Source organism: Helianthus annuus, chromosome 1, assembly GCF_002127325.2.
Source record: "Helianthus annuus cultivar XRQ/B chromosome 1, HanXRQr2.0-SUNRISE, whole genome shotgun sequence".
NCBI lineage: Eukaryota > Viridiplantae > Streptophyta > Magnoliopsida > Asterales > Asteraceae > Helianthus > Helianthus annuus.
In genome coordinates, this window is record NC_035433.2 from 14,206,933 (window position 1) to 14,279,021 (window position 72,089).

The 72,089-nt window shown below is 38.0% G+C and overlaps 2 protein-coding genes and 2 long non-coding RNA genes across 10 annotated transcripts; all 4 read right to left on the reverse strand.

Moving 5' to 3' along the window:
- Nucleotides 1–9,942: 9,942 nt before the first annotated feature.
- On the reverse strand, nucleotides 9,943–10,933 carry LOC110934282. Its single transcript, XR_002588201.2, has 2 exons — nucleotides 10,530–10,933; nucleotides 9,943–10,198 (listed from the first exon to the last, which is right to left on the reverse strand). It is a non-coding gene; the product is annotated as an uncharacterized LOC110934282 (long non-coding RNA).
- Nucleotides 10,934–13,097: 2,164 nt separating this feature from the next.
- LOC110934284 lies at nucleotides 13,098–13,746 on the reverse strand. Of its 2 annotated transcripts, none has more exons than XR_002588204.2 (4): nucleotides 13,629–13,746; nucleotides 13,443–13,524; nucleotides 13,307–13,355; nucleotides 13,098–13,190 (listed from the first exon to the last, which is right to left on the reverse strand). It is a non-coding gene; the product is annotated as an uncharacterized LOC110934284 (long non-coding RNA). The 2 variants fall into 2 exon arrangements; XR_002588203.2 differs by having other exon boundaries at nucleotides 13,659–13,713.
- Nucleotides 13,747–29,199: 15,453 nt separating this feature from the next.
- LOC110935511 lies at nucleotides 29,200–37,588 on the reverse strand. 6 transcript variants are annotated; one of them, XR_004868783.1, is made up of 8 exons: nucleotides 37,394–37,556; nucleotides 32,651–32,894; nucleotides 32,403–32,514; nucleotides 32,153–32,294; nucleotides 31,679–32,071; nucleotides 31,460–31,596; nucleotides 30,361–30,549; nucleotides 29,200–29,581 (listed from the first exon to the last, which is right to left on the reverse strand). XR_004868783.1 is itself a non-coding variant. In XM_022177894.2 (7 exons), the coding sequence occupies exons 1-7, from the start codon at nucleotides 37,415–37,417 to the stop codon at nucleotides 29,377–29,379; spliced, it is 1,266 nt and encodes a 421-aa protein (XP_022033586.1). In that variant the 5' UTR covers nucleotides 37,418–37,588; the 3' UTR covers nucleotides 29,200–29,376. The 6 variants fall into 6 exon arrangements, 4 of the variants coding, with proteins under 4 accessions (XP_022033586.1, XP_022033584.1, XP_022033583.1 ...); XR_002589179.2 differs by having other exon boundaries at nucleotides 31,679–32,080; nucleotides 37,394–37,551; XM_022177894.2 differs by lacking the exon at nucleotides 30,361–30,549 and having other exon boundaries at nucleotides 31,679–32,080; nucleotides 37,394–37,588.
- A 27,383-nt stretch (nucleotides 37,589–64,971) lies between these two features.
- On the reverse strand, nucleotides 64,972–70,186 carry LOC118486758. The gene is made up of 2 exons (XM_035983488.1): nucleotides 68,638–70,186; nucleotides 64,972–68,531 (listed from the first exon to the last, which is right to left on the reverse strand). Exons 1-2 carry the CDS (start codon nucleotides 70,184–70,186, stop codon nucleotides 64,972–64,974), a joined length of 5,109 nt encoding a protein of 1,702 aa, XP_035839381.1.
- Nucleotides 70,187–72,089: the final 1,903 nt, after the last annotated feature.

Sequence of the window (72,089 nt, forward strand, 5' to 3'; positions counted from 1 at the left end):
AACCATATTAGGGGTTGGGGTGTCCAACGATAAAACAAGTAACTAATCTATACCGAGCAAACCAAGGTGAGTTCAAACTTTCCACAAGGCATGGGATTCCCAAGGGTTGGGAATGGGTAAAGGATTTAACCTGAAACTGCGTGATCTCCTGGTTTGGAACACGTATACACCCTCTTTATTGAAGGGTGACAACATGTGATAAGGAATTTATTTGGAACCTACGTAATCTCCTGTTTTAGGGATTTCGTACACACCCTCTTTATTGAAGGGTGACAACACGGATACTAGACCAAAATCTCTATCATGAAGTCCCTCATTTTTATATCGACTTAATCGCCGGGCCAATGGCGAGCGGGTCATTAGTTAGATAGCGCTATTTAGGTTTGACAAGCCTCACACCGTGCCGCAGAGGACGGGCGTGAACTAATGGATCTGGGCACTAGTCAATGATGATAGACATTGACGTCAGGGCACCAACTTACTTTAGTCAGTGGTCGATATGGTAAACGGGTCTAGTGGTTCACATGGGGAAAGCCCCCACTGGTTATGGTTTGGGAAAGAAGGAATTGGTTAATCATATTTTCAACTATGGGGTAACCCCCACGGCAAGTAAGCCAGCTAAAGAAACACTATGTTTTTGAAACAACTTAAAACGAACACCCAACTGTGAACTCGCTCAACTTTGTTGTTGATTCGTTGTTACATGCCTTGCAGGCCTTTAGGTGCATATCATTGGAACTTGCTGTCTGGGAAGCTGGAGTGGTCATGGGTCGAGATACATGGAATCACAACACAAGACTAATGGTTCATACATGTGGTTCATAAACACTTAACGATTGAATTATGCTTCCGTTGTATACTGTGTATTACTTGTAACGTTGTAACACTTAAAGTTAATAGATGAAAGTTTTATTTACATACTTCTATGAGTTCAATGTGATTGGTGGCTAGATCCTGGTCAGTCACGCCTCCTGCGGTGATACTCCGCTTGTGGATTTTGGGGGTGTGACAACTTCAAGGGCCTAAAATGATGCCTAAGCATAGTGGACATGAAACATGCTCAAAAATATGTCGGATGTCGGTTTGTTTGGCCGTATGATCACGTTATTCGGTTACTTACGACGAAATACGAATGAACGCGCAAAATGATCCAAAATACGCGACGAATGGAATTTATCATGCCAATCACTAGAATAAAATACTTTAGTGGTTACATAAATTTTTGGATGTCCGGATGTATTCAGAACATAAGATATGCGAGAAAATGGAAACTTATGCACTTTTTGACGCTTTTAGTCCCTCAATGACCAAAAAGTTTATTTTAGCACACCGAACCCCTCAAAGCCTATTTCTAAGCTATGTAAAGGATATTTATGGTATGTTTAACTTATGATCAAGTTCCGGATTGTCCGTTACAGTACGAATCGGCATACTTTCGCAGTTTGTCGAATTTAGTCCCTGTAAGCGAATAAACTTGATTTTGCCATACCAAAGCCTTCAAAACTTATTTCTAAGTTATGTAAAGGTTATTTAAGGTATGTTAAGCATATGTTGACGTTCCGGAGTGTTTTTTTTGCGTTAAACTGATTACGTTTACGCACCAGTTTGCATATAACTCTCCAGAAAGTGATATAGAGTTTGAAATTGAACAAAAACCAAAACATGAAAAGTGTCAAACATAAACAAACAAACATTGGGGTCAAATAACATTGTTTTATTGATAACTGAACTGTTTACAATGATTACAAGCACAGGTGTCACATAGATAGGCATATATGAATCACCTTAAAACATTTGAAAATGTAAAAAAGGGGACTATGTACTCACTTGGGATTGCGTATAAGTCTTGTATGAATGATTCAAACAAAGCTCAAAGAAGCTAATATCGGATAACTATATTAATAAGTCGGGACATAAGTCTTAAATGCCCAAACATGTTTGAAAATGTTATAACATCAGTTTATATGTCAAAAGTTTGGTTACATATGTTTAAAATGGATTTATGCGCAAAAAGGGCATTTTGGTCAATTTTTAAAGAACATAAGAACGACTTATCATAACACTAACCAAACGACGTGACCATAAAATATAACCTCAGTAGGTTATTCCCTATACAACTACGGTCACGTACATGTGTTTGGTCGGATCCTAAGATCGACCAAACGGGTCGGATTCGAAAGTCAAAGCGGTGGTCAAAACCGCTCGACTTACGACCCTAAATAAGCACTAAACTAGAAGTGACGAGTTAGACATGTCAAAAGATGTCTAACTAAGTTGCAAAGCTGATTTGGTATCAAAACTTAGTGTTTTGATACCCGAAAATAGTTCCGTCATAAAAATACTCATTTTATGCATTTTTGACCGAAATTTTGACTCGTCACTTCGACTAGTAAACATGGTAATCAGAAGGTGCAATCGCAAGAGATTATAACCTACGTGATTACGATCACGTTGCAAAGTTCAATTGAACTTTGACTTAACCAATTATGGTCAGAACCGACAGTCAAACAGAAAGTAAAACTATTTGACTTTTAGCTCAAAATAGCTAAAATAAATGAAATAGACTAAGGATGAGAACTTACTTGTGTTAAGGAATACTTAAGATCTTAGAGAGGATGCCTCCAAAGGATGGAAGCAAGCTCCAAGAATGTGGGAGAAGAAAGTAGGAAATGAGCAAGGAATGGTGAATGAATTACTTGCTATTTATACTTGTTTGGGAGGCATGGGATCAAGACATGTGTCCAAGGAGGTTACAAGGATTAAAGAAGATCAAAACAAGTGTCGTGATCTTGTTATTATTTGGTGATCACACATCTTGGTCCCCAAGCATAATAAAATAACAAAAAAAAAATCAAATGTCTACAACTAGCTGTTGCTGGAACAACTTTCTGCCCAGACAGGGCCATCACGCCCCGCGACCGTAATGGCCTGTGGCTGTCGCACACCGCCACCCCTTCCGTATCAGTTTCAAAGTTTGGCAGAACACGCCCCTGCACATGATTTGTTGAGTTTTGACACTTTTAACCCCTTATAACCCACTTTTTAGGTTTCATAAAGGCGTTAAGACTTAAGTAACTTGAATTATGCCCAAAAATATTGTGGATGTCTCTTTGTTCAGTTGTACGGTCGCGTTTTCGCTTAATTACGACGAACGCTATAACGAACACGAAAACGACCGAAATTACGCAACTGTCGATATTTTTGCATTCTTATCAATAAAATACAAGATTTTAATGATTACAAAAATTTTTGGATGTGCATACATGTTCCGTATTCAAAATACGAGAATTGGTAGACTTTCGCCGTTTGTCGCAAATAGTCCCTGAGCTCGAATAAGCATGTTTTTGCTATATCGAACCCTTCAAAACTTATTTCTAAGTTATGTAAAGGGTATTTAGGGTATGTTTAGCTTATGTCATTATTCCGGAGTGTATGTTGCGTTAAACGAATTACGTTTGCGTAATAGTTTACGATTGCACTTCTAGAAAAGCTTTAAGAGTTCAAAATTGAACAAGGATTGAAAACGTGCAAAAGTCATAAATAATTGTAAAATCTTGGAATCAAAACATAATGTTTCATTGATTATGAAATTGTTCGGAATTGTAAAATGATTACAAAAGGCATAAATGTCACATGGGTCTTGAAAGATCCATGATGAAACATGTTAGTAAACTTAAAGATCTTTAAAATGAACTTGTAAGTGGTTTTAAAATGAAATATTCATGTTCTTAAACCTACTAATGAAGTGGATGAACAAGTTTACAAATTAAAGTTTCAACAAAGTCTACAAAAATTAACAAGTAAGCCTTTTTTTTTTGGGTAAAGGGTTACCCCGGTGAATTTTATAAATCAATAAGCACAAATGTGCAACTGAACTGTTACACACAAAACCTCGGCATACCAAGGCAAGGAAAAAAACAGCCAAAACAGACACAACCCTAACAAAACGACCAACTAAACAACCCAGCTCACAAAGAGCAACAAAAATAAAAGCAAGACACTACTATTCAGCCTGGATCAATCTCTAAGTTTCCTCTAGGAATCTGCCATTTCTCTAGGAGTCGACGAAGGCCAGGTCTCCACTTGAACTGGAATGATAACATACGTAATCGAACCGTCCGAACAACCTCACGAGCAATCACCATCGGCGTATGGTGATTGTTTGAGAACAACCTATTATTTCTTTCCTGCCAGACAAAATACGAAGCAGCTGATAGAACCAATCGACTGATAATATTTTCCGGCACTTGCATGTTCGAGTGCTGAGTCATCCAAGCCATAATATCATCCCATGAACCATTTACACTCTCCATAGCCGTCCATGCCTTAACGTTATTCCAAACCTCCAAAGCAAAAGAGCATTCAAAGAATAGATGATTCCTCGAATCTCTATCATAGCAACATAAAGGGCAACACATGAGGTTCAGATTTGAAGCACTTCCCGCCTCCCAAACCGACAATCTATCTTGTGTCTTTAATTTGTTTCTAATTACAAGCCACATATGGAACGAATGTCTCGGGATGCAATGTTTAAACCAAACCATATTAACCCATGGGACTATGTTTTCACGATGCCGAATATTATTCCAAACCTCCCAAGAAGAGAAGTGACAGGAGTTACCATCAAGATCTTTCCATACCATTCGGTCTTGCCTATCAGAAAACATCGGAACCTGGACATTAATTAAAACTGGAAACAAGTCGTACCATGCAATCGGCCAGCTCCACTCCCCATTCTGCGAGACCAAATCGGTAACCGTAGACTGGAGATGGAAACCCGCATTAGCAATCCTTCTCGGGCTAATAAACCTGCTCAAGGGCCCATGATCACACCACATATCACTCCATACGTTTGTTCGAGCACCGTTGCCAATAGAAGACCATAAGAACGGCCGGAGTAAGCTGCGAATAGCAAGAAGCTTCCTCCAACCCCAGGTCATACGACCTCTACTCGGGACCTCCCAAAAACTCTTGCCTTTAAGCTTATACATATGAATCCACTGCACCCAGAGCGATTTCCTATTGGTAAGGACACTCCAAACATGAGAAGATAGGAGAGCCTTGTTGACATCAGAAATACATCTAATGCCCAAACCCCCCTCATACTTGGGCAAACAGACAACCTTCCAAGCAACTTTGGCCTTTACAGACTGTTGGGTGGAACCGGCCCAAAGGAAACGACGCATACATCTTTCCAGATCATGAACAATTTTAGCTGGAAGCATAAACACAGTGGCCCAATAGATATGCATTGCAGAGAGGACAGAACTAACCAACTGAAGCCTACCAGCAAAAGATAAAGATCTGGTCATCCAATTGTCAATCTTTTTCACCATCTTATCAACTAAGACTTTACAATCTTTGTAATAAAGCTTTGTTGAGATCAACGGAACTCCCAAGTAACGAACCGGAAGCGATCCCTCTTGGAACGGCATAATATTGAGAATTTCCTGTTTAATATTACGAGGAACGTTACCAAAATAAACAGTACTTTTCGGCAAGCTTGGAACCAGACCCGAAACACTTGAAAACATCTTAAGAGTGTCCCGAAGAATCCTCACCGAAGCCGCATCCCCATTCGCAAACAAAAACAGATCATCAGCAAACGATACATTAATAATCTTCTGCTTTTTGCAATGAAGGTGAAACCGGAATGCATTATTTGAATTGGCTGCCCTCTTTAGTAACAACGAAAGGACCTCCATGACCAAAGTAAACAGGTAAGGTGAAATAGGATCACCCTGTCTAAGCCCTCGTTTCCCTTTGAAATAACCATAAAGGTTGCCATTAATGCTCAGCGAATAAGATACACTCGTGACGCAAACCATGATCCATTTAACCATCTTGGGGTGAAACCCAAAGGCAAGAAGGACGTCCTCAAGAAAAGACCAGCTCACTGTATCATAGGCCTTTTGAATGTCGATTTTAAACGCACATCTGGCCGGGCCAGTGTTCAAGTGGTAATTATGCATAAGTTCCTGGGTAAGTAGAATATTATCAGTAATCTTCCTTCCCGGCACAAAGGCAGATTGATTGACAAGTAAGCCTTGATTTAAGTACATCTACATTTTTAAAGTGTAGATCAAAATTACTACAAAGTTTTGTGGAACTTCAAGTTTTTTACATTTAGTGATTATTACTTGCAAAATTGTTGATGATTGAGTTTTGATGATTAAAAGAAAATAAACACATGTTTTTAAACATGGGAAAACCTCCATTTTTAGGGGAAACTATGTCAAAATTTTTATAAAATTTTGACACTTAGAAAAATATAAAGTTTTGCAAGACTTTTTCTACTAGAATGTTCAAGAAGTTAAACATGGTTTTCCCCTATTTCTTATATAAGAATACAAGTTAAGAAATAGAGTTTTCTTTAAGAATTAAAACTAGTATAAATATGTATATTTTTAGTGAAAATATATATTTAGTGGTCACCAAAATTATGTGCTATGTGTATATTATGTGTAAATATATATTAGTGTATATATAGGAATTTAAAAATAAACTAAATACTCCCAAGGAGTATAAACACCAAATACACTTAAAAATACACAAAGAAATATTTATAAATAATATACACATAATTACCCATACATGGGTGCTTGGACAAAAATACCAAAATATATATTTATATATATATATATATATATATGTCCCTCATTGAATTTGTGGACTTTGGACACTTTGGACAAGTATATGGATATATATATATATATATATATATATATATATATATAGAGAGAGAGAGAGAGAGAGAGAGAAAAAAATATATAATTACTACAATTAATGGAAATTATCCAAAAATAGGACAAGTGATAATATATATATAGGGGAAGGTTCATTTGAGAAGAAAATTATATTAAGAAGAAAAAGAACAAAGGGTACAAATGTAAAACATTAAATAGTTTTTCTCTCAACTCATTTATTATTATCTTTGACTAATTAATTAGTCATAAACACTATCATTCTCCACACTTAAATTTTTGCTTACACAAATCAAAATATATCCTACACATTTTGAAATTTATCCTACACATATTGAAATTTATCCTACACAGCTCGTAGTTCATCCTACACACTTTGTAATTTATGCTACACTTTAAATTATATATTTTTTCTTTTTTTTTTGAAAAATATGTTTTTTTTCTTAAAATAAGTTACAAATTTAATGTAGTTAGCTATTAAAAAGGAAGACTACCAATTAATGATCCATCTAAGTTTACCAATATACCCTTACACTAATATTAAATGCAGAAATTAAATAAAGTAAAATGAAACATTCTTATTGGTTGAAATTTCTTTTTTTTATTCTTACAAAAAATTTTCTTCTCATTTGAACTTTCCACTATATATATATATATATATATATATATATATATATTTATATTTAACAAGCATGACAAAAATATATATATACGAACAAGTCTTAAAAATATATTATTTTTAAGAAACATAATTCCGGAAAGTATAAAAATCATAAGAAATGATTTTGATATTAAATACAAGATACATAAGTATTTATACGCAAAAACATGTATACTTGCCGAAGTAAACATTTGGTAAGATTTCAAGTATACTTATACTAAAAATAATAGAGTTAAATGCTTGGTTGGTCCCTATGGTTTGCAAAAATTTCATACTTGGTCCTAGTGGTTTACTAATTACACGTGTGGTCCTAAAAGTTGTCAAAAATGAAGTCGGTTGGTCCCCTGACCTAACCTCTGTTAAATTTCTCAGTTAACTATTTGTGAAATACCTATATTACCCTTGACAATTAAAAGAAATAAAAAAGATATGTAAAGAAATGCCCACTACTCATCTTCTTCAAGCGCTGTCTCTCAAAAAAAACTCTTAACACCACCACCTCCTCTGCCTTCACAAATCACAGCCCACCATAACCTGAACTACCTCTACCACCACCATATTCTTCTTCCTCCTCTTTTTCATTCTAGTCTTCTCTCTCTACCTCCCAGCTGATGGCGCACGTAAATTCCGGCAGGTTCTCTGAACTCCGATTAAACTCCGACGAACGTCGCACTTCGGCGAACCTGGGATTCCGGTAAGGGTTGCAGGTTTCCAAGATCAAGTCCCGCTTTTCCGGTGACCATGTTTTCCGGCGGTTTTTATTTATCTGAGGTTTACGGCTGTCGGACTTTTGGGATCTTTCGCCGGAGAACGAAAAGCAAAAGTTGCAAAGGATGGACCAGGGGTGTTCGAGTGCGTTTTAACAATGAGACTAAACCCAATATTTATAATCGGTAAAGAAGCATCAAGAAACTTGCAGGTTTATGTTTATCGAAAGTTCCGGCCCCCTTTGCGGGAGTTTAGCAGAATTTGACGGAGAAGGCTATATGGGTTTTGAGCTGTAAATCAATATATGGGTTTTTTTTAGAGAAAGAGCTTGAAGAAGATGAGTAGTGGGCATTTTTTTATATATTTTTTTATTTCTTTTAATTGTTAAGGGTAATACAGTCATTTCACATATAGTTAACTGAGAAATTTAACAGAGGTTAGGTCAGGGGACCAACCGAGTGCATTTTTGACAACTTTTGGGATCACACGTGTAATTAATAAACCACTAGGACCAAGTATGAAATTTTTGCAAAACACAGGGACCAACCAAGCATTTAACTCAAAATAATATTAGAAATATTATTTAACAAATCACTTATAATTATTATTTTTAAATAATACAAGTATACATATATGAGGACAAGTTAAAAGTATATTATTTTTAACACATATAGCTTTTAAATTCTATATATATATATATATATATATATACTAGTCATTTACCCGCGCGATGCGGCGGGAGTGGCGATTTACAATAGGATACTCGTTTACTGTTAATTTATCCGTCGTCTCGTGATATATTGTATAGTACTTAAGTTACTTTTCTTATTCGTGATATGTTGGCACTGGTTTTTCTGTTAGTTTATCGATTCTTTGGTGATATACTTGGGTAAATTTTTTTAGTTGTAGCTTCGGTGTGATCTATCTACAACATGAGTAGAAAACAAAAAAGTAGATGTAATTAAAAACAAGAAGAGTATAAAACAGGCAAGTAGCTGATTTATTAATCATCATGATACCCACGTGTTACGGCAGACATTTGGGCGATACTGAATGTTTCTTTTTGTATGGGGACATGGGATGGGTCTTAGATTGCCACTATATGCAACACCCCCTACCCCACCCTTAGGCTAAGGGGTATGGGGGCATGGGATGGGTCTTGGATTGTCACCTATATTGGTGGAAGATGTGCTACACCACTCCCTTAGGGAACCACTATGGTTCCCATGGATTAAACCATGGCAACCATGCACATCCTTTACTTAATTTGTTAAATATATTTTACACAAAATAAATTTTTAAAAAAATAGGGATGGTTGTTTGTGTCATGACCACACCATATAAGATTGTTGATTTGAATGGTAGATGAGAGTGGGCTGACATAGAGGGTAATGGTGGTCTTGAGAGTCATGACCACACCCTATAGCTTTAGGGAACCATCATGGTTAGGGGTGTTCATGGTCCGATTTGGGCAGTTTTTAGGTTAAACCGTGAGCCAAACCGTTAATAACGGTTTTTGATTTTGATAATCAAAAATCGAAACCAAACCTTTGAAAATTAAAACCGAACCAAGCCAAACCGCTACCAACGATCTGGTTCCGGTTTGGTTTCACAGTTTGACCTCTCCAGTTTCTTTTATAAATTAACTTGTCTAATAAACCAATTATGTATCCATAATCTAAACACATTACCGTGTTACAGAAAATATATTACAATTTTATTTATAAGATTATTCTAAATGGGAATGTATAAGGGTGATTTCATAAAAATAAAGAAAGAATAAGTTTTGTTCCGCATGAATTTTAAGTGATCATGAACATAAATATGGTCACCCTTTGAAAAAAAAACATATACAGAAACATAGACAAAAGCTTGAAATCTTAGTAGCCTAGTTTATCGAATATAGGGTCAACATTTAGTCCCAATTTTCCATGAAACAAATCCAAAAGCTTCTCTGTTGGTGTAAAACCTACAACATAGAGATACATGTGTATATCAGATTCTTTATAGCTAAATGGGAAATGTGTCAAACAAGTTTAATAACACCGCTGCCATTCCCAAGATTCTTCTTCAGCGGGTGCAAAAAGCTAACGGTCAAGAGGGTCAAATACGCCAAATAATGTACCTGCAACAAAACATCAAAACTTATTTGGCTGCAATAATAAGTTTCACACCTCACATTAAACTTCTATCACTACTTTACATTTTTTTCTAAAGCAGCACTACCCTTTACTTTCAATTGCTGATAGCTAACATACTCCTTCATTGCAATAAAAACGACTCAAATTACTACATTGGTTATTGCAGGTCTATGTGCTAAAAAACACACTAATTGGCTGTGTAAACCTTTTAAGCAGTAAACTTGACATTGTTAAACACAAGAAAAAAACACTTTAAAAGTTCACAGCTAAACACAAATGACACAATTATAAAGTTGTAGTCATCAGGAAAGATACCTTTGTAAGTCGGCTAAGACTTGGACCACGATGAAGTTCCCCCCACGATTAATCAAATCAAGCACCTGGCTCCGTTAAAACACCCATCATGATCAGCACGAAATAGAAGAATGTATAGGGAACTTTAATTAATAAACGCTTAAATTGCGCAAATTAGAATTACCTCCTTTGGGGTCTTTTTAACTATGTAGACCTAAATATCTACCCAACAAACAAAATCCCAAATTAAATCGCTGCACATAATCTCAATTAGTTCAAATTCATCCATATGTTCACCGGTTCCAATAAAAAGGAGTGGCCTTTTTGTTGCTGCAACTCTGTATGTACGATTCGATATTAAATACCCATCAATGGGTCCCTGCACACCACAAAGAAACCAAAAAAGATCACAAAAAATTAACCAAGCTGAAATGAAATAAAATATTCGCGCAATATCTGGCTTTTTAAAAAGAGTGAAGTGCACCCAGACAATAGGCACATAAGTGTGCCGCTTTTTATACACAAGGCACAACTTATTTATATACTTATAAGTGTTCATGAATCACAGAACCTGTGAAGCCACCCACACCACCGTTTGTTGTAGGAGCTGCTACAAATCGTCTACAAGAGCAACGTTGAGTCTACAAAATGCAACCAAGGAACCACACTATAACTTTTTAAATTTAAACCAAGATTTTTTTAGTTAAAGATATTAATCTATGAGAGCTAAAGTTTGAGTTAATTATACCATGGCAGATTCTCGGCATATTTGGACCAACTGATGACAAAAGCTTATAGCTGCACTATTGGTTACCGTTCTTGAAGTGTGACCTCTACCACCGTTTAGAAGGGCATATATGTAATCAAGAAGTGTGACCTCCACCACCGTTTAGAGGGGCAGATCTGTCTTCAACGGCGGTGATAGGTTGTGCTTGAGGCGCTAACAAAGAGGAAGATGGTGGAGGATGAGAAACCCTAGATGGGAACTCAAATTTCAAGAGTTTGAATATATATAATATTCAGTAAAGATCTTAACCAAAATGCAATTCAGCATTCAAATGCATCATGAAATCACAGCCCAAGTCACAAACTAAACCATAAGTACCAAACACGGAAACCCTAACTACTAAACATTAAAATCGATTACCAATCTGGAAGGAATCATCTTCAAAAGTGTGAATCCTGATTAAGATTTCAAATAATCATTATACCAACTACAAATTGCAAGAATACTATCTTTTTTTATTATAACCTAAATGTTGTACATATCATTTAAGCAAACTAAATAAGCTAATACATCAGTTCAAACAGCAAATAAAAAACCAAAATTTACACAAACACAAATCCGATTTCAATAAAAACTTCAGACCGAATATCCCTAGACAACTGGTGAGAACAAAGAACAACGAATATTCCTGTACATATCATTTTGCTATTATAACACGTTAAAATTTGAAAGAAAAGGCCCCAAGATTCAAACCCCTGCGGATCATGTCAGCACAATTATGACGTGGCGGATCAAAGAACAGCATTAGCCTAACAAACTGCCATGGTCCTCCAGGTTGGGCCGACCCGTAACAACCACACTATTGTTTAATAATGACACGTGTAGGTCAGAACCAAAACGGGTCAGATTGACCCATAATATTTCCACCTTTTTTTAATAAAAAATAGGTCTGTGGCTCTATGAAATCTGAACCAAGTCAGGCGCAGATAAGTCGAACAGGAAAACAGGTCAGAACCATTATGGGTTGGGTTGACCCGTAGCATTTTCACCTCCTTTTTTAATAATAAAATGAAGCATGTGATTCTATAAATATAAATTAACTCACAGCTTTAGCGCCTTGCTTTATGAGAAATAAAGATGCATTTTCGCCAATTGCTTTAGTATCCATATGTCCTAATATTCAGCAAGATATGCAAAACAAAATATTAACATATGTAAGAAAGCTTTACAACCAGTGAAAATCAATACATGTTGCTTAATTCATAGCACTAAGCATGACTAATTCAAAACATGTTGCTTAATTTGTATCACTAATCTTGATTATTCTACTGAACTGTCACTATAAATTAGTTTACACCGCATATTTCATCAAATATATAGCTTCACATGTTTATTATACATCTAGAAATTGTGGCGAAATTAGTTGTAAACTGACTTATATCCATAGTTGTCTCTTGGACATTTCATCGAATACATGGTGTTATTTCACTGCAAGTTTTTCCCCACCCCAAATTGTTGACATGAACACACAAATTCTTTTCTAGTAATAGAATAATATCCTAATCCATGGTAAATACCTCAACAGTGAAGTGAAGGTATGCAAAAGAATCAAGAAACTCGATGAATGTCTTCTTGAAAAATTCATTGGAGCCTGAAGGGTCAGCAGGACTTAGTGTTAGCCACACTGAGCCATTATATCCAGTTTGTGGGAAGGATTTCCAGCCAACCATCTAAACGCATCCCCTAATAAAACAACACTTGCATCACTTGTAATTATAAATCAAATATTGGCGTCTAGAAACCAAAGTAAACTGTTTAAATAAAGGTCAAAAACCGCATCTCAAACATAATCTACCTTATCTCGTGCAAACTTCAACTTGCTTTAAGTCCTGTCAAAGAAGTCATCTTCACTTTTACCCTCAAAATATGGAGGTCGAGTAAACATGGATTTGATTCTTCCAAAAAAACATAAATAAATCAACTAAAATTCGTAATATATTAACAATAATCATCAAATAATCAAAATATAAATCAACTAAAACGCAAAGTACTTAGGGTGAGGGTAAATTACCAAGGCTTGTGTCATCGTCTTCCACCCACAACCACTATCTTTGAGGAACCTAAAACATATCTGAAAGTATTACACACAAACAAAAAAAGGTAGATCGACTCAAATAACAAACAAAATAGGTAGACATGATTGTTACCTTTTTTGACAGAGATGGCAGTCCAGCACGCCGGAACCCTAATCGTCTTACCGGAAGCCATTTAAAGAGGATCTTTGTGTATCTACGAAACAAAATTAAAGTAAAAAACATTAAAAAATAACCAAAACTGAAGAAACAAAACACATACAATCTCAACAATAGCATCAAATTTATGCAAAAGATTACCGCTGGTACACGCAGCAGAGTTCGTCAAACCTTCATAAACCCTAGAGCATCCATTATCTCGGCTCGGATTCCGACTGGAATCTCTGAAGAAACGTGACACATTCCTTAAACCATGACCTACAAAAAAAAGACGATCCATGTCACAACACAAACAAATGTAAGTGAAATCCATTGAATCAATGAGAAATAGTGTTCAAAATCAAAACACGGCGTCACTTACCCTTGATGAAGGTAGCAATAACACCAAAAATACCCTATATCAGAACTAAGAGGTCAGAATCTTTATATCTGGTGAAATTTTCATGGAGGAAAACCCTAGATCCAGATCCAGATCTGGAATCGCCAGAGAGAGAGAGGGAGAGAGGAGTAGGGAAGGAAGCGGGCGATTTTGAAATGTTTTGAAATGGTGAAACCCTGATGTATATTCAGTGTTTTTTATTAGAAGGGTATAAGTGGAAAGTGAAGTTTTCTGGTGCTTAAAAGACTTGTACATCATGCTTTAGGGGTGTTTTAAGGAAATTTCAATGACCTTAAGAAGTCCTTTGGATATGTATATTATATATAGTATAGATATATATATATATATATATATATATATATATATATATATAGGAGACAAGATCTAGGAGTAGTAAAGTTTATCATAGGAGAGGATGGACGGGTTTTAGTCAAGGCACATGACATTAAGTTGAGAGGACAACCCTACTTCCATAATCTTTTCAACAACGGTAAGGCATACCAATAAGATAGCAGCAATCCCAGGACTCAAAGGAATTCCTACTGCATGAGGATCACACATGAAGAGGTGAGGATGACACTTTGGAAGATGGGAAGAGGCAAGGCCAATTTAGGTATGGAAGTGTTTGGGGAAGAAGGAGTTCGATGGTTAACCCTTTTGTTCAATCGTATTTTCAAGACTGGAAAAATGCCAGATCAGTGGAGGAGTAGTGTCGTGGTGCCTTTATACAAGAATAAAGGAGACGCTCAATGTTGTGGGAACTATAGAGGAATCAAACTGCTAAGTCACGCTATGAAACTCTGGGAGAGGGTAATTGAAACTAGAATTAGAAGAGAAACTCAGGTTTCAGTAAACCAATTTGGATTCATGAAAGGGAGGTCAACTACAGAAGCGATACATATTCTAAGGAGATTGATGGAAAAATATAGAGAGAAGAAGCAAGATTTACATATGGTGTTTATCGACCTTGAAAAGGCATATGACACTGTCCCACAGCAACTAATTTGGGATAGTTTGGAGGGTCGAGGCCTACATAGGAAGTATATAGACATAATTAAGGATACATACGATAGAACGGAAACTAGTGTCCGCGCGCCTGTAGGAGATACAAACTTCTTTCCTGTGAAGGTAGGACTACACCAAGGGTCTGCGTTAAGCCCTTTTTCTTTTTGCGGTTGTCTTAGATGAGTTGTCCAAGTTGATTCAGGAGACAGTTCTGTGGTGCATGCTTTTTGCAGACGATATTGTGTTGATTGCAGAGACTAAATAGTGCCTGAACGCGAGGGTAGAAGAATGGCGAGTAGCTCTAGAGGGCAAGGGCCTAAGGATTAGTCGATCCAAGACTGAGTATCTACACTGTGATTTCAGTGGTGTAGCCGATGACAATGACACCCAAATCACCATTGAGGATCAAATGGTACAAAATTCTGATGCAATTCTGATGAAATTGGCAAAATTCTGTGAACTGCCAGATATTGCACGACCGTGTGATCCAACCGCACTACCGTGCGTGACCTACGATCCCAGAAGCACTGCCAGTGCAGGAGCGTGTGCCACTGATTACTCGGCACGCACGGCCGTGCTTCTCAACCGTACCCCCGTGCAAGCCAACGGCACTCCCGTGCGAGCCAACCGCACCCCCATGCACCACCTGGACCATACTTTCTGATCACGATTCTGATGACCTCGCACTACCATGCGACCATTGGCATGACCATGCCAACTTGGTGACCGAGACAACTTGTCCACTAGTCCACTTGTCTGACCCCGAATCGTAGAAATGATGTCACCCGAAAATGTGCCAGTGCACGGCCGTGCGATCCAACGGCACGGCCGTGCCAAACTGAAAATTGCCTATAAATAGCAGCATTCGCTACTAATCAAAATGTTGGGTTTTTATCCATGTTTCTGGGCGATTTCTAGGTTCCGAAGCAGTCCTGATCAGACCCATTTGAAGCCTCAAGATCGAGTGGAAGCATAACCGATCCAACCCATCAATTCCTTGCTTGTTTATGGTTCGATTCCTTGTTCTTATACATGTATTCTGATCATTATTCAAGTACTGAGCTGATGTAATTTATGTAATAGTAGTTATAAACTTGTTTCTTGAATAATCTTTATGTTGTAATCTTCTTTGTATGAATCTTTAGTACTTTTTCATGTTGAATCTTCATGATTATATAATGAATGTTTCATAGATGTTGAGTTCTTGATTATGTTTGATTGTCTTGGATAATGAATATGTGGTTAGTGGGATGGTAACTATTTCTTGATTAATCACTTATTTGTAGACTTTGTTTACACCATGAAACTGGACCAGGTTATTGGTTTTATACAAGATATATCTTATTTTGATTAGGAATGCTTTCTTGCACGTAAGGGTTCTAACGAATTATATGGTGCTGATTACATGTTCTTGAACGCAGTTTATGATCCTTGTTTAGTAGTTTTGATCTGAGATTGCTGACATGGTAGATTTGTGTTTAAGACTTGTAAAGGTGAAATATTTTGTTATATGATCTACTTAATTGCTTATCCTCATGGTTGTATTGTGACCATCGGTATTGCTTTCTTTGATAAGTGAGGTTAGGAATCCAGACCGGTAAATAACCTATCTTTAAAGATTCGCATGAATAAATATCAATAGCTCGCTAATGAATGATTTTAGGTAGTTAACGTGTGACCATCGCGTTGACTTTCCGAAGAATCATAATGCTAGAAATCTAGACCCGGTAACTAGCTGTCTTGCAATTGGAAAATTGATTAAGTGCTTTTGTGACATATCTAAATAACATGTTTAGGTTGTTTGTGAAACAAGATAATATTTGTTTTTCATATTTGGAGTCTATTATGTTTTAGTTATAATTTTAGATAATTTAGTTAAACAGCCATTCACTTATCCTTTTATCCGGTAATCTAATGACAAAGATTTAATACTTAATAACGCCAGTGTTCCATGGATCTAGATCTGGCTCTTACCAATACTTTACTACATATATTACGGGATACACTTGTCCTTTTGTGTGTGTTTTAATGTTAAGGTATAAACTATTTTTATAAATATTAAAACCCACGTGAGTACGAAGTTCATTGTAAATAAATATGTGCGCCTCGCACAATTTTATACACTATTATAACACTAATAGAGAGTATGGTAAGTAAGAAATAAAGATTCTTTCATTTCCATGTAAAGATCATTTCCTTAGGGTAATTCGGTGGTATACTATATGTATGTCGTCAAGTTTTTGGCGCTGTTGCCTAGGAACACAATGAAATTTTTAGAACAATCCGAGTCATTATTTTACCGGTGTACAAACTGTGAATACTTGTACATTTTTGTAGTTATTTGTTTTGTTATTTACTAAATTGTTAATATTTAACTGTTTGACTAACTTTTCTTTTTCTGTTTTACTAACCAGCTAACTGCTAACCATCTAACTGACTAACTCACTAACATACTAACTTTTTATTTATTATTCAACTAACATTTTCTTTATTTCAGTTATTTATTTAATTCAGTTATGTGTTCGGAATCGAACCATTTTCATTTATTTATTTATTCAATTTATTTATTTCATTCTAGTACAGTTATTTCAGTGTTTCATTCATTTCAATTCAGTTATTTCAGTTCTGTTTATATTTATATTTATGCCCGTGTTCGCACGTCGAACCACTTATACATATATATATATATATATATATATATATATATATATATATATATATATATATATATATATATATATATATATATATATATTTCATTCTTGCATTTATTTACATTTATTTATTTACGCTCATTTATTCAATTATTCATTTCTGTCCATTTATTTATTTAGTTAGCTACTAATTTATTCATTTATTCATTCATTTGCACTCATTTAATTACTTTATTTACTTGTTCGGAATCGAGCAGCTTGTTTAATTATTTATTTATTTACTTCACGAAAATAAAATAAAAACAAGATTTCTGATGATTTTCAGATTTCTGATGAATTTACCAGAGTTTCTGGTAAAATATAAAAATTTCTGATTTTCAATGAGATAATCAGATTTCATCAGATTTTTATTAGATCTCATCAGAAATTCTAAAAAAAATAAAAAAATTTGATGAGTTTATCAAATTTTCTGGTAAATTCTGATAAATTTATCATAATTCCTGGTAAAAAAAAATTAGATTTTTGAAGCGATCATCAGATTTCCATCAGAGTTCATCAGATTCCGTCAGATTTTCTGATTAAAAAAATTATAAACAAGCAAATAAATAAATAAATAAGTATTATAGTATATATATATGTATATATATTTATAATAGTATAATATATTACATTCTTTTTCCGTATAATGCTTTCCTTTTATTTGTAGGTTGATGTCCTCAACCCCTATACCCGCTATTGTTGAGCCAGCCAACGAACCAGAACCTAACCTAAGAAGAAGCAGGAGGCTTCATGAAAGACCCCGTGTTATTGCACAAAGAATTGCTGTAGCAATTGACGAACCGATGATACTTTTTGATAGCGAGAGTTCAGAAGATGATAGAGGAAGCATCATGGCGGAAGACGACCGACCATTGAATGAAACCGGCCGACCAGGAGGAGAGGGCTTGCTACCGAGCATCGCCCGACCAACAGTAATAGCACCTTGTTTTGAAATCAAATCTAGTATTATTAATATGTTACAAAATTCGGTGCAATTTGATGGGAAGGATCACGAAGATCCGGGTCGACACATCGCTTCGTTTCTCAAAGTGTGTTCGACTTTCAAAATACGAGACGTTTCTGAAGACACAATCCGTTTGCGGCTCTTTCCATTCTCTTTGTGAGACAAAGCCTGATCTTGGCTTTTCTCACTTCCGGCAGGATCCATCACGACTTGGAACGAGATGGCAGAACTTTTCATGCAAAAATACTTTCCTCCAGAAAAGACAGCCAAGTTGAAGAATCGTATTATGACATTCAAGCAGGACGATGGGGAATCTCTACACGCTGCGTGGGAGAGATTCAGAGATCTTTTGATTGATGTCCCACATCATGGGCTGTCCAAAAGGCAGCTTGTACTTAATTTCTACCAAGGACTCAATTACGATTCACAAGAACGTTTAGATGTATTGCAGGAGGCGATCTTAGAACAAAAACACCCAATGAAGCCTACGTAATTTTAGAAAAAGCTACCTTGAATTCAAGTTCTCGACACAATGGGGTGCGAACTAAAGCATCATCCATTCTTGGAGTTCATGTTGTAGATACATATACGGCTCTTACAGCACAGATTGGAGCTTTGGCAGCAAGACTTGATCAATCTCAAAATGTTTCGCAGGTTAAATCATCATGTGAGCAGTGTGGAGTTTTGCACGAGCCAGGTACTTGTGAGCAGGGTGTTATGTTTACAGGCCATGAGGAGGTGGACTATCTGGGCAATCAAATCAGACCCCAAAATAACCCCTACAGTAGCACGTACAATCCGGGGTGGAAGAATCATCCAAACTTTGGCTGGAAATCTGGTTCTGGGAACCCAAACCCACTCGGATATGATTAGCGTACTCCCGCGCCACAGCAGCCCCAGGGACAGCCTTACCAATCTCAAGGTCAGTCCTTCCAGCCACATTACTATCATCAAGGCTTCGGGAGCAGTTCCCAGCCTCATTCCTCTTAGAGTAACTCTAAGCTAGAGGAGATGATGGCACAACTGTTAGGAAACTTCAATTGTGCTAATCAGATAGTTGAGAACCGCTACCAACAACACGAGGAATGCTTCATGGCCCAAGAAGGGGAGATGCGGAGTCAGAAAGCTTCTATACAGACCATTGAGAATCAGGTTGGATAGTTGGCTAAAATGTTGTCTAAGAGACCCCCGGGTGGTCTTCCAGGAAACAAAGAGCCGAATCCGAAAGGGCGTGTCAATACCCCGCACGTTTAACAAGTGTGGGAAAAATGAGTCTAGCTATCGACTCGCTGACAAATGTAGCGAGCGTGTTTTCACACGCTTAGGGTATAGATGTAAATATTTAATTTATCACATTTATTTCCTTGTTCGTTAACTTATTCTATTTTTTAGTAGGTTTGAACAAGATTGATTCATGTCTTAGGAAGTTTTGAAGTTAGTTTAAAGTTAAAACATGTAAAACCATGCAAAAATGGTGAAATCTATTGAGAAAAAGGAGTTGAAGAGCATTCTGTTACTTCTGTCTGCAGAATGTACAGATAACGCACGGTCGTGCACCTGATCTGCACGACCGTGCACTTCATAATCACATCTGACCAAGAACGACGTGCATAAGGTGGTCGTCGGACACGCACTACCGTGCACAGCAGCATCACGTTGCGAACCACAGTGCACAGGTTGATGCGCACTACTGTGCACGACTTTTTAGCAACAGTAATTTTTCAGGGTATAAAAACTAACTTTCAAAATAAATAAATAAATAAATAAAAACCCTTCAAAATTACTAACCCTGGCCACACACCCATTCTTGGCTCTCCCACTCCTAAAACCAACCAATTTTTGCAAGGATTTAACTCAAATTTTCCATCAATGTATGATTCCTTACTTGTTTATAGTGTGTGTGTTTTTTTTGTTTAATAATGGATTTGGTTTTAGTCATCTAACGGTTTGATCAATAGTATTGTTTGCTGTTTTTGTTAGTGACGTACTTGGCAGGTATATAGGGACGCACACAGAGTCAAGAAGACTTATATTCAAAGTCTATTCATACAAGTCTACTTTAACTCTAAGGGAGTACTTCTATCCTTTTTCACACTTTAGTTTAGCTCTTCATAATCGCTTAACTAACACGTGTTTCACCTTGGGGACAATGTGAAGTTAAAGTGTGGGGAGGGGTTTAAGGGTTTAACTTTGTTTGTCCTTGAGTGTCCTCGTTTTTGTATATATTTATTTAAAAAAACCTTTAAAAAATTACAAAAACGGTCAATTGCGTTCTTTAGAAAGCATCAGATGTGATCAAAACCGACAAGCCAAATCGATTTTTGAAAAAGATAACTAAAAGCGTGACAAACAAAAAGAAAGACTTGCATATTTATCTTTACATTTATACCCATTCCTTCCCTTTTCGTGAGCATATTTTTGAGCCTTTTATTGCTTTCTTGACATGCTTATTGTTTTTTTCGGAATATGAGTGAGCCGGATGTTTTATGCAATTTAGAACTTGTCATTAGTATACTTTTCAAGATCATGAATATGTGAACATGGCATGAATATGATAGAGGCACTTAGGATACCCTTCTTGTGTTAGCCTTTTTCTTTGTTTATATCCCGCACCCAACATTATCCATTAGTTCGCTATGTTGAGCCTATTTTCCATGTTTTCCAAATTTACCCAACTACTTAACCTACTTAACCAAATTTAGCCTTTTTATTTTTAAACCTTTGTGTTAAAACTCGATCAAAGTTATTATCCAACTAGCTTGTTTGTAGTTATTTCCTTGTAAAAAACAGAAAATAGAGATCGAAAAACAGATCAAAGACGATCAAGTTAGAGCAATTTTAAGTGCTGAATAGTACAAGATATGTTGTATAGCTTGAAGGGTAAAATCGTCTTTAAGCGTTATTTATGTATAGTTGTTGATTCATTTACGCTAGTTACAAATAACCGTCGAGTTTTAACCGTTTAGCCACTTTTAAATATCCATTCCACACCCTTAACCATAGCCTATCATTACATCCATCAAAGACCTCTTGATTTATGCTTTTTCGCATGTTAATTGGTGGAGATTAGATCTTTTCACAAGCTTATGATATTGCATGATTCGTTGACTTGGCATTGAGTGTTTTACACATACACTTTACATGTATGATTCATAAATATAACCGAGTGTGTGTGAACATTGTGAGAAATGTAAAGATTTGCTTGCTAAGTCGAGCGAAAGTGGAATCATTGCTTTTTGGTTATCTTTATTTATATTCGCATACACGCTTGTTTGGTCTAAAATATTTGATGATTGACTTTTTGGAAAACCGCTTGACCATCGAAATAAATTAGTAACTTTGTAAATTTTTAGATTCGTTCATTTGCTTTATTTAAGTTTGCTTGAGGACAAACAAAGTTCAAGTGTGGGGATGTTTGATATACGTTAAATTATACATGTTTTATCCCATAATTTACTTTTAAGCGTTTTTGACCGAAACTGTGATGTTTAGGTACCAAAACAGGTACTTTTCTATTTTCAGCTCTTATACAAAGGGCAAAAGACAAATCTGATGAAAACGAGGCAATTCTGATGAAATTGGCAAAATTCTGTGAACTGCCAGATATTGCACGACCGTGCGATCCAACCGCACTACCGTGCGTGACCTACGACCCTTGAAGCACTGCCAGTGCAGGAGCGTGTGCCACTGATTACTCGGTATGTACGACCGTGCATCTCAACCGCAACCCCGTGCAAGCCAACGACACTCCCGTGCGAGCCAACCGCACCCTCATGCACCACCTGGACCATACTTTCTGATCACGATTCTGATGACCTCGCACAACCGTGCGACCATTGGCATGACCGTGCCAATTTGGTGACCGAGACAACTTGTCCACTAGTCCACTTGTCTGACCCCGAATCGGAGAAATGACGTCACCCAACAACGTGCCAGTGCACGGCCGTGCGATCCAACGGCACGGCCGTGCCAAACTAAAAATTGCCTATAAATAGTAGCATTCGCTACTGATCAAAATGTTAGGTTTTTATCCATGTTTCTGGGCAATTTCTGGGTTCCGAAGTAGTCCTGATCAGACCCATTTGAAGCCTCAAGATCGAGTGGAAGCATAACTGATCCAACCCATTAATTCCTTGCTTGTTTAAGGTTCGATTCCTTATTCTTATACATGTATTCTGATCATTATTTAAGTACTGAGCTGATGTTAGTTATGTAATAGTAGTTATAAACTTGTTTCTTGAATAATCTTTATGTTGTAATCTTGTTTGTATGAATCTTTAGTACTTTTTCATGTTGAATTTCATGATTATATAATGAATGTTTCATTGACGTTGAATTCTTGATTGTGTTTGATTGTCTTGCATAATGAATCTGTGGTCAGTGAGATTGTAACTATTTCTTGATTAATCACTTGTTTGTAGACTTTGTTTACACCATAAAACCGGACCAGGGTATTGGTTTTATACAAGATATATCTTATTTTGATTAGGAATGCTTTCTTACACGTAAGGGTTCTAACGAATTATATGGTGTTGATTACATGTTGTTGAACGCGGTTTACGATCCTTGTTTAGTAGTTTTGGTCTAAAATTGCTGACATGGTAGATTTGTGTTTAAGACTTGTAAAGGTTAAATAGCTTGTTATATGATCTACTTAATTGCTTATCCTCGTGGTTGTATTGTGACCATCGGTATTGCTTTCTTTGATAAGTGAGGTTAGGAATCCAGACCCGGTAAATAACCTATCTTTAAAGATTCGCATGAATAAATATCAATAGCTCGCTAATAAATGATTTTAGGTGGTTAACGTGTGACCATTGCGTTAACTTTCCGAAGAATCATAATGCTAGAAATCCAGACCCGGTAACTAGCTGTCTTGCAATTGAAAAATTGATTAAGTGCTTTTGTGACATATCTAGATAACATGTTTAGGTTGTTTGTGAAACAAGATAATATTTATTTTTCATATTTGGAGTCTATTATGTTTTAGTTATAATTTTAGATAATTTAGTTAAACAACCATTCACTTATCCTTTTATCTGGTAATCTAATGACAAAGATTTAGGTAGCGTTTGGTATGAAGGAATGGAAGGTGGAATGGAATTGATCATTATGATGGAACGAAAAGAAACATGTTTGGTTATAATGTGGTAATGGAATGGAGCATTCCAAAGGAATGTAACTCCTTCCAAATATAATAATTTCCATTCCTTGGTATGTAGGTGTTTTTTTTCATTCCTTCAAGGAATGGAAAGAAATGTGTTATTATTATTATTATTATTATTATTATTATTATTATTATTATTATATTTATACTTATACTTTTATTTTTATTTTTATTTATATTTATGTTTATTAATATTCATACTAATATTAATATATATCAAAAATCTATTATTAATTTTTATCATTAATATATTATTATTATTATTATTATTATTATTATTATTATTATTATTGAGACAATTATATTTTTGTCGTTTTTAATACAGTTGTGTTTCGTTACTTCATCTTTTTTTTTGTTTATCAAGTTGTACAAAGTAATGATTCATTCTATTCACATATGAGTAACCAAACATCACAATGGAATGGAATGATCCATTTCATTCCGTTGTCCATTCCATTACCTCGTCCATTCCATTCTCTCATCTATTCCATTACTCCATACCAAACAGACCCTTAGTACTTAATAATGCCCCTGTTACATGGATCGATATCTGGCTCTTACCAATACGTAACTACATATATGACGGGATACACTTGTCCTTTTGTGTGTGTTTTAATGTTAAGGTATAAACCATTTTTATAAATATTAAAACCCACGTGAGTGTGAAGTTCACTGTAAATAAATATGTGCGCTTCGCCAAGCCACCAAGTATTGTGCGGGAGGTTCCCAACTAAACTAAGGGGGAAATTTTACAGGGTAGCAGTTAGGCCCGCTATGCTATAACAGACTGTTGGGCTATCAAGAAGACACAAGCGCGTAAGATGGAGGTAGTAGGGATGAGGATGCTGAGGTGGATCTGTGGACACACGAGGTTTAGATCGGATAAGAAATGAGGTCTTTAGGGAAAGATTAGGAGTGGCTAGCATATTAGATAAGATTAATGAGGGGAGATTGAGATGGTTTGGGCATGTGAAGCGAGGCAAACGACGACACCTGTTAGAGTAGTGGAAACTCTTATTGTGGAGGGGAGGAGAGGAAGAACTCCGTAACCGATCTATCATCTATAAACGACACAATTTTTCAGTATGGAAGCCTTATTCTATTTTGCTCTCCCGAAATTTTCAAAAGTATTGGAGACTGTAGCAACACCATTTTTCAGTTTCGTTGTAACCGATCTATCATCTATAAACGACACAATTTATTTGTTATCTATCTTTGTTAGTTATCAAATTTCATATAGAACTTTTTTTTAAACTATTATAATTAGTTAATTAAAATGGTATTTAAATTACAAATTTATTTTTATAAAAACTTGCAACAAATACTAAATAAAGATTTTAAAGTTAAAAAAACAAATCTTATTAGTTTTAGTAAGCAAGGGCTTAAGTTGCTACATTTTGAAAGGTTTTAAACTATTTAAAACAACTCACAAAGCATAAGGACTAAAAGTGTCATTTGGCAAAAATTCAAAAAAAAAGAAAAAAAGAACCAGCGCCTTCCTCCTGTTTGAATTCCCGGCGAAACGGAATCCCTTTTTCCACACACTTTCGGTCTGCAATTTTTTGGTCCAATCTTTATCTCCATCTCTATTGCACTAAACTCACAAGTTTCATCTCGGATTGATGATAACCTCCGAATTTGAAACAGCCATCTATATCTCCGAATACGCATATAAATAATCGATCATAGGTCTCATTCCAACTCTAATTCAGCTCCAATTCTTCTCTGCGATCTCTCTCTACTTCGCCGGAAAACTTATATCTCCGGTTCGTTCTTACCAACGAGCTCTTCCATTCCAGGTTAGTGTTAATCATGATTTTGTTCGTTATGTTCCATCTACTATAAGCCCTATTCCAATTCTCGGTTTCAATCACAAATTCATGTCTAATTTTGAGTTAGGGCTTGTTTTGGACACTAATTGGGGAAGAAGATAACAAAACAATTTTGTTTAAATTAAAACTAATTCAAAGGTTTGAAAAATGGAGCTTTGGCTCCCTGAGTGATGATGCCATGCCTTCTAAATGGACGGGTTCATACCCGGCCATCCATCTGCATTTTTTTATTTCTAAGAGTTAAATGATTGGTTGGTCCTTGTGGTTTGCACAAAAATCATACTTGGTCCTAATGGTTTGCTAATTACACGCGTGGTCCCAAAAGTTGTCAAAAATGAACTCGGTTGGTCCCCTGACCTAACCTCTGTTAAATTTCTCGGTTAACTATGTGTGAAATGACTATATTACCCTTGAACAATTAAAAGAAATAAAAAAAATATATAAAGAAGATGGTCTACTACTCATCTTCTTCAACCTCTCTCTCTAAACTCTAACACAATCACCTCCTCCATCTTCACAACCCCACAACCTGCAACTACCTCCACAACAGAGGGTTGCTTAAAAAGTCAATTCTGTTATAACTACAGTGCCCGTACCTGTGCATGAATAATTGAGGATCCAAAAACATATTGTATTCTTTGTTTTGGCCAATTCCTTGTTTAAATTTTTTGGTTGTTAAAAGAACCACCTATTGAATGGGTTTAGTATTTTGGCTTCTGGATTCCCATATGGACTATCTATAATTTCAACTTTATAAATTAGAAACCTGATTACTCTTATTACTAGTGGTCATTGTTAATCACATGTTATCCAGGTTGTAGTATATTGATAAATCAAGATTCATTCATTTCGCTTAAGAGTTGAAAAAATCCGTGCTTTCCAGTCCACTGGGTCAACAACCAACTTACATATGTGAACTTTTAGATTGATTTTGCTGATTTTGTGAATGTTCATTTGGTAGATTTACCTTATGGAAGTGGGACAATTGAATCAAACCTTAGAAGAAAAGGAGAAGCCCTTGCTGTATCTGGTTTAACAGAGCATGAAGACGAAATCGACGTTATGCCTCCAGCTGACATTCTCAAACAGAGCATGAAGACGAAATCGACGTTGTCGCTCCATCTTCTTTATATATATATTTTTATTTTCTTTTAATTGTTCAAGGGTAATATAGTCATTTCACACATAGTTAACTAAGAAATTTAACAGAGGTTAGATTAGGGGACCAACCGAGTTCATTTTTAACAACTTCTGGGACCACGTGTGTAATTAGTAAACCACTAGGACCAAGTATGAATTTTTTTGCAAACCACAGGGACCAACCAAGCATTTAACTCTATTTCTAATCAGATTATGTTATAAATATAATTAATAATTGTCTAAACTGTTTTTAAATCATCAACAAAAAACCACACATCCGATTATTATTACAATCAAACTAATAATTCTAAATTATCAAATAAAAAGGATTATAATAAAGTTATTTAATAATATTTAAATTTTAGTTTCCATGAGCTGTTGAACAACTACCAAAGTGATGTCATGATGTTTTCACCATCGGTTGGGGTGTTACATCTTTTATTGATCATATGTGTATGTAAGCTTAAGTGGTACAAAGAATTGGAAGCGGGCTTGTTCGTTTGGTTGTAGAAATGGTTCCATAATCTTCAACGTTACTAGAACACTTTGGCTTTGTTTGAAACTGCTTCCCCATGATATTACACATTCTAAGGCCTTGTGTAGTGGGGCGCCATCTCACCTCATAAAGCCCCATAAGGCCCTTGAACACCATTACGGGGGGCTTTATGAGGGCGCTATAAATGAAAATGGGGGGAGGGCGCGAGTTTTTTCACGGCGTTTTGATTGTTTCCATTTTCCACTTTGGTCCCTGCATTTTACACTTTGGTCCCTGCATTAAAACACTTTGGTCCCTGCATTTTACACTTTGGTCCCTGCATTTTACACTTTGGTTATGATGAGGTAGGGGCTTTATGACTACGGGCTCTAGTGACATAACGCCCCATAAAGCCCCTGTGTGACGTGACACGACACGTGTCGCATAACGCCCACAAAAGGGCTTTATGACTACACATGGCCTAAACACATTAAATAAATGCCGACATAACAAACCATATTGCTCGAATCTTTTGAGATTGTATGAAACAGAAAATGATCCCCGTCATTGACAACTACATATGAAAAATCACTTTATCAAATTACTCTAGTTGTTTGTTTAACATAATAAAGTAATATAATTACTCTACTAATTATTCACATAATAAAAATCATATAATTACTCTTCTTACAACTAAATAATAATGTAATTATGATACACATGTAATTACAACTAAAAAGTATATAATGTAATCAAAAACTAGACGAAGTAGAAGAAAAAGATAGGATAATTACTCTCCTAGATTAATTATTCTATATGTTTCTTCTTCGTCAAATCATCTCCTTGAAAATCACGGTGAATTCCATAAAATTACTAGAGTAATTATCCTATCTCCTTCTTCGTCTAATTGTCTTCTTCAAAATCAGGTTAAATTCCAGTTTCTATGCACTAATCGCAAAGTTACAATTATTCAGATTTTGAATCAACCGAATCAAGGTCTGTACACGTTTAATCCATTTTGAATCAAGCTTTGTACACATTAAATCGATTTGAATCAAGCTCTCTACACATTTAGTCGATTATGAATCAAGCCCGTACACGTTTAATCGATTAGGACCTTCAGTTGGTCAAGCTCTATAATCGCAAAGCTTTAGTTATTCAAAATTTGCATATTTACAAGAATGTCACCGCGAGATTTGCCAAATTCCTTTGGTTCACATGTTTACCATAATAACCTTATATATGTATTTGATCCTTACACTTATCTATATCTATCTATCTATCTATCTATCTAAATCTTCTATATCTATACTATATAATAAAAGAATACCATGAGGGACACATGTCATCCGTTGGAGCCATCTAATTTTTTGTTTTCTCGTCTTTCTTTCCTACTTAATTATGGATACTTATTTTAGTTAAAGATAGTTATCATATCATTAACTAAACGAATTTAATATAAAATTAGTTATTAGTTTCTTAAATATGCTTATATTTTTACTTAAAAGTACCAAGTTTAAAATTATGTTGGTTAAGATATTTGAAAGCGAAGAATAATAATGATAACTGTTTTTTTATGAGTGACTTCTAAAATCAAATATTTAATGCGATTGGATAGTAAAGAATGGTAAAAAAAATACCATATGTTAAATAATAAAAAATAGGTGATATTAGAAACAATCAATGTTAATACCCAATTGAAGAAAAATAACTTAACAAGTTGTCAAGTTAATGTTCATTTTTAAATACATAATAACGATTGTATATATTAACAAATTACATTATATACATACACACGAGTTTGTTCAACTGTGTAATGCATATTTTTTTAAAACATAACATTTTATTATTAATTATATACCATTACATTTATCAACTCGTGTAGTACATGAGATTGTAACCTCGTTATATATAAAAAAAGGTTTTTAGAGTTAAGGGTCTTAGTGAGAGAGCATTGTCTCTGTCCTCTGGGATAGAGGAAATGCTATGAGTTGGATTTTATTAAGAACGTCTATTGTGTGCGTATGTATAGATTGTGAGAAAGATGGGTGAGAACATTGCAATTAAACCAATTTCTTTTTAGATTAGAAATAAAGGGTTCATTTTGTTGTGCATCTCCTCCTGGTAATATATAATGTTACGAATAGATCCCTCCCCTATGAGTTTGAGTGTATATATATAAAGCACACACATTTATCAACCTCAAGAAAATGAAGGAATACCCCTGAAGAACATCAAAGAAGTGAAGATCCTTGGGTCTCTTTTCGACTAACATCAGCTGTTTTATTGCAAGATACCTGATTATCTCTGTGGTGCTCATTATGAAGTTTCATTGTTGGTGACCGCACAAGTTCCCCGGTTGGCGTGTGAAAAAGCAAGCGCGCCACAACACGGTCTATAGGATTTGTCTTTGTCTCTGCATCTGGTGTTTTTGCTGAGCTGTCAATGTCAGGTAGAGAGTTAGTTAACATTTACTTGTTCCACCTCATATTCAGTTATAGCATAACACGTTATAAATACTAATTATCTTCTTGTAGATTATCAGCTTCTTTTATGGCATGACAGATACATTATCCCTACCTTTCGTTCTCATATGTGATGCACTCCGATTATTATATAATCTCATGTTCAAAATTGAAGTCCAAACAGATAACGTGGTAATTAAGCTTATTAAAGTTCAGTAGCTAAGAAGATAACAATTGGAAATCTAAGATATTTTAGTATCTGTCAGGCCTTCAATTGATTATCACCAGTACAGTCAGTGTCTCTAGATTTATCATCTCTATGGTCAGCCTTAATTACAAACAATTGTTCTAGTTTAGCATATTTGTTGTCTGAGTCCTCTTAACTACAACGGAGTACTTCTCCTCACCTCATATAGTCGACAAACAATTTAATCTTCCGTTTTCATATGTACAAACTAACATGTGTGGTGTTTGTACCAGGCTTGCTAGTTTAGATTTTCACTATTCCACTAACAAATGATTATTATTATTATTATTCTAGATGCACTTGGATTTTCCTAAAGTTCTGTGCGGGATGACAAAAAGTGAGGCAGTCTCTATGTAGTGGAAAATGATGGATGATGATACATTGATAAATGGAACTGATCGTCCCATCAGTACTCAGGGGGATTACTTGATATCCAAAGAAAAAAGACGTGGCAAGACTGGGGTACTTTTTAGGAACTAAATTTGCACAACGATGAAATTCAATACCTCAAGGAAGTATGCCTTAGATATCATTGAAGAAATTAGAATGAAGTCGATCAACACTCCAGTGGGTTCTAATCCTAAAAATCAGGAGACTCGACGAGATATCACCATAGTTATTAAAGGCGTTAGGCGCACCCAAGGCGCATAGGCCTCGCCTGGGGCCTAGGCGGAAGGCGCAAATAAAGCGTGGGCCTGAGAAAAAAAAAGCGCACAAAAAAAAATTAAAATATTTTTGTATAATAGAAAATTAATACTATTCTTCAAATAAAATAAACTAAAGCTATTATATAACATTTAGTATCGTCTATTTAGTACCAAAAGTTATAAAATGCTAGTTTATTAGTGTAGACTGTAGAAAAGTAGTTTCATTAGATAAAAGTAGAAATCTAGCTGTAATCTTGCCGGAATTTAAGAATTTGGCCGGAATCTGCGCATGAACCATCACATGGAGAATTAAAGCGCAATTGGCTCGCCTCGCTAGGAAATTGGGCCTAGGTGCAAGAGGCGATGGCTTTTAACCATGGATATCACATTTGTTGTGATTATTGATAAATGACAATTGTAACTAACTCTAATTGGCAAGCCGTGCTACGAAATCTAGGGTACATAAGGATTCATCTTAGAAAAGTTTCGGGATAGTATAATTTACGTGGTTTGTAACTCCAATAATCAACTAGGAGATGTGTTCTAAAAGTCTCTTAGATGTCCTCTAATTAAGCGGAAGCATTATGACATATACGCTCCAACTTAAGCCGGAGTGTTCGAATACATTATGCTTAAGCCTTGCTATGTAATATATAAGGGTTAGCCTCATTGGCATTAGAGAGTTTTATATTATGTCTATATATAATATAAGTATCCCCTTTACCTTCACAAGCCCAATATAGTGTGTAGTTTTAATCACTCAATACGATACAATACAATATATATATTTTACTTTCAAAGTTACCTGACTTTTATGTATTCCTCGTGTTGCAACCCCCTTTTAATAACCCTTTACCCAAAAAAAAAAAGATGTTTTTGTTTGTTGGGAAACTTGATATTGTACTCTATCCTATTATATATCTACACCAACTTTATATTATATTACCGGGTTGCTAACCTTTTTGCACTGCTTACTCCTTCCATGACAACAGTATTGGTTATTTTGTTGGTGGTAGCATCATATTTTCTCTGCAAAGCACCTTGAGCCAAACGAATCAAGCTATCTCTGATACAAAGCCTCAATTGAATGCCCAACTGCAACAACATATCTCCATGAACTTCAAAAGATCAAGACGTATATCACGGAAAACTCTAGCATATGTATAATAATACTTACCCCGGCAATGACATTTTGAAATTGGTGTACCGCAGTATCTGCCAATGCGGTTTTATCCATCATCACAGGCCGTGCATCTGAATCAAGAGGTGAACTCACATCAAGACTGCTCAGACTTGGATATTGTGAACACAATTGAAGATTTGAATAATCATCTTGCTGTCTAATCTTCTGTTGTTGTTTACGAATAGCGAGCAAAGCGCGCATTTGCTGGCGCCTCCTTAGTTTTTCAATCTTTTCCTGAGGTGTCATGCTCAAAGAAGTTTTGTCTGAAACATGAGGAGACGGAAATGCATTTATCAAGTGTGTGTACCCAGAAGACTCAGTTTCTTGATTTCTAACCGAAGATATTTTGCTCTGTTGGCTATACTGTCCTTCCCATTCTTTTTTCACCTGTGCACACTAAGAATACGGACATAAAAATTGTCACCTCTTTACATTCAGTTTTAAAGGCATGAAATATAACTAAATTACCTTCTTTTGTGCATTTATAACTCCTGATTTAGGTCCAAGATGCTGATAGTTACTCTTTAAATCCCTTGAATTCAAACTCAGGGAGTCGACTGGACAACCAATAACATCCTTAGTAGATGACCACAACTCTAGGTTATGGTTGCTGCAAAACAACATCACTTGAGGATATTGGGTCAGATGGGGATTACATACAAATTGATTATCATTTACAGTTTATGTACGAAAATTCTGAAATTAATAATTACATTACCTTATTATTCTATCAAGATCATCAAAGGTCCCCAAATTGGCCCAACCATAATCAACGAAATTACCTCCCTCTTTGTCATCGTCAAAACCATTATCTACTTGAGCCTTTTCATCTGTAAGAAATCGGTAATATTTTAGAACCCAAAATCTACAAACTCTAAACGCAAACATATGATGTATATGTTTTATCAACCCTAATATTGATGTTGTTAACCATCAAGCCCTGAAGAAGAAGAATCAACTGAATACCAGTGTTTTCATTAGCCAGTTTTGATGAAGACAAATCAAGCACTGAACCAAATCCATGTGTGTAATATTTTGTATTATTATTATTATTCCGTTGTCCTGAATCAGTTATATGTTTAGATTCAGTTGTCTTTTGAGTAATCTTCTTCACATTTGCTGCTTCCTGGTCTGACACCTTACTGTTTTCTCCATAAGTTTCAATGTGATCTTCATTTTCACCTTCCTTCCCCCATATAATACTTGTAATCTGAAAATGTATATATATATATATATATAAGTTAGGATTAGGATCAAATACAAAGGATCCTAATTGTAAGAAGTGTAAGAAGGATTTATAGAGTGACAAGTGTCCAATAACCTAAAAAAACCCACCCACTACACAAAAAAACCCACTACAAAAAAAAAAAAAAAACCTTAAACATCCACCACCACCAAAAACCTAACCCCCCCCCCCCCCACATCACCCACCCTAAAAAAAAAAAAAAAAAATTTTTTTTTTTTTTTTTTTTTTTTTTTTTGCCGAGGAGGTGGGGGGTGGGGGTTTAGGTTTTTGGGTGGGGGGTGGGTGTGGGTGTTTAGTTTTTTTTAGATTTTTTTGGGGGTGGGGGGTTAGGTTTTTTTAGGTTTTTTTTTTTTTTTGGGGGGGGGGGGGGGGGTTAGGTTTTTTTTAGGTTTTTGGGGGTGGGGGGGGGTTAGGTTTTTTGGGGGTTTTTTTGTGAGGTATAGTTTTTTTTTTGTTTTTTTTTTTTTTTTTGCCGTGGGGGGGGGGGGTGTTTAGGTTTTTTGGTTGGGGGGGGGGGGTTAGGTTTTTGGGTGGTGGTGAGGGGGTGGGTGTTTAGGTTTTTGGTGGTGATGTAGTGGGTTTAGTTTTAGGTTATTAGACACTTGTCACTCTATAAATCCTTCTTACACTTCTTACAATTAGAAGACTTTGTAGAATAACTTGACCCATATAAGTTAAATAGAAGCTACCCTTTACCCAAAAAAAAAAAGTTAAATAGAAGCTCCATCTGTATGTATTACAAATTTATTAAAACAATGCAAAGTTTACTTCAGGTAAGAGAATTGTTTTACATTTATAAACACATAAGAGAGAGAGAGAGAGAAAGTGCAAGAATATCTACTTCTCTGATACAGTCTCCCATTTTACATGAAGCAAAAGCTGAACCGAAAAATGAGAAAAGACATGAAGCAAAAAAACAAACATCAATGATCAAACCACAATCAGAACTGAAATCAAGCAGCCATGTAATGATCTCGGATCATAAACAAAAACATTAAGTCAAAATATATGAATAGGGGGTTAAGGCAGGGTGACCCCATTTCTCCCTTTCTCTTTATCATCGCTATGGAAATAATAAAGTTGTTTATGAATAGGGTAATGACAGCTGACTTGTTTCACGGATTCCAACTTCCGAACGGCGGCCCTATCATCTCTCATTTGTGTTATGCGGACGATGTACTATTTGTGGGGAAGTGGTCGGAAAAGAATGTTTATACTCTTTCCGTGCTCTAAGATGGTTGTATCTGGTTTCGGGCCTCAAGGTAAACTTTCAGAAAAGTAAGCTTTTCGGGTTTGGAGTTAATGAGAACGAAAAATTGCGGATGGCAAGAATTCTTAATTGCGAGGTCGGTCTTTTGCCATTCACTTATCTTGGTATTCCAATTGGGGTAAACATGAAACGGGCAAAATTTTGGGCTCCGGTGGTGGATAAATTTAACTCGAAACTATCAAAATGGAAGGCCAGGTATCTTTCGTTTTCTGGTAGAGTTAGATTGGCTAAATCAGTTCTTGGCAGTCTTCCTTTGTACTTCTTATCCCTCTTTGCTGCGCCGAAATGTATCCTAAGTAAGCTTGAGAGAATCCGTAGAGACTTCGTTTGGGGTTTTACTGACACGGCGAAAAAACTTAGATGGGTTCGATGGGAAGGGTTGTTGAAAGCGAAGAAAAGAGGCGGGATAGGGATCGGGAGCATAACAGACTTCAATTATGCAATGTTAACTAAATGGTGGTGGAGATTCAAGTCGGATCCAAATCAGTTATGGGCCAAAGTTATTTCTTCGGTCCATAAAAATAATTCGGATAATCTTTTAATCTCCCTAAAGAACTCTATTCCAGGGGTGTGGAAAGATATTGGAAAAATGGAAAAAGTATTAGAGAAAGTTGGTATAAAAATCGATCAAAATCTGATTGAGGTTAACGGCTCGTGGAGATGGCAGTCTTCTTCGGATGAGTTGTTCTCGGTCAAACTAGTTAGAAAAGACCTCGAAAACGTCAAATGGGCCGATGTACCGAACGACCCGGAGCTAGATTGGAATAGCTGGGCTACGCCTAAAGGTAATCTTCTTCTTTGGAGAGCCCTAATCGGTAGAATCGCGTCTCGGGAGGGTCTGGCTCACAGGGGGGTATCGGTGGCCGATGTTGGTTGTCCGCGCTGTGTTCTCGAAGTGGAGAACCCAGACCATATTTTTTGTAATTGCTTGTGGGCTAGATGTATTTGGGGGAACGTTTTGGCCTGGACCCGTATTCGCTTCCCGGAGAACTGTTCGTCGCTTATGGATTTGGTGAGATATGTTAAAGAGAGCCCGGGTAGTAGCATATGGAAGCATTTAGTGTATACTATTGTTATAGCAACGATTTGGAAAATATGGAGTGCGAGAAACGAGATGGTATTTGAAGGATGTTTTATCCCTATTATGAAGACGGTGGAGTTAATAAAGGAAGACTCGTTCCTTTGGATCTGTAATCGTGCGAAGATCAAGAAGCCGGTTTGACGTGTCTGACATTATGTAACTCGTTGTGGTTCCTTTCTTGTTTTGCTTGTTTTTTTTTTCTTGTTCTGTTTTGTCTCCCACTTTCTTGTTGGCTCTTTATATATATATATATATATATATATATATATATATATATATATATAAAGTGATTTGCCGTTCAAAAAAAAAAAGTCAAAATATATGGCCTTATGCTAACATTCACACTTTTACAAAAAAAAAAACATTTATATGTATAAAAGAACAAACACTCAAAAGTTGTCACATTTGTTGATGAAGTAAACAAGATCAAGGCTAAGTATAACTGTATAAGTAGCATGGATAAAAAGCCAATAAACTTGAAATAAACCTCTTAACAATAAATGCACATGACACAAAAAGAAATTGACAGTTAATATGCTTCCTAAAACTTAAGAATATATGTGGAACACTAAAATTAGTCATACTGAAGTTGAAATCTATATGAGCACAAATTATTTTGGTGGATGGATGTCACAGGAAGTACCAACCGCCTTCTCTTGAACACAATGAAAGTCAACCTTGATATGCTTTGCATGCTCACGAATGATGTGTATAACAATCTCATCTAATACATGTAAAATGGTTATGCAATATAACTAGTTTTAGTCTTGTGTAAGCATCTTTTTGTATCTTCCAACAACACCAACAACTATACCTAGTAAATCCCACAAATAGCAAAGCTATAAGTAGGGTTTGCAGGAGGGTGGATGTAGGCAAACCTTACCTCTATCCCTGGGGATAGAGAGGTTGCTTCCACAGAGACCCACCCCTGGCTCCAAACAAACAAACAAACAAAACTAAATGTATAGAAATAGAAAGCTACCAATAACAAAGCAAGTGGTAAATGAGTAACATAGTACAAATAGAAACAACCAAAACATGATACACACCAGATAGACATGCAATGCCACAAATCAAATGCAAAGTCCACCTTATGTGTATGTACATCTAGGGCTCTAATCCAAAGCTACAACACATATGTATGTACTTAATCCTACGTCTCCATGAACTTCTACCCTAGACTAATGACTATGTCCTCAGAGAGGTGCATCTCTAGAAATTCCTGCCTAATACGCTCATCCCAAATCAATTCGGGTCTACCTCTCTTCATCCACCCCTCCACAGTGAGGGGTTCCACTACTCTAACTGACGTTGTAATTTGTCTCCTCCTAACATGCCTGAATCATCTCCATCTCCCCTTCCTTATCTTATCCGAAATACTAGCAACTCTTAACCTTTCCCTAAAAACCACATTTCTTATCCGATCTAACCTTGTGTGCCCACACATCCATCTTAGCATCCTCATTTCTGCTACCTCCATCTTGCGTGTCTTGTCTTCTTGATGGCCACATAGCAAGTCTAACTGCAATCCTTTAAAATTTCCACTTTAATTTAGTTGTGTCGAACAATACCTGAGTGACTTACACCAGGCAACCTGAATGCGATGGGGTATGTGAACAGTGACAAAGTTGGAGGAATCTCAGCATAATCTTGAAGGAATTAGTTAACCATCAGACGAAGGCTCAAGAGATAAATGAGTTAGAATATATATATGAGTATTAATTATATCAAAAGTAGCAACACATGTATGTATGCCTTTGGGTCCAGGTAATGAAAGTGTCAGGGCTCTCTTCTCTATAGAAAAAGGAGAACAACAAGGGGAAACCAGAAAGCAATCCGAGTGGCTCCACTACAGGGATTATTAAACACTTAAGAGAAAGATTACATAGTACACTTTGATGCATTTACACAAGAAACTATGAATGAATCATAATATAAGGAACAAAGGGGGCAAAAATACTAAAAACTAATTAGGCCTAGTTGGAATAATAATTATGATGGAAAGTTTAGCTTAAAAGGATTGGATTTATGTAATAATAATGTTGAAACACGAGTGTCCGAGCATAAGCAGTTGGTAAGTGTATGTTAAAGAAAAGAGTGGTAGGAAGGAACCTCTTCGTCTTCCCAATCAAACATCGCTGTAAGTTGTGACAACCAAATCACGTCTTAACCCGCACATCGCCGATTATCCTCAAAATCAATAAAGCATGAATTAGCCAGATCCAGTTGCAATTTCATCGAATGAGAGGTGGTGGATATTGGCTTCCACTTGGACACGTGTGAGGTGGAGGAGTTTAGTCAAGTCACTATCTAAAATCTGTGGATCATCAAAATCACCTCTTTAATTGGTGGATTGGATTGGATTCAATTTTTTTTTTTTTTTTTTTTTTTGAGATTTTCTATTGTCACACTCGCAATTCAATACGTATCTTATTGAAAAAGTAAAAAAAAAAAAACATGTTAGATTGAAAGCTACAAGTATTGTCTAACGGGCTGGACTAATACGTATAGTATAGGTCTATACGATGCATATTAAGGCATTAAATTTTAAAATTTATTTTTTTATGTGTTGTGTTTGATTTTTGGTGTTTTGGGTATTGATATTTATTATTGGTTATTTTTGTTTTAATGAGTTTTAAAATCTTTATTATTTTTTTTATCGTTAAGTATTGTATTATAGCGTATCGTGGCGTATTGTATTATTTTTTTAAAGTTGTGAAGTTTATTTTTTGGTGTGTTGTGTCCAATGCAAAGATCTTCGAATGCGAGCCCGAGAAACGAAAGAGATTTCGAGCAGTCGGTAAGGTTCTTGCCTTGTTCAGTGTATAGATCTTGCAAGGACCTGGTTCAAGCTTACTAGGACCTCCTTCAATACCCACTGGTATTGGATGGCGGGGGTGCGAATAGCTTGAACCCCTCATATGTAAACTACTATTAATACATTAAACCGGCTACATGGGATTGTATCCCTGCTGACTCAAACCACTTAGCCGAGGGTAACGTCGCCTTCAAAAGAGGGGCCTACCACTTTTCGCATTAATAACTTAATTAATTATCTTTCAATATTCCGACCCTTTGGGATTGTATGCTTGCTGACTCAAACAACTGGGTTGAGGGTAAAGTCACCTTCAAAAGAGGGGCCTATTACTATAACTAAGATAATCTCTTAAAAAGTCCGAAAGTGCGAAAATCATCAAAGGATACATTAAAGTCGAGTCGGATCCAAGTGATTCATCTTGACTATCTGTTTTTATTTTATTTTTATTTCTGCATTTTTAGTTTTTTTTTTCATGTTTCAAATCTTTTCTCAAAAATTTTAGATTGATTAGACATTGAGGATAAACCGGTACTAAAAGCTCTTGTGTCCTTGGACGACCTTGGTATCTTACCAATGCTATACTACGCTCACGATGGGTGGACTTGCCCAAGTGTGTGTTTAGTGTTAGTAGAATATCGTGTTTATAAATTTAAAACTTGACTAATGCGTAAAATGGGTTCAAAATATTAATAAAATCATATCACATCTAACGCACACCAAGTTTTTGGCGCCGTTGCCGGGGACACAAGGATTTTAAGAAAGTTTAAAATCAACGGCCTAATTATTTTTACTTATTTTTCTGTTTTTTTAGGATTTTTCTTAAATTTTCAGTTTCTGCAGACTCCAACACAGGCCGTGCTCAGCCAGACACGGGGTCGTGTCCATCTTTGTTACTGGCAATCCTGTTTTAAGTCAGACAGTAGCTGACCACGGGGTTGTGCCCACTGAACATGCCCCCGTGTCCAATCTCCAGTTCCTGAAAACAGAACCGTAAGATCCCGACGGTTGGTAATTTCTGACAAAAATATGAGTGATATTGATTATTTTTACTTTCGCTCCTCTTACGGTGAGTGGTGTCAAATATGTGGTGGATTATATAAAGATTTAGAATGCCACTTTCTAAATTTCACTCCCTACTATTTAGACCCATCGTTTTCCTATAACCTTAACATGGGCGAAAGTAAAAACGATCACTATCCCTCGCCCGAATGCCCTCAACCATCTCTTTTAGATGACATAACTCCCGAAGAATTATGTCAACTCGAAGAAATAATTCTCCTAAAATTAAAAGAAAAAGAGCTTGAGATGAAAACAAGTTATTCATTACAAGACAACAATCAAGGGAAATTATTGGGGTCACATTCGGATTCTACCAACATCGACGATACCGAAAGCACCTCAAACTCTTGTGAGAACTTGAGCGATAGTCGTCCCTGTGTCGATTGTGCCGTGAAGAACTCTCCATCGGTATCCACCGATGCGCTCATAGACATGAGCGATTCGACATACACCTTCTTTAACGAGAGCTCGGATAAGGGGAATAAAGGTTGGTTTCGCCCACCGGTATTTAGTTTAGGTTTTACCCTTTCCGATAACCTCTTGCGTTCTTGTTTAAATCAAGAGCAATTAAGGTACCTCAGGCACTTCGGTGTTGTTCCCTCCAGTAAAGAACCGCCCGATCCGAATAAAACCCTTAAAATAAGACGAAACTTCATAAAACACTCTAGCCATGGGGTCGTGTCCAGGTCAGCACACCCCGTGCCCACCTCAAAAATGACCACGGGGTCGTGTTCAGGCCAACACGCCCCGTGTTCAGAATACGGACAAAATGTGTCGGAGTCTTGTCTGACCACGTGGCCGTGTCCAGCTGACACGGGGCCATGGTCAGCATGTTGTCGTTTTCTATAAAGTCAGCATGATTCCTGCACATTTGGACCCATTCCAAAGACCACGATTTGTTAGGATCTTCACACATACCTTAAAAAGTATATTCCAAAGAAGGTTCTCAACCACCATCTTGTCTTTGCCACTTTTGTCTCTTACCTTCTTCTCCAAAAACTCCTCAAACCTCCATTAAAGCTTGAAACTTCCATGGCTTCAAGCTTTATTGTGATATTTTCTAGGTTTTTAACCAATGAATCATATTAAAAATAAGTTTTACATCACTGTTTTAAGTTATTTATGCTCAGAAATGTCTCAAACTTCAGAAAAATAATTTAAAACAATAAGATTCCTTAATTTAAAAATTTGCAGAATTGTGACCACGGGGCCGTGCCCGGCACTGAAGGCTTTAAAAATAATATTGACAGTACTGAATGAGTAATTGTGTAGCTATAAACATTGTAATCGCTCTCAATACTGTTAAAAGATAAAAATTTTCCTTGATTAAATTGGGATTCACTCACCAGTATTTCCCACTGACAAAATATTTTTTAAACGCGTTTCAGGTAACAAAATGTGAAAGCCAACTAGAAGCCAGCTGGATAGCACTGAAGTCTTGAAAAAGTGGCTATAAAAGTTACATAAATAAAGAGATGTTTTTATTTAAATAAAATAGGGTTTATCCCTATGAAAATGTGTGTATTTGAAACTTGGTATTTTCCCATGTGTTCAATATTATAAAAGCATGGTATTTTACTCTGATAAATTATTTCCTAACTACGGTCCTGATGTAATTTCCGCTTCCAAAATGATAAACACCGATACCACCGCAACTGGTCTCGCGGCCGCCCGTTCCCGGGACAGATAGGGGACGGGGGTTGCGACAGAAGGTGGTATCAGAGCTAAGCCACTGATTCAGCCACTGTAGATCCCAATATCAATCCGGATCACAGTGGTTGGTTGTTTTAGTCCAAAACACCTATTGATAAGTGTTTGAACTATGAAAAAGTTAAGAACAATCAAGAATGAAGATGAAGCTAATGGATTGATGAATACAACAAGTGTTGTATTGAATCCAAACAAGTATATAAATCAATAAAGCACCTTGGAATTCTAATTTTAGTACAATATCAAGAGATTTAATGTAAACAACACTTCATTCACCAAATAGCCAAAAGCTTAGCTAGTGCTACAATGCTTGGGCTTATATAGGACCTGACTTACCAGCATAATTATAATTATGCTGGAATCTTAACTACACCAAGTCAGGTTTGCTAGTTTCATGAAATTACAAAATAAGCCCCTAGACTATAAAATAAGCTACAAACTATTACAAAACTAATCCAGTACAAGTATGAACGATCTCCAAAGTTCCAACAATATCCCCCCTAGATCGTTGCATACTTGTCTTCTCATTCTTCTGTAGTGACCACTGGATTTTCTGTAACTTTTTCTCGGGCTCTTGAGGGACCTCTTCATGCCCTGTAGCTTCTTGTGATGCTTGAATTTCGATAGTTGTGACGGGAGTTTCTTGATTAATAACAGCTTCACTTGTTGGTGGATCCTCCATAGTGGCCTCATATGTGGATGAGGCCGGAGGTGGTGATGTTGTCTAGGAAGTTGTGGTGGGCTCTGTTGATGATGCAGAAGTCTTCTCTTTCTTCCTTTCATGCTTTTTCTTCTTTCTTGCTTCCTTCTTCTTTTCTTCAGTTTCCTTTGTTTTCTCGATTTTGTCTACGAGTGTTGGTGCGTAATGTCTATAGCCTACGTCTACAGTCTAGGTCATGTTTGATAGCTTGTAATAGGGTCTAAGGGGCCAAAATGTAATTTTATGATGTTTTGTAGTAATTTCGCACGAAATAGCATGTTGCTTTTTCGGACGAAATTAACTTGTGGTATTTTGTGCGAAATTAGATGCCTATATATATGGCATGTGTGCTTCTCATTTGGTACGAAATTAGTCAAGGTGTAACGAAGTGCTGCCCAATTTTCACCGTGTAATCAAGTCTAAAATCAATGAGAAGCTTGTTTTAAGTATCATACTCTGTTTCTACTCATTTCTTATACTGATTCTAGGCTGTTTGTTTGTTTCCGCCTCTCAAACAGTTCTGTGTTGACTCTGAATGACTCATTAGGTCGCAAAACGATCCTACAAGTGGTATCAGAGCTCAGGATGAGTCAATACACTTGAATCAGTGCCTTTTTCTACTCATTTTTGGACTTCTGAACAAATTCATGGACAAAATGGACTGATCTTTTGATATAACGTGTAAAATACAGTTTTAACAAACCCTTGAAAGAATCAGATCAAAATTCAGACTAAAAGTGACAAAAATGGGCCAAACAGTTGATTTCGTTTGAACGAGCATCTATTTCGTTTGAAAAGTTGAGGTTATTTCGTACGAAATAACTGATTTCATTTGAAAATATCATTCTGTTTGGCTATTTCGCACGAAAACAAGTCTTGTGTTGATTTCGTACGAAATAACACTTGATTTCGTTTGAAAAGTCTGATTTAGTTTGAAAAGTTAATTTCGCTTGAAAAGCTGTTTTCGTTTGTGTATCTGATTTCGCACGAAACCTGATTTCGTGTGACAATCCATTTCGTTTCTGGTATTTCGTGCGAAAGTCCATTTCGTGCGTAGAAGTTGATTTCGTTTGAAAGTAACTGTTTTTCAAAACTTGAAAAATTTTTCCGTAAACTGTTTTCGTAAAATGGATAACCAAGAGTTTTACAACTTGTTTGCCGGTGGGGGCATGACGGCAGTACAATCTCCAGCTAGTATCGTGCAAAATGTGAACATGGAGAATGAACTCGGTACGATGCAAAAAACCGCCGAAGTTGATGAATATTGATGAGTATGCTGGTTGGTCGGGAAGGTTTAAGACATGGGTGCAAGCAAACCATTTCGAGTGCTGGATGAAAATAGAATCAAAATATGTTCCTCCAAAGAATGGTTCCGGAATTGAGAAATCAATTGGCAGTTTGACTCCAATTGAACAAGATGATTTCAAGGCAGAAAAGAAGATGATGAGTATTCTACAACAAGCTATTAAAGAGGATATCTTAGTGTTACTGCAACATGAGGATAATTCACAGTCCGTTTGGAATTCATTGAAAGTAAAGTTTCTTGGAAGCGTGTCTATGATAAAAAGCAAAACTGCTTTGATGAAGAAAGAGTTTGATATCTTTACGGGTATAAAGGGTGAAACAACAAAACAGTTGATTGAAAGATATTGTCATCTAATTGTTGAGATGAAGAGGTTGGGCATAAACAAAACGGATGAAGAATGGGTCGATAAACTGGTGGATGCATTGCCGTACGATGAATGGGGTACTTATCTGTTGGTGTTGAAAAACAATTTGGAGTATGTCGGATTCAACCTTAGCTCATTCATTGAGAAGATCGAAGCACATGAACTTGAGTTGACAAAGATTAGAAAGATGAATTCTTCAAATGTTCAACAAGACGTTTCATTATACTACAAAGGAAGTTTTCCGGCAACAACAAATCTAAGTCCAAAGATCCAGACAGCTTTCAGTGCTGATTCGACATCCAGAGTTTCACCTGGCACATCAAGCAGCAATAATTCACCATTTGCAAGTTTTGAACCAAATCCAAAGGTTTATAACTCACCAGATCAATCTTATACCCAAAGTTCGTCTGGATCAAACAGTCAAAGTCAAGGTCCGGGAATTATGTGCAACATAGCGGTGAACATAAAGAATGCTCAAGACTTTACTGAATCATCCGCGAAACAACACATAGGACTACTTGCTTCGGTGCTTGAATCTTATGAGAGTTTGGTTGCAGGTAGAATTGGGAACCCTGATATGACCAAGGAAGATTATGATCAGATAGATCCAGAGGAGCTGGAGTTGATTGATATCAAATGGGGAATGGCAAGCTTGGTGAGGAGAGCTCAACGATTTATGGAAATAACTGGTCGGAACAGTCTTTCAGGACCGGATCAAAAGCTCGGATTTGATAAATCTAAAGTCACCTGTTTCAAATGTAAAGAGAAGGGACATTTCAAGCATGAGTGTCCTAACAGACAAGCCATTTATCACAAGACAAGTCAACAACCATTCACCCAAAGACCTCAGATCGAAAACAAGCCTGAAAAAGCTCTTCTAGTGAATCAGGATGATGAGAAGGTTGCTGAAGGTTTTAGCTGGGATAAGTATATCCCTGGTAGTGAGGGTATGGCAATGATGGCAGAAATTGTGGAAGAACCATAAAATGTGGTTGAAACTGAGGTTGCCAGTGAAGTCGTATCTGAAGAGAGTTTGGTTGATCTTGAGGAAGTAGCTGCAGAAGTTTACTACTATCAATCTGAACAGGAGGTTATTGATAGTTCTTTCAAATCAATAATGCCTCCTAATATGTTTGAATCTTTTGCAGGTTTCTTTGGCGAGCCAACTACCGGATTCTGTCCACAGTACGGCGTTGAGAAAGCTCTTGTTGAAGAGATAATAGACGTCTCCAAAGAAATGAATGAAGAGACTCTAAAGGAGATTGCTGACAAAGCATTGATGGGAAAGTTGAAAGAGGTAGAAACAGAATCTGTCAAAACGGAGTCTGTCGACACTGAGTCAGTTGAAAATGTGTCTGTTAAAACAGAGTCAGTTCAAAAGGAGTCTGACGAGAAATCAGAAATTGAGAAGATCAAATCAGGAGAAGAGTCTGAGTCAGAGTCTGATGGTTTTGGTAAAACAGATGTTAAAATTGATAACGGAGAACATGTTTCTGAAAAGATTGATTCAATTCAAGAAATTCCATGCAAAAACTGTTCAAAACCCTGCATGGACTGTCTTGAAAAAGATAACAAATTTCAAGAATTGAAGAAATTTACTAATGAAGTAAAATATGATCTCAGTGAGATAAAAGAAGCATATGACACTTTGGCAAGATCAATAAAAATGATTAAAAAAGAAATTTTTGAAAATGATAAAGCCACAAAGTTGCTAAAATCTATTGTCCTGGATAAACAGATGGAGATTAACATCCATTTGGACACAATTGCTTCGTTGAAAAAAGAACTTGAACTAATGAAAATTGAAACTGAGAGAGTTGATAAAAAATTGATGAGTTACACTGCTTCATCATATGTTATTGATCAAATTGTTCCGAAACAACCTGATGCGAAACCTGTCTTCAAAAGTGTTCCACCCCTAATGTGGAATCATTACACTCAAAAGTATCCAGATGGGGTGGAATCTGCATTGAATCTCAAATTGAGAACCATTGATAATGAGTTGCCTGAGAATATTGATGTTACATTTTCTCCGTCCGACACTGATAATGAGTCACAGGTGATCAAAACCGTTGTTGGCCAAGTGTTAGATGAAGAAAGTGATAACTCGGAGTTTGATACTATGAAAACTCATTTTGAAAACTCTAGTTCTGATTCTGAAGAAGATGGCAACTTCTTGGACAAATTTATACCAAAATCTGAAAAGGTTGTGAATGATGATTCGATCATTGTGGTTTACACAATGACCGGGACTGACAAACTCTATTCTGATTTTGAGTATCCAATTCAAAATGCCAGATTTGAAAATGTTGAGAAGGTGTTTAAGCTTGTGGAGATTGACATTTCTGAGGTTAACAACAACGAGTTTCTTTCAAAACCTAAAAAGTCTTTTGTGAAACAACAACCGAACAACCCTGGGAAAAAAGGATTGGGTGGGTAATAATGGGTCTAACAAAAGAAAGGGTAAGAATTTCAAAAAATAAGGTGTTGGTTTTGAAAAGAACATGGCTAAGAAGAATGTCAAGCAAAAGGAAAAGATGAGTGATGTTTTTGTTGCTGGTCCTAGTGTTGATGCTGAAAAGGATTATATCTTCAGTCAAAAGGCCGTTGATGATTTCAATACAGCTAAAAAGTTGAGAGAAGAGACCTACAAATCAACTTTTGTCGAATATGACAAAAGAATTTGGTATCGCTGTAATGAAATTGGTCACATGGCCAAGCAATGCATGAAAAAGATTGAGAAACCAGTTTTGCAAAAATCCAAACCTAAAACTCCAACTGATGTTAAGGGTAAAAAACCAATGGTTTCCCCCGTTCGAATTTTGAAAAGAGGTGAATCTTTGAAGTCTGAAGAAAAGCCGAAATTAACATTTGAGATTGGTGAATCTTCGAAAACTCGAAAGACTTCAAAGGTTTATCCGAAGACAAAAATTTTTGAAAACCAATCATGGGTGGCAAAACCAAAACAGTCAGTTGAAGAGAAGAAGATGGAAAATGTTTTGAAAACTGAATCAAAAGTTTTTGAAAATGATGTTGATAAACTTGAATTTGAACTTGACAAGTTGCTTGAGGAGTTTCCACCAATTAAAGAAGGAGATTTAAAACCAAAAGCCAAACCTGTTATCCCAAACGTCATCTTTAACATTCCGAAAGTTGATGAGTCATGTGATCTTGTATTTGGTAGTGTTCCAAAGGAAAAGAAATCATGGGCTTCATTGTTTGAATAAATTTCCTTGATGTATGCAGGGGCTTCCGAGGTCAATAATCTCGAAGTGGATCATGGACAGCGGAGCTTCAAGGCATATGACGGGAATGTTGGCTTTCCTCTATGACGTCAAATCTATCAACGGAGGATATGTTGGTTTTGCAGGGAATCAGGGTGGCAGAATAGTTGGTGAAGGAACTCTGACGAATGGAGTGGTTACGTTTGACAAAGTGAATTATATCATCGAACTTGAAAACAATCTGTTGAGCATCTCACAGATCTGTGACAAGTCTTTTACAGTACACTTTACTAAAAATGAATGTTTAATCATAAAACCTGGCTTTAAAATTCCTGAGGACATGGTGTTGATGCGAGCTCCACGAGAAAATGATTTGTATGTACTCGATATGAGCGTCGCAACAACAACAGATCATAAAAAACAATGTTTTGCGACAAAAACAAAGGCAACAGAAAAGGAAACAAAAATGTGGCATCGAAAGATGGGCCACATTCATGTTAGAAAAATGAACTTTCTTGTACACAATGATTTGGTTGAAGACGTAAATTTGAAAAAAATTCATTTGAATGATGATTATGTAGAGTGCAAGAAGGGAAAACAGACAAGGAAGACACACCCACAGAAGTTGCTGAATTCAATCAGAGTGCCGCTCGAGAGACTCTACATGGATCTCTTTGGGCCAGTCAATGTGAAAAGTATCAGCGGAGACTTGTATTGTCTAGTAGTCACTAATGACTTCACTAGATTTTCTTGGGTGATGTGTCTGGAGAGGAAAGATCAAACATATGATTCACTGATGGTCTTATTCAAGAAGATGGAAACGCTGTATAAATTGCCGATCAGGAGAATACGAAGCGATAATGGAATGGAGTTCAAGAATAATCGCATGCTCGAGTTTTGTAATGAAAAAGGGGTTCTTCATGAATTTAGTGCTCCATACACTCCACAGCAAAATGGTGTAGCTGAAAGAAAGAATCGCACCTTGATTGAAACAGCTCGAACAATGCTCGCCGATTCCAAGTTGCCAATATTTTTCTGGAGTGAAGCAGTTGCAGCAGCGTGCTATACACTGAATCGAGTCCTCATAGTGAAGAAATACAAGAAAACATGCTTTGAACTTCTTCATCGTTATAAGCCGAATTTGAAGTTTTTAGAACCGTTTGGATCTCCGTGTACCTTTATAGATCCAGATGGAAAATTTGGTGCAAAATCTAATGAGGGTTTCTTTGTAGGTTATGCGAGCTCGCTGAAGAGGGTGTTCGTTCCATGCCCGGGGAAGGTAATTCAAGTTCAGTATGTCGATTGTCAGAGGTTTACACCTCCTCCGCAACTTCCCGGACAAAGATTGCTTTTCGACTATGACAAACTCTGGGAGTCTTTCCAACTTTCGACTGAGCCAAGTATCGAGGAACTCGTTCTATTATACCAACAGCAACAATCTAGTTCACAAGATCAGGTGCCAAGACCGTTGGCAGTTTCTCAACCCAACGTGGGTACTAATGATCACGAGGCCGGTCCAAGTGGAACGACACACGAAGCCCCAGAGGAACCAGCTCTGACATTTGATCAGTCTGACGACTCAGAATCGAAACCCAGTCCGACTTTTGACGAGGAGCCAAATGTTGAAACCTCAGAAGCTGTGGATCACACCGGTGATCAAGACATCACGAACTTGCTATCGGAAGTGAATGTGCCTGACAATGTTATGCCAAGAACTTTGTCTTATCATCCTTCAGAGCAGATAACCGGTGATCTTCAGAGCGGAGTAAAAACACGGGATCAGATCAACAGAGCACTTACTTGTTTTTATACATCAGTTGCTCCTTTACAAGTTGATTTTTCACTAAAGTGTTTCATCTCGCAGGTTGAACCTCGAACGTATAAAGAGGCTTTAACAGAAGAAAGCTGGGTGAACGCTATGCAGGAAGAGCTGCAGCAGTTTGAAAAGGTGGGAGTATGGAGATTGGTAGATCTTCCTGAAAATCAGAAGCTGATAAAGACAAAATGGGTCTTTAAGTGTAAAAGGGATGATAGAGGAGTGATTGTAAGAAATAAAGCATGATTGGTAGTACAGGGATTCAGTCAGCAAGAAGGCATTAACTTCACGGAAGTGTATGTACCTGTTGCTAGACTCGAGGCGATAAGAATCTTCCTGGCATTCGCGTCCTGGAAAGGATTCAAAGTATGCCAACTAGATGTCAAGTCTGCATTCCTATATGGCAAAATCAAGGAAGAAGTGTACGTTGGACAACCGCCGGGGTTCACAGATCCAGTACACAAAACAAAGTCTATCTTCTGGATAAAGCGCTTTACGGACTGCACCAGGCCCCGAGAGCCTGGTACGATACACTTTTCCAATATCTGCTGGCCAATGGGTTCACCAGAGGGACGGTTGATAGTACGTTGTTTACCAAAGAGGTTGCAGGGCATCTATTGATCGTGCAGATTTACTTCAATGACATCATCTTTGGATCGACCAATGATGATTTGTGTAAAGATTTTGAGAAAGTGATGAAAAGAAAGTTTAAGATGAGTTCGATGGGGGAGATGAAGTTCTTCTTAGGGCTACAGGTGGATCAAATGTCTGAAGGAATCTTCATTCATCAAACCAAATACGTGAACGATGTTCTGGAGAAGTTTAACATGTCTGAATCTACTCCAACATCAACCCCCTTAGCTCAGAATCACGGAATCTGTCCGGATGAGAGTGGAGAGAAAGTGGACGAGACATATTATCGGTCGATAATTGGATCTTTGATGTATCTGCTTCCCGCTCGGACATCATGTATCCAACGTGTTTATGCGCCCGTTATCAGTCTAGCCCCAGACAGTCACATCTGACAATCGTGAAACGGATTTTACGGTATTTGAAAGGCTGCCCAAGCACCGGCTTGTGGTATCCTAAGTCTGGTGACTTCTCTCTCACAGGTTATGCTGATTTGGATTTTGGTAGTTGCAAGCAAAATGCTAAATCCACCACTGCAGGCTGTCAGTTCTTCGGAACTCGACTAGTCACTTGGCAGTGCAAGAAACAAACCTCAGTAACGCTCTCTACGTGCGAGGCTGAATACGTTTCGGCCTCGAGCTGTTGCTCTCAGATCCTTTGGATCCAACAGCAGATGCGAGACTTTGGTTTGCAGTTCTTGGGCACGCCTATATTTGTGGACAATGAAGCAGCGATAAACATAACGAAAAACCTGGTTCACCATTCTAAAACAAAGCATATAGAAATTCGACATCATTTCATCCGTGATTGTCACGAGAAGAAATCGATTCAAATAGAACATATACACACCGATGAACAGAGGGCTAATTTTTACACCAAACCGCTTGATAAAAAGAGATTTAACTATCTTTTGAAATTAAATGGGTTAAAAAATTTGCTTTCTGGGAGGGTTGTTGAATGTGAAGCCGAGGAGGACGGCGATCTGATGTGATCCGCGTCATGTTGTCAATTTTTTTGTATAGTTTAGTTTCTTCATTGGATAAAAACAAAAACACAAAAATATGTCTTTGTTTTTAGGGGGAGAAAGTTTGCAGAAAAATACAAAAACATGATAAAATTTCAAAATTCAAAAACATTAGAAAATCTGAAAAATCCAAAAACATTGAAAAATTGAAAAAGAGTTTGTGTAAAAAAGGGGAAATGATAGTACATCAGCTAGACAGATACAGTACGCTAAAGAATTGTAAAGTTAAAAAATGTGTTAAGCAGTCTTGAAAATGATGTGTCAATAGGTTTTACACATTTAGTAGATTTGTTTGGGATATAAACATAAAATAACAACTTGCTTTTACGTGGGGAACATTTCCAAGATATATAGGTAAACCCTGAAATCTTGTTTGAAAGATCCTATTTCTGACGTACTAGGTCTTTGTACGTGATGATATCTGGGGTATTATGTCACACCCCGACCACGTAAAACAACAAAACGTGGCGGAAACGTCGGGGAGTGTTGTAACAGAATCATTGTTTCACAACCATGGATTAAACAAATTTCGTTTTATTGAATTAAATGAGTTACAATGTCTTAACAATAAAGAAACATAACAAAAATTAACTAGTCTTGCATCTTTTAATGTCACTAAGGCCTCGTCCAATCCTATGTGGGCATGCATCAATATCATCATCAAACATCATCAACTATAGCACCTGAAACACATGTGAAAATACATCAGCATAAAAATGCCGGCGAGTACATAGGTTTTATGAAAAATAGGATTCATGACCTAGGTTTTAGAAAATGTTTAACAAAAACTTGTCATGAATCCAGTTTAACTGTTTGCTTTTATAAAATGTTTGAAAATCGATGATAGATATGTATAGTTAAAAAGAATGATGTGAGGTTAAATGAATAACCAAGTAAAAATGAATTTGTATAAAACAAACTATTTTGTAAAACGATGTCTTGTGAAAAATATGGTATTTGTGTAAAAATGTATAAATCCAAATGAATGATTTAAATAACGCTACGCCATGTAATATAATACAAGCACTTATATATAGGAAGTACCAGCGGCGTATCCATCATGCTTGTATCACATTACACACGTCTCGTTACTCAAATCACTTACCCACATAAACCACCAATGTAAATTGCTCATGTCTAAACCGTTGTCAAATGTCAATCAAGTAATGTGTAAACAAAATGTCATGTATGGCAAGTGAAATAACCAACCCATAGGTAAGAATGCACAAACAATGTACTAAGTATGCGACGGATGGACATACATAGCATGATACAAAGCATAAAATGTCTTGTGAAACGATGTACTATATATGCACACAATGGGTATACATAGCATGTGATGTAAAAATGTACTAGGTATGCGACGGATGGACATACATAGCATGATACCAAGTATAAGATGTCTTTGTAAAACGATGTACTATATATGCACACAATGGGCATACATAGCATGTGATGAAAAATGTACTAAGTATGACGAACATACATAGCATAAAATGTTATGTAAAACGATGTACTAAGTATGCTAAGTAAACATACATAGCAAAAACACAATGAAATCATGTACTAATAGTGTACTAATGAACATAGCAAGTATATGATATAAAAGCATGAAATCATGAAAGTAACAAGTAGGCACATGTGTTTCACCCCAAAATGTTTGGAAAACAGTAAAAGAGGGGTCTATGTACTCACTTGAGATTGCTTAGAAGTCCTAGGATAACCACCAAGCAATGCTAGAAGATCACGGAATCAAACGGCACCTATATAGGTATCTATATTAATAAACGGACCTATCGGAGGATCGGGTAGTACGAGGGTTCGTAAACCAAATAAGTATGGGAACTTATGTGATATGGTTTAACAAAGCCTACATACTAAAACGAAACCTATCCTATGTGCTTTTGACCCATTACGACCCGTTTAGGTAGCTTATGCCACTTTAACGCGTCGTTTGCGTAAAACGCATTCGGAAAGCCTAACTAGTCCTATGACAAGTATTATATGCCTTATCATGTCTAATATTGTTGCTAAATCAGTTTAGATGTCAAAAATTAAGTTACATATGCTTAAAATGAATTTTGGCGCGAAAAGGGTATTTTGGTAATTTACCTAAGGCATAAGAACTACTTATCATACAACTACTTAAACGTCGTGACCATAAGGTATAACCTCGGAAGGTTATTCCCTATACAACTATGGTCACCTAAAATGTTTGGTCGGATCCTAAAGATCGACCAAATGGGTCGGGTTCGAAAGTATAAGCGATTGATTAGATCGCTTACCTTTACGACCCTAAACAAGCACAATTCTAAAAGCGACGAGCTAAACATGCTAGAACATGTTTAGTAAGTTAGAAAACAGGTTTGGTATTAAAACAAATGGTTTTAATACCCTAGAGTAGTTTGGTTACAAAATAAGCGAGGAAACGCATTTTGGCCGAAACTACGACTCGTCACTGAGCCTAGATAACGTGGTAATCAGTAGGTATAGTCACTAGGGACTATAACCATCGTGATTACGCTCACGTTATGAAGTTCAAACGAACTTCGCGTTGACCATAAACTGGTCAATGCAGATAGTCAAACACAGTTTGACTTTAACGCTAAAACGAATGAAAAACGCGAAAGAATACTTACAGAAGGTCCCCGCAAGATTGATTTCCGAGTATTTCTCGGGTATGAAGTGTTTATAACTCCAACTTAGAGAAAATCTCAGAATCAAGTGGGTTTGAATGAAGTTGGGGTTGGGTATTTATAGGAAACATGGAACCGTTAAGATCGTTTCTTGTTCCCCAAGCGTTTGATCTGAGCCGTACAACACACACCCACTGAATTACAAACCCATGGGAGCCCCTAGGATTGATAAAAACCATTTGCAAGTGGTTTTGAAGTGCTAAACAGCTGCAAACAGCTGTTTGCAACAATTTTGCTGATCTGGGGAGGCCATGCGGCCCGCATCAGGATCCACACAAACTCAGGTGGGCCGCCTGAGCTTGTCTGATCAGCACAACTTTTCAAAAATGACAGTTTTAGCCCCTGCATGCTTTTAAGTCCATTTTTGGCACGTTTAAGCCCTGTTAACCTCATTTCAAGCCTCTAAAATGAAGTTAAAGTATAGGGAACTCAAAACATGTTCAAAAATATGCCGGATGTCGTTTCGTTTGGTCGTACGATCGCGATGTTCGCTTAATTACGACGGAATGCGCATAAGCGCGAAAGACGATCCAAATTGTGCGACGAATGGATTTTTCTCATGCCAAACACAAAGGCATAATATAAGGATGCTTACATAAATTTTTGGAAGTCCGGAAGTATTCAGAACGTAAAATATGCGCGAAAATGCAAACTTATGCACTTTTTGACGCTTTTAGTCCCTGAATGAGCATAAGGTTTATTTTTGCGCACCAAACACCTCAAAGCCTATTTCTAAGCTATGTAAAGGATATTTAGGGCATATTTAACTTATGATCAAGTTCCGGAAGGTCTGTTACAGTACAAATTGATATACTTTCGCAGTTTGTCGAATTTAGTCCCTGTAAGCGAATAAACTTGATTTTGGCATACCAAACCATCCAAAACTTATTTCTAAGTTATGTAAGGGTTATTTAAGATATGTTAAGCCTATGTCACTATTCCGGAGTGTTTGTTGCATTAAACTGGTTATATTTACGAATCAGATCGCATATAACCTTCCAGAAAGCGATTTAAAGCCCGAAATCGAACAAGAATTAATATGTGCAAACGATACACATATTTACACAAAATCCCAAGTATGAAATACAATATTTCATTGGTTTGGTATTTGTTTGATGGTCGTGGTGACACAGGTGTCACAGTCTCCCCTACTTTAGGAAATTTCGTCCCGAAATTTATTCGTAGGAGTCTGTGCGTGACTTTGTGTCAAATAACCACCAGAGATATGCAAGGGATAATCCTATCATTTCCTTAACGGACATTCTTCAGAAACGAAAATGAATGGACGGAGTCATTTTCAACAGATGCTTCCTCAGAAACAGAATTGAAAGGATAATCAAACGGATATTCATTTCCTTAAACGGATATTCTTCAGAAACGAAAATGAACAAACGGAGTCATTTCCAACGGTTGCTTCTTCAGAAACGGAAATGAAAGGATAATCAAACGGATATTCATTTCCTTCAACGGATATTCTTCAGAAACGAAAATGAACAAACGGAGTCATTTCCAACGGTTGCTTCTTCAGAAACGGAAATGAAGGATAATCAAACAGATATTCATTTCCTTCAACGGATATTCTTCAGAAACGAAAATGAACAAACGGAGTCATTTCCAACGGTTGCTTCTTCAGAAACGGAAATGAAGGATTAAACAAACGGATATTCATTTCCATCAACGGATATTCTTTCAGAAGTGAAAAATGAGTAGCTAGTTCATTTTTCTTCAATGGGTGCTTCATCAGAATTGGAAATGAACAGGGTTCACTCTAGACGTATGACAAAACTCGCTGTGGTTTTTGTGCACTAAATTCCATAATTATGTACGCGTCCATAATTACGTAATTCCTTGCACAGTCCGCACAGTACATAACATAATGTGTAGGGGAAGAAAATCAAACCTGTAATGAGTGTGGCTAGACTACCATAGGGTCCTTTTTAATTAGATCGACAAATGATCACTTTAATTTGACCACCAAGGAGTCTTTTCAGCTATATCATTACATGATATTCCTAACCGTATTTTTGGATCAATCTGTTTAACTAGACCACTCAGGGGGTCTAATTATGGAATAGTACCGTATAATCCACGGGTCTTAACTGTTACGTAGAAGCCCATTAAGGATTTAAGGTAGTACCTTTTGATATCCTACTATGAATCCCTTATAGAAGATTCTACGAGGATTTGGATAACAACAAAGAAAATTGGATCACACCAAGAACATAACGGGAGAACATAAGCACATAATCACAAAGTTGTTTAGTTTGACTTTTAATTTGTTATCTTTGGACGTGGATATTTAAAGCACACCAGGAATCCAATCCGTGGATTTCATTTGGCACTTTAATCACTTTCAAGAATCTATCTATAAAGATAGAATGATCTATCAAAGATTCGATTTCGTTTTCAAGAAAACGCAATAGATCATAAAATGGAAGGATTTTGGGGGTAGTCTGTTCTTCAAGGAATACGGCTCCTTGATTGTCGGTATTGAAGGGGATACATTGTTTATACATGCCATCATATTTGCACATTGCAATGTAAAATAAAAAGATTTATTTATAAACAATGATAACAACTGTTTCATGGACCTTGACAACAAAAGAAAATAATACACAAGACATGATTATTTCTAAAGGGTGTTGTCTTCTAGTCGGTCAGATGCTCATCACTGTGCTGGATTAGCATTAGCAAGCTTTGGGCAATTTCTTCGGAAATGACCCATCTCACCACAATTGTAGCAAGAACCTGGTGGAAAGCGAGCTTGAGCAGGATTATTGTTAGCTTGATTTGGTGCACCTGCAGCTGGACAAACCCTTGCTGTATGGCCTATGAGTCCACAAACTTGGCATGTGCAGCACTTCACACCAGCATTATGATGTAGGCTACATTGGTTGCACAAGGGTACAGTTCCGTTGTAGGGCTTCCTAGCAGGGGGTTGAGCTGGTTGGTTGAGGACGGTTTGATCATTGTGAGTAACCATGGCGAAGTTCTGAGAAGCCTTTCGCTTCCTTGACTTCTTAGGGGATCCAGTCTGTTCATCCATGGTCTTTGATTCCTCGATTGGTTTCGATTCCTCGACCGGTTTCTTGTCACCTTTTCGGAAAAGCTTACGTTTCCTGATCTGAGATTCAGTCAAAGTTGCAGATAGCTCAATGGCCTGCCTAACCGTAGTGGGGTTACTACCAGTAACAATGTCCTGAACTGAGTCAGGGAGGCCATCAATGTATTTTTCGATTGCCTTATCCAAAGGCGTAACCATGGAAGGACACAACAGGCTCAGCTCCTCATATCGATCGGTGTAGGCTCGATGTTCACCGCTGTCTTGCTTAAGATCGTCGAATTCCCTTTCCAAGGCCCTGATCTCATGACGAGGACAGAATTCCTTCATCATAAGAGCTCGAAGCTCTTCCCATGTTTGAGCTAGTGCCACATCGGCACCCCTATCTCTCATTACACCATTCCACCATGTCAAAGCCCGCTTTTCAAAGACACTAGATGCGAAATCTACCTTTCGCTCGTTTGGGCATTGAACATTGCAAAAGTGCAGTCGCTCCTTGAGATCCAGAAAACCTTGATGGCTTAGCTGAGTTGAACGTCTTGAAGTTGCAAGGGGCATTATTGTTGTTGAGAGCTTGGTTGCATTGAGCAACGATGTTCGGGATTGCAGCAGTCATTTGCTGCGTAATGACAGCTGCCAGATCTTCAATAGGTATTTGATTCTCGCGTCGCGGAGGCATTATAAAAGGGAAATAAGAGAGAGAAACAAGTGAAATGGCATTGGGTAAGAATAGGAAATTACCAACCAAAAGCATGGGTGATGGTCATTTGTTTGAACCACGAAGCAAACAAACGACACACAAAGGCTGAATCAAAGTAAATAGGTCCCCATAATGTATCGCGAAGACATGCTTGCCTATAAGTGGACACTCACCCCAAGAGTTCCCAGGTAAGAGTGTGACACCCCAGGAAAACCAGTAAACGACACAACTTACCTAGCTTCCTCAGTAACCGCATGCTAAATTTCGGGACGAAATTTCTTTCAAGTTAGGGATGATGTGACAACCCGAACTTCCAAGGTCACGTAATCCTGTTTTCTTATTATTTCTCTTTCAGGTCCCTTGCATTGATGCAAATTAATAGACACTTTTAACTATAATGTAATTGCTAAATGTATAACGTGTTTGAGTATGTGTGTTTGACTGACTTACTACAAGAAATCGTTAAAATATTTCTTATGTGTGTTTTGATTTAAACAAGCAAACAAGTTATGGGATCGGCCCACCTAGAAGCCCAATCGGCTAGTAGAACCAAAGTGGGATTTGGCAGCCCACTTTATCCTCCAAATTATTATATGTGATTGCTTCCATACATTATTTACGTATAACAAGACACAAAACCCTAAGCACATTCCCATGTTTTGTAATTGGCGACTGGAGACCCCCCCTGTCGAAGTCCTTTTCTTTGAAAGATAGTGCCTAGCTCTATAACCTGGTTAGTTTATAACATCTTAGTTTTCTAATATGCTTATTCATGATTGACTTCTGGTTGTTGATTGCTTGTGTGGATTAAAGAATTAGAATCGCATGTTAAAGGGGTTGTATTGTGTGTATATGACAATGATTCATGGATGACACAGAAACTTGGATATAAGATTTGTGTAATTAAGGTTGGTCGAATAGGTGTGATCTTGGTTAGGGTTTTGACAATAATTATCCGATTTGATTTTATTCAAGTGGTGGATTGTACATGATGAAACATTATGAGATAAATCTGACTTTGTAACTTAATCCTTGTGTCAAGGATCTAGGGTGTTTATACATAAACTAATGACGATTTTCATGAGAAAGACATAGGGTTATAGTTGCTTGGAATTCACATAAAAGTTAGATACTTAACAATGATGATGATGTCCACTACATGAATATTGATTAGGGTTATTAATATATTCATAGTATTACATGCAATGTTTGGTCCAATTGTAATCAAGTTTCATGGAATATCATAATTACATGTTTTGTACCTATATGTTTCACTATTTAACTTGCATGTGGGTTCACTGAAAATGGCGGCCAAATAGGAATAGGATTAGGAATGTTGTTGTCGGCCACTGTACTCTTTTGGTCCAATAACATTGTTTGCAAAATTTATTCATATTATGCTTGCATGTGAATTGTCAGTTCATATGTGATTTAAATAGTGAGTCAATGTTGGTTGAATGGTTGTGTACCATTGGTTCAATTGTTGGCTGGAACAAAAGTTGGTCCAATCAAAATGGTGGCACACTACACACTTAATTATAGCAAAAGTCATTTGTACAGTGCATGTGATTGCTTAGCAATTGTCGGCCATATTGGTATTATAAGTTATATGTAGTCTTGTTTAGCAGCATGATGACTTTTGTAAACTCCAACAACTAAAAGAAAATGGCGGCTAGTGAATTCAGTCTAGTGGTGCACATGTTTTTTTTTCGAGCAAAGTGAGTGGCAGGATATGTGTGAGGTTAAGAAAATTTCCATGAGCTTTTTTTGATTGGTGGGGGTTGGGCGGTCAACCGAAATCATTGGTGGTGGGCTTCGGCCCAATAGTGCTAGGGAGATGGGTAGTCTGAGTTTAATGCCCCAAGTCCTTGTCCGACTTTTGTATGAAACACAGGGGCCCGAGTTTAAATGGGGGCTGGTAGTCCGAATTTTAAAGGGGTATCACCACTGTCCGAGTTTTGGGCACTGTGCACTTGTCCGAGTTTTGTGCAATGTGCATATGTTCGACCTTTTACATAAGACATACGTCCAACCTTTATTGCTAGTTTAGGGTCCGACTTTGGATGCTTTTACATGTCTGACTTTCTGAATGCTTATGTTTATACATGTCTGAATATTATGATGAATCAAGGAAAGTCTTGTTAATGTTGTTAAGTATGTGGTTTTGGTTTAATCTGATAACCCTTAAGGTGTGTTACTGAGTAGCTACGTTAGAAACGGACTCTGTCATACGACGCATGATTGGATGAACGCGAGATAACTGTTATGTGTTACTTGACGATACTTGCTTATACACACTTCGTGGTATTTATTACATGCGAATCAATGCGAACTTAACTGATTGAATATACATGCATACTATAGGACGTGATTGATTATTCGTGAGCACCTAGATAGCATACCGAGCAAACCAAGGTGAGTTCACACCCTTACTAAGGCATGGGATTCCCAGGGCTTGGGAATGGGATTGAAGGAATGAGACTGAATAGATTCGTACATACACTGTTACTAGACTACCATACCATCGTCCTCGGTTGTGCAGGACACATACGTAAAACCTACGTATACTTATGCTATTCATTGTCCTCAGGTTGCGAAGGACACTCACGTAAAACCTACGTGAACTTATACTCACTACTGCCTCGGTTGTGTCAGGCACTTACGTAAAACCTACGTAAACCCCCCCGCGTACCCTATCCTCGGTTGTGAAGGATACTTACGTAAAACCTACGTAAACTCGTACGTATTACTGTTCTCGGGATATGTAGAACACTTATGGTTACGAATAGTCTAGTGGTTATACACATGGGAAGCCCCCGCCAATAGAACGTACTATCGGCCCAGTAGAGCCACACGTTACAAACGAACTTACTATTACGCATTTACTTTCTGTGAACTCGCTCAACTAGTTGTTGATCCTCTGTTACATGCCTTGCAGGTCGTTAGGTACATGGAGCTTGCACATGGAGGAGCTGGTCGTTGTGGGCTTGGATTGTGATTGTCTTGTTAAACACTTATGACATTTGATACTTTATTATGATGGGTTTTATTAAAACGCTTCCGCTAAACTGTGATAACATACTTATGTTTTGGAACACCTTTCATATGGATTTGGTTTGGTTTAATGGCAATTACTTTTACTATATATATTGTTCTATATGATTGGTCGCTTGATCCTGGTCAGTCACGCTCCCAAGCGGTGATACTCCGCAGGTGGATTTTGGGGGTGTGACAGATTGGTATCAGAGCCATTGGTTATAGAGAACTTGGTTTTAATATGGGAAAAACGTTTTTATTAAAACCGGACTATAACCAGAACAGTGGTCTCAACGATCCACAACGACGCTTCGCTCCACGTGCAAGACTCAAGATCCTAGGTAATAAGGTTTATGTTTATTGCCTACTTGCTAGAATTACATAGAACTTTGCTCGTGGTATGCTTAGATTACATTGCTCACTATTTGTTATTGCTTGAGAACACCTGTGTGCTTACACTCTTCTGTCATCGCACTACTCGCGAACCATTCATACTTATGCTACCTTTACTGCTCGATCATGTCTGGACGTGTTAACATGACTCAAGCCCAGTTGACGGCTCTCATTAACGAACAAGTTGCTGCGGCGTTTGCAGCCGCACAAGCCGGAGGTATAACCTGCTATTTCAGACCTATCCTAGGATGTTAGATCCTACCCTCGTGACCCAACTCTCGCGCTTAACCTTGACCTATCTTTCTCGCGCAACGGGTCAGAACGCACAGCAACCTGTCTGCACATTCAAGAACTTCATGGACTGTCGTCCAAGCACATTCAGTGGCACAGAAGGAGCAGTGGGACTACTCCATTGAGTTGGGAAGCTCGAGTCAGTATTCGAGATGTGTGAATGCCCTGAGGCACGCAGGGTCAAGTACGCCACTGGCACGTTGGAAGGAGTCGGATTAACCTGGTGGAACGCGCAAGTTCAGATATTAGGGCTGGCAGCTGCTAACGCCACCCCTTGGAACGATTTTAAGGAACTCATTAAAAAGGGAATACTGCACGCGTGATGACATCCATAAGTTGGAAGTGGAGCTTTACCATTTGAAAATGACGGGGTCAGAAATTGAAGCTTATACGAAACGGTCGAACGAACTGGCCATCCTGTGTCCAACCATGGTGGACCCTCCGATCAAGTGTATCGAATTGTACCTCAAGGGTCTAGCCTCAGAGATTCAAAGTTATGTGACATCGGTCAACCTTGCTACTATCCAGGATGTTACTCATCTTGCTCATCGCCTCACAGATCAGGCAGTGGAATAGAACAAGCTGCCTTGACACATTGGTGCTACTGCTACTACTTCTGCTATTTCCAGTGACAACAAGAGAAGGTGGGATGGAACCTTCAGCAAGGGTTCAACTTCAGTTCAGTCTCAGGCACGGCAGCGAAAAACTGATGTCTATCAGAGCACTGGTCAGCAATCTTCTGGTAGTCAAGGGTTGTAACCTCGTCTTAGTTGGTCAGACATTCTCCATCAACCTCATTCCAATAGTTATGGGTAGTTTCGACATCGTCATCGGCATGGATTGGTTATCCAAGCAGCAGGCAGAGATTCTATGTAAAGAGAAGATCATTCGCATTCCTCGTTCGGGTAAGGAACCTCTCGAAGTTCAAGGCGACAAGAGTGGTGCTGTGGTTGGCATCATCTCTTTCTTGAAGGCTCAAAAATGTTTACGAAAGGGTCATACTGCCATTTTGGTACTTGTTACTGATGCATCGACGAAAGAGAAAAAAATAGAGGATATTCCAGTTGTACGCGAATTTCCTCAAGTGTTTCCTAAAGATTTACCTGGTCTACCGCCTCATCGCCAGGTCGAGTTTCAAGTCGACCTAGCCCCAGGAGCAGCACCTATAGCTCGCGCACCGTACCGTTTAGCTCCAACCGAACTGGAAGAACTTTCAAAGCAACTGCAAGAGCTCTTGGATAAGGGCTTTATTCGTCCAAGCTCTTCGCCTTGGGGAGCTCCAGTACTATTTGTGAAAAAGAAGGATGGAACTTTCAGAATGTGCAAAGACTACCGCGAACTGAACAAGGTCACAGTGAAGAACCGCTATCCTCTTCCTCGTATTGACGACTTATTCGACCAGTTGCAAGGGTCGAGTTACTACTCCAAGATTGATCTAAGGTCAGGTTACCATCAGCTGAGAGTCCGGGATGAGGACGTCTCCAAGACAGCATTCAGAACTCGCTATGGTCACTACGAGTTTCTAGTCATGCCATTTGGGCTTACGAACGTGCCTGCAGTTTTCATGGATCTTATGAACAGGGTGTGCAAACCTTATCTTGACAAGTTCGTCATTGTCTTCATCGACGACATTCTGATCTACTCCAAGAGTCGGGAGGAACACGAGCAGCACTTACGTCTTATCTTGAAACTTCTTCGAAAGGAACAACTGTACGCCAAGTTTTCAAAATGCGACTTCTGGCTTCATGAAGTCCACTTCTTAGGCCATGTGGTGAACAGGGATGGGATTCATGTCGATCCATCTAAGGTAGATTCGATCAGGAACTGGCCTGCACCGCGTACACCAACAGAAATACACCAATTCTTGGGTTTGGCAGGGTACTACAGACGATTCATCAAAGACTTTTCCAAGATTGCACAGCCGCTTAATATGTTGACACAGAAAGGTGTTACCTATCGTTGGGGTAATACACAGGAAAATGCTTTTCAGTACCTGAAGGATAGACTATGCAGCGCACCTATTCTCTCATTGCTAGAGGGCACGGATGATTTTGTGGTCTATTGTGACGCATCGATACAGGGGCTTGGTTGTGTATTGATGCAGCGGGATAAAGTTATTGCCTACGCCTCTCGTCAACTCAAGGTTCATGAACGGAACTACACGACACACGATTTAGAGCTGGGAGCTGTTGTTTTCGCGCTTAAGATATGGCGACACTACCTGTACGGTACCAAGTGCACTATTTACACCGATCACAGGAGTCTCGAGTATGTCTTCAAGCTGAAGGATTAAACATGCGTCAACGACGATGGGTCGAGTTACTTAATGATTACTAATACGCCATCAAGTACCATCCAGGCAAAACCAATGTTGTGGCTGACGCTCTCAGTCGGAAAGACACTCCACCTAGGCGTGTACGAGCTCTGTAGCTCACTATTCAGTCTGATCTTCCTACACAGATACGAAATGCTCAGGTTGAAGCATTGAAACCAGAAAACGTCAGGGCTGAAGCCTTACGCGGCTCAAGGCAACGATTAGAACAGAAGGAAGACGGCGCCTACTATGTAACAGGGCGTATTTGGGTACCACTATACGGCGGTTTACGAGAACTTGTGATGGATGAAGCTCATAAGTCTCGCTACTCGGTACATCCAGGTTCGGATAAAATGTACCACGATCTTAGAACTACATACTGGTGGCCTAGCATGAAGGCCCACATAGCAACATACGTCGGCAAATGTTTGACTTGTGCAAGAGTCAAGACAGAGTACCAGAAACCCTCAGGCCTACTTCAGCAACCTAAGATACCGCAGTGGAAATGGGAAGAAATTTCCATGGATTTTGTTACTGGCCTGCCTAGATCCCAGCGTAGGAATGATACTATTTGGGTGATCCTGGATCAACTCACCACGTCTGCTCATTTCTTGGCTATCAAAGAAACGGATAAGTTCTCCACTCTAGCATACATCTACTTGAAAGAAGTTGTTTCAAGGCACGAAGTGCCAACCTCTATTATTTCGGATCGGGATGCACGATTCACTTCAGAACTATGGCAAGCGATGCACAAAGCTTTTGGCTCTCGGTTAGACATGAGCACAGCTTATCACCCTCAGACAGATGGGAAGTCTGAGCGCACGATTCAAACCCTAGAAGACATGCTTCGGGCATGTGTCATCGATTTCGGCAACAGCTGGGAAAAGCATCTCCCTTTGGTGGAGTTCTCTTACAATAACAGTTACCACACCAGCATACAAGCCGCTCCATTCGAGGCATTGTACGGACGTAAATGCCGGTCACCTCTTTGTTGGCAGAGGTGGGGGATAGTCAAATCACAGGTCCAGAAATGGTAGTTGACGCTACTGAACGAATAGCACAGATACGACAACTCATGGCGGCAGCTCGCGATCGCCAGAAAAGTTATGCTGATAAACGCAGAAAACCGCTCGAGTTCCAAGTTGGGGATCGAGTGCTACTCAAGGTCTCACCCTGGAAGGGTGTGGTTCGTTTTGGTAAACGAGGTAAGCTCAATCCATGGTATGTTGGACCGTTCGAAATCACTGAAAGAATAGGCAAGGTAGCCTACAGACTAAACCTACCAGCTGAACTCGGTGCAGTTCAAAACGTATTCCACATGTCGAATCTGAAGAAGTGTCTGTCAGATGAGACCCTCATAGTTCCTTTTAAGGAACTCACTATCGACGAGCGGTTGCAGTTCGTCGAGGAACCAGTTGAAATCATGGACCGGGATGTTAAGGTACTCAAGAACACTAGAATACCTCTTGTTCGGGTTCGTTGGAACTCCCGTCGTGGCCCAGAGTATACCTGGGAACAAGAAGATCAAATGGAACTCAAGTACGCCCAGTTATTCGAAAACCGTGCAACCACTACTGAGGCTGAAGCTACTACTGCAGAATTTCGGGACGAAATTCCAAATCAACGGGGGGATGATGTGACACCCCAGGAAACCAGTAAACGACACAACTTACCTAGCTTCCTCAGTAACCGCATGCTAAATTTCGGGACGAAATTTCTTTCAAGTTAGGGATGATGTGACAACCCGAACTTCCAAGGTCACGTAATCCTGTTTTCTTATTATTTCTCTTTCAGGTCCCTTGCATTGATGCAAATTAATAGACACTTTTAACTATAATGTAATTGCTAAATGTATAACGTGTTTGAGTATGTGTGTTTGACTGACTTACTACAAGAAATCGTTAAAATATTTCTTATGTGTGTTTTGATTTAAACAAGCAAACAAGTTATGGGATCGGCCCACCTAGAAGCCCAATCGGCTAGTAGAACCAAAGTGGGATTTGGCAGCCCACTTTATCCTCCAAATTATTATATGTGATTGCTTCCATACATTATTTACGTATAACAAGACACAAAACCCTAAGCACATTCCCATGTTTTGTAATTGGCGACTGGAGACCCCCCCCCCCTGTCGAAGTCCTTTTCTTTGAAAGATAGTGCCTAGCTCTATAACCTGGTTAGTTTATTACATCTTAGTTTTCTAATATGCTTATTCATGATTGACTTTTGGTTGTTGATTGCTTGTGTGGATTAAAGAATTAGAATCGCATGTTAAAGGGGTTGTATTGTGTGTATATGACAATGATTCATGGATGACACAGAAACTTGGATATAAGATTTGTGGGTAAAGGGTTACCCCGGTGATTCTATATATTCACAACCAAAAAAGAACAAGTGGTGTAGAAAGCCTACACCAGTTCAATCATGAGACATGCCCCATGAAAGTAAAGCCAGTAAAACAAAACCAAAAGAAACCGAACGCACCAACCGGACATAAACACCTAGACACTCATCTAGACAGAAACGAAACTACAAATAAACTAACTAATTAGCCTCCGTCATCTTTCGTTTCAGTTGCAACATCCCAATCCCCAAGCAGCTTCCGCACCCTAGCGTTGATCTTCAGCTTAGCTCCCATCAGCTTGTATCTCACAGTTTTCAGAATAGCATCCTTCACCATTTCAGGTGGACGTAATTGGTTTCTGAATAGTCTAGCATTCCGCTCTTGCCAAATCGTATACGCAGCAGCCGCAACTAGAAGCTTCGCGACATAAATCTCCACTTTCTTTGACCGAATGCGAGCACATAGCCACTCGGTGATATCCGCCCATCTCGAACACACAGCCTCCATACCCACTTTACCCCGAATCATATTCCAGACTTCGTCCGAAAATTTGCATTCAAAGAATAAATGCTGATGAGAATCAAAGTTCTCATAGCACAATAGACAGCACATCATATTCATGTTTTTCCGCCTTGAGAAATCCCACTGTAGAATCTTGTCTTGAGTAAGGAGCTTTCTCTTCATAATCAGCCACATCATAAACGCGTGCCTAGGGATACATTGAGCAAACCAAACAATACCACTCCAATCAACCTCTGATTCTCTATGACGAACCGAGTGCCATACGGCTGACGAAGAGAAATCCTGACATTCGTTCCCATCTTTCCATAGCAATCGGTCAGATTTTGACGGGTCTAAACGAAAGTGATCCAGCTGAATAAGAACAGGGAAAAGATCCCTCCATGCGACAGGCCAATTCCAAGTATCGTTAGAGAAAATATTGAAAACAGTGTCATCTAACCGAAAATCAGCATCCGTAATAGTCCTTGGTGACAGAAAATCACCAAGAGGGCCTAAATCACTCCAAAAGTCAAACCAAGCTGATGTATCACGGCCATTACCCACATCGGACCAAACATATTTCCGAATAACATGCCTCAACTGAATGATTTTCCTCCGTGACCAAGTAGAATTTGAAGTAGCTTTGCAAACCCAGAAATTCTTTCCTTTAAGCCGATAAGAGTGAACCCACTTGACCCAAAGGGAATCCCGCTTCATCACAATACTCCAAATATGAGACGCCATCAGGGCTTTATTCATATCCCCAATCCGTCTAATGCCTAAACCACCTTCATACTTAGGAGTACAAACCACTTTCCACGAAACTTTAGCTTTACCTCTATTGAACGACACATCTTGAGACCATAAGAAATTTCTCATTCTAGCTTCAAGCTCCTTAACAACCCGCACAGGAAGCAAAAACACAGAGGACCAATAAATATGCATTGAAGAGAGAACTGAGATAATCAGTTGAAGCCGCCCCGCAAACGATAACAATTTATTCTTCCAGTGCATAATACGTTTCTCTAATTTTTCCACGAGCACACGGCAATCACTGTACCTAAGCGTAGAGGAAATAAGAGGGACACCCAAATACTTGACCGGTAACGTACCTTCCACAAAAGGCATAATGTCCAGAATCTCCTGTTTAACATGATCTTTCACATTGCAAAAGAAGACCGTACTTTTCTGGTTGTTAGGCACTAGGCCCGACATCTTAGAAAATTTTGAAAGAGAGGTCATAATACAATTGGCCGAGTTCACTTCCCCTCTAGCAAAAAGGAACAGATCATCCGCAAAGCAAAGATTTATAATCTGCTGTTTTTCACATCTGTTATGATATTTGAAGGAGGAATCTATCCGAACAGAGTGCTGAAGAATACCCGTCAACACCTCCATGACAAGAGTGAAAAGATAAGGAGAGATAGGATCCCCTTGCCTTAACCCCCGTTTACCTCTGAAAAACCCATGAACCATGCCGTTAACACAAACCGAAAATGAGGTAGAGGAAACACACATCATGATCCACCTCACCATATTATCGTTAAACCCAAACCCACGAAGCACACTTTTCAGAAACCTCCAGTCCACCGTGTCGTACGCTTTCTGAATATCAACCTTAAACGCACATCTTGGAGGCCCCACATTTCGATGATAGTTGTGCATTAACTCTTGCGTTAATAAGATGTTGTCCGAAATTTTCCTGCCCGGGACAAATGCCGATTGATTAATGCTAACAATCTCATTCAAACCTCCCTTTATCCTATCAGCAATTATCTTGCTGATACACTTGTATAGAACGTTACAACAAGCAATCGGGCGAAAATCAGTAACAACCATAGGCGTTGGCACTTTAGGAATAAGAACTATAAGCGTATGATTCAGCTCCCGAAGCAAATTACCAGTATCAAAAAAATCTTTAATGGCATTAACAATATCATTACCAATTAGCGGCCAAGCATTCTTGAAAAACGCAGCCGTAAAACCATCCGGACCCGGAGCTTTATCATTGCCAATGGAGAACATCGCCTTTTTAACTTCCTCCTCCGTAACCGGCCGCACCATACTCGTAGCTATATTGTGGGGTAAAACTTTCGGAAATAAATCTGGAGTAGGTTGTAAGGAGATATCATCTTTGTTGCCAAAAAATTTCTCATAATGTTGGACAAATGCTTTAAACACATTATCACCTTCATAGAGATTCCCTTGAGTATCTTTAATGATATCGATCCTACTACAATGATTACGAATTTTCAAAGAGGAATGGAAAAATGCCGTATTCATGTCGCCCGCACTCAGCCAATCTACCTTAGCTTTTTGTTTCAGAAAACGCTCTTCATCCAACATAGCAACTTGAAGATCACGGCTAGCCGCAGCTTCCTCATTCCGCAAATCAGCATTATGCGGCTCTAAGTCAATCTTTTGCTGAATATCATCTAATTTCAAACGGATAGTTTCAACTTTCTTGTGGAGATTACCCTGTTTAAACAGCAACGACCGAAGCGGGTGTTTAAGCGACTTTAACTTCTTGACAACTCGAAATTGGTGAACCCCATCAACATTAATTATCCAATGTTTATTAACAATCTCCAAAAATTCTGGTTTAAAAACCAGAAAATTAGCAAACTTAAACGGCCTTGGTTTGAGTTTCAACGCTTCCGGAATAGACAAGATACACGGGCAGTGGTCCGAAAGTCTATATGGCTTGAACATGGCAACCGAGTTCGGGTATTCAGTAAGAAACGGAGTGTTTCCCATTACCCGATCGATTTTCTTTAGTAATCCCACACCGTTTTTAGGTTTTTGGCTCCACGTAAAATGAATACCTGAACGATTAATATCCACAACTTCAATGTCATCAACACATTCCTGAAAATCCCTCATACCAATCGAAATTGATGAAGAACCCATCGAATTATCTTCTATGTTAAGAGCCGAGTTAAAATCACCCATAATACACCATGGCCGATCCGCGACAAAAACCTTATGCATAGACAGAAGATGCCATAACTCCCTCCGCGTAACATAATAATTATCGGCATAAACAATGGAACAAAAAAGCACTCTCTTATCCAATTTAAACACAAGCTGTAAATGCATAACCTGAGGGGATTGAGCAACGATCATAACATCAAAAATAGCTGGGTTCCACCCAATGATTATCCTTGTACCTTTGTTACAGCACCCGCCATTTGAAGTCCAATCCCAAGAACGAAACACAGCTTTACACACATTGCCCAACTTACCGACATCCACATGAGACTCTAGAATAGCACACAAGCTCAAATTGAAATCCTTGACTGCGTGCCGAACCTCTATTTGTTTGAGAGGGCGGTTCAACCCCCTTATGTTCCATGCAGCGATACTAACCATTGGTAACTTTCGGAGAAGGAGTGCTTGCCCCTTTGTGATTCTTTATATTCCGGGTACCATCCATTATAAACCCATCCATTTCATCATAAATTTCCTCCACATCGTCATCATCCGAGTCCCCATCATTCAAGTCCGGTTGCCTTTTACTAGGCCCCGGTTCGTCCTCCACCTCATTAAGAACATCAAACGGATTGGCTGACCGAAAAGAATTATTATTTGAAGTACCATCCATACCGTTCTGAGACTTAGGTTTAGTAGAATCTCCTTTTGACTTTTGTCCCACCGGACGATATTCAAATTTAGGCTTCTGTGTATTCAGGGGTATCCCAGTTTTCTTGGCCGCTTTCTTCCCATACACACCTGTATATCCCTCCTGATCCACAACAGGAGACTTTTTACCTTTCGGGTTCCTTGGACCATTCCGATTTTGCACCTGATGCAAGTTATTAGTCTTTCTCACAGGAAGTTTTGGACAAGTCTCGGACGTGTGGCCAAAGACACAACATGAAGCACAACGATGCGGGTTCCATTCATACTCCACATACATCGTTTCTTTTGTAAAACCCTCTCCATCAAGTTCAGGTATCGCCATTGTAATTTCCTCTCGCAATTCTCTATCGGCTGAAACTTCAATCAACGCTCTAGCGTAGCTACTACGTCCCCAAGAGTCCATACACATTGACGTGGTAAACGAGTCTAACATCTTTGGTTCGCCAATAGTTGTTGCAATCAAGCTGAGGCCATCCTCCGTGTATGCCGCAATAGGAACTTCGTGAATTTTAACCCACACTTGCACTTTCGTTACCTCTTTCTTTTCGAGTTTAGTAGTTGGGGTCCAATGATTAAGAAACAAAGGCTGAGAACGTATAATCCATGGCCCATCCTGAAGAACATTCGATATTCCAGCCTCATCTCTAAACTTGAAAAAGAAAAAACCATTAGCGTTCATCATAGTCTTTTGTAACCCATATTTCTTCCAATTCATCCGAACAAAGTAGTCAACCACTGGGAAGGCAACTCGATCCCCCAAAAAGTACCCATAAAGGGTGTTAGCCAACTTATCCTGGACCATACGTACTGATTCTCTCGGTAACACAACATCACAACCCTCCTGATTAACAGAACTAGCAAGCGACCGAAAATTCACTTTTTTGCCATTAATTGCATTTACCGACTCAGCATATGACATGGGCTTGACAACAGCCCCAGTAACCTTATTAGCCATCGTGGACGGTTCACCATTGGAGAAATTTTCAACCGGTTTGGAAATACTCATCAGCCCGTCCAAGACCGATACATTAGATGTAGAGAACATACCTCTTCTCGGAATTAAGGGATTGCCTTCAATGTTAGTAACTCTTAACCCGATCCCACGAATAGGTGCTGTTCCAGGTGTCGGCAACTCCTCACCAACAGGTTCATTCATACTATCAGCTCCCTCTACGTTGGTCGGTTTATTAGCAAAAGAAACAAGCGGGTCAGGCGGCTTACCACGATCATGCAGAACACTAGCAGTAGCGTCACCAAACTTAGACTGAACATCCATAACAAATCAATCAACTCTCACGTGAAACAAGAACCTTAAACAACCATGCACTCGATACCCCAAAACCCTAACGCCGCAACAAACGAAATCAGGAACAAGAACGATAAACCCTAATTCCTAAAACCCTAGAATCAGTCTGCCACCCTTAACCGATTAAGTTGGAGTTATCAATCTAGCTAAATTAAACTCAGTTAACCGCAATCAACAACAACCAACGTAATAGATCAGGGTTTCAACACTGATACCTAAGGCGGCGATTAACGCAAAAAGAAAAGAGAAAAACCCTAATTTAGATCGATCACTATTGCTAACGAGTTCGTTATAGAGTATTGAAAGGATCAAAACTCTAATCACAGACTGTTATACATCAGATCACGAAGAAAATTCAGGTTTCAAGAAGAACATGAAAATCGCCATAGGAGAGAGAGCATTAGGTATTGTTATTTGGTAGTAAATCTCCTTCCCAAGGATATAAGATTTGTGTAATTAAGGTTGGTCGAATAGGTGTGATCTTGGTTAGGGTTTTGACAATAATTATCCGATTTGATTTTATTCAAGTGGTGGATTGTACATGATGAAACATTATGAGATAAATCTGACTTTGTAACTTAATCCTCGTGTCAAGGATCTAGGGTGTTTATACATAAACTAATGACGATTTTCATGAGAAAGACATAGGGTTATAGTTGCTTGGAATTCACATAAAAGTTAGATACTTAACAATGATGATGATGTCCACTACATGAATATTGATTAGGGTTATTAATATATTCATAGTATTACATGCAATGTTTGGTCCAATTGTAATCAAGTTTCATGGAATATCATAATTACATGTTTTGTACCTATATGTTTCACTATTTAACTTGCATGTGGGTTCACTGAAAATGGCGGCCAAATAGGAATAGGATTAGGAATGTTGTTGTCGGCCACTGTACTCTTTTGGTCCAATAACATTGTTTGCAAAATTTATTCATATTATGCTTGCATGTGAATTGTCAGTTCATATGTGATTTAAATAGTGAGTCAATGTTGGTTGAATGGTTGTGTACCATTGGTTCAATTGTTGGCTGGAACAAAAGTTGGTCCAATCAAAATGGTGGCACACTACACACTTAATTATAGCAAAAGTCATTTGTACAGTGCATGTGATTGCTTAGCAATTGTCGGCCATATTGGTATTATAAGTTATATGTAGTCTTGTTTAGCAGCATGATGACTTTTGTAAACTCCAACAACTAAAAGAAAATGGCGGCTAGTGAATTCAGTCTAGTGGTGCACATGTTTTTTTTTCGAGCAAAGTGAGTGGCAGGATATGTGTGAGGTTAAGAAAATTTCCATGAGCTTTTTTTGATTGGTGGGGGTTGGGCGGTCAACCGAAATCATTGGTGGTGGGCTTCGGCCCAATAGTGCTAGGGAGATGGGTAGTCTGAGTTTAATGCCCCAAGTCCTTGTCCGACTTTTGTATGAAACACAGGGGCCCGAGTTTAAATGGGGGCTGGTAGTCCGAATTTTAAAGGGGTATCACCACTGTCCGAGTTTTGGGCACTGTGCACTTGTCCGAGTTTTGTGCAATGTGCATATGTTCGACCTTTTACATAAGACATACGTCCAACCTTTATTGCTAGTTTAGGGTCCGACTTTGGATGCTTTTACATGTCTGACTTTCTGAATGCTTATGTTTATACATGTCTGAATATTATGATGAATCAAGGAAAGTCTTGTTAATGTTGTTAAGTATGTGGTTTTGGTTTAATCTGATAACCCTTAAGGTGTGTTACTGAGTAGCTACGTTAGAAACGGACTCTGTCATACGACGCATGATTGGATGAACGCGAGATAACTGTTATGTGTTACTTGATGATACTTGCTTATACACACTTCGTGGTATTTATTACATGCG

What these genes read in the sequence shown, in the direction of transcription:
- LOC118486758 (XM_035983488.1), bottom strand. Translation starts at nt 70,186, where the DNA reads ATGGATGTTCAGTCTAAGTTTGGTGACGCTACTGCTAGTGTTCTGCAT. An exon ending in TTCTCCGAAAGTTACCAATG is followed by an intron (nt 68,532 to 68,637) that starts GTTAGTATCGCT and finishes GTGCTATTCTAG; the next exon opens with AGTCTCATGTGGATGTCGGT.
- LOC110935511 (XM_022177891.2), bottom strand. Translation starts at nt 37,417, where the DNA reads ATGTTTGATTGGGAAGACGAAGAG. An exon ending in GATCTTGATAGAATAATAAG is followed by an intron (nt 32,295 to 32,402) that starts GTAATGTAATTA and finishes GTTGTTTTGCAG; the next exon opens with CAACCATAACCTAGAGTTGT. An exon ending in TTATAAATGCACAAAAGAAG is followed by an intron (nt 32,081 to 32,152) that starts GTAATTTAGTTA and finishes CCGTATTCTTAG; the next exon opens with TGTGCACAGGTGAAAAAAGA.